This window comes from Strongylocentrotus purpuratus, unplaced genomic scaffold (assembly GCF_000002235.5).
Source record: "Strongylocentrotus purpuratus isolate Spur 01 unplaced genomic scaffold, Spur_5.0 spur5_scaffold_8, whole genome shotgun sequence".
NCBI classification, from domain to species: domain Eukaryota; kingdom Metazoa; phylum Echinodermata; class Echinoidea; order Camarodonta; family Strongylocentrotidae; genus Strongylocentrotus; species Strongylocentrotus purpuratus.
Genome location: NW_022145614.1, coordinates 25,186,464 through 25,258,552, shown reverse-complemented (window position 1 = coordinate 25,258,552; position 72,089 = coordinate 25,186,464). Strand labels below are relative to the sequence as shown.

Sequence of the window (72,089 nt, the reverse complement as noted above, 5' to 3'; positions counted from 1 at the left end):
AATTGATCAGATTTTTTTTAGAAACGTGTATAAACTTATGCTTCGTGTCCCCCTCCCCCCTCTACTTTATCTTGCCTATTTATCTTTTTAAAAAAACAGAAAATGCAAAAAATTTGCAATAATTTATTGCATTTTACCCCCGGTCCCCAACATAAAAAAAAATCCTCTGGACTGCCATACATTACTGGCTCAAGGCATGGGCACACAGAAGATTTTTTTATGTTGGGAACCGCGGAACCGGAACAATAAATTATTGAAAATTACTGCATTTTCTGTGTTTTTTTTAATTTATGGAAACTGCCCCCTACCCTAGCCCCCGCTGCGTACAGTCATGGTTCAGTTACAAAGCAATGGCCTCGTAACTGTGAGGCCGCAGGATCAAAACCGTGTCGATGTGCTATATTAGTGCCCTTTTGTGGGGCATTAATCCTCATTACTGTCATTTATGACTTAAGGGCATAGGTCCCCTAGTTGATAAGCATAGTAGCATACATATGCTTTTAAAGCACACATTCGCAAATTATTGTTCAATAAAATCTGAGAATGTATACTATTATCTAGATCTATTATTTTTAAATCATTTTTAAAATAATTCCATAAATTGGGATAAAAAAAAATATTCCACCTTTATGAGCGACAGTGTATTTCACCCCATGCGATTTTGTGCCCCCCCCCCCCAGTAAGTGAATTCCTGGATCTCTTTCTCTAGCTGTTCAAGAAAGCTTTCATCTCTAAATATTATCTCCTTAATCTAAATGAACTTGTTTTACAATGTCGGTCTAGTTTAATTGCATGTAGGAATATTATTAACTTGACCTTTTTTACATTAAATTCTCTTACATCTTCTTTTAAGCTTCTCCCAGTCCATCGCAAGCCCCCCCCCCCCCACCCCTCCCTCTCTCTCTCTCTCTCTACCTTTTCACATCATTATATCTCCCTCTTTCATTCAAGAATGTACATCTACACGTTTGACCAAGGAGTAAGGAGAGCTCTTATAACTCCCTGGTTTAACTCTCCTCCCTGGTTTAACCAAGGCTACTTTTTTTAATTTGTTTCATCTCCTGCCCATCTCTCTCCCCAAAATAATATTTGTTGTCTCTCTTTCTCTCTTCCCCTCCCCTCTGTATGTCTCTCTGTCTGTGTCTCGTTCTCTCTCTCTCTCTCTCTCTCATATGCACACTAAAGGTTGACAAATCAGCATGCATACAATGATTTCATTCTGAAAAACATATAATGCAGTAAATGCACCATCTTCTTACTGTATTAGAAAGAACAATCACAAATATACCAAGTCTCCTCAAACCACTTTTCAGACCTCTGGCTTCTTACATTCTTCCAGTATTGTTCATGGGTCAAGAAATGTGCAATTTCAGTGTAATGGACATGACATTCAGAATACTTATGGGTATTTAAATCAGTTTTAAACAAAACTTAGAGACCTGAAACATATTTTAGTCAGTGATACAGACACATTTGACTATCAGTCACATACATTGCAAATTTCACAGTATTCCACTGAATGGTTAAAGAGAAAAATCTACATTTTGTAACCATAACAAAACATGACACAAACTGGACATGGATTTCTTTACTCACTTTTAACAGTTTGAAAAATCAGTGATGTTGAGGTTCAATGTATCGAATTTTGATGTGAACAGAATATTATTATTATACACTGTCCTTTAAACATAGATGTACCATAACATACAATTTTGTCCACTTTTTATAACCCCTATAGCTTTTCTTTAACATGTTCAATGTGCCATGGAAAGCTCTTATCAGTAACCTTTGACACCTTAACCATAACTTACTTCCAAGGAATCAAATCTGAAATGATTTTTCATGAATAATTAGATCCAAAGATTGAATGGTTTGATTAAAAACATATTTTGTTAAAAAGAAAATCATACCTAAACATACTTCACTCCAACTGATATACAACTCATTTCGAAGAGCTTGTATGAGCTCTTTTGTTTGATACTAAATTTGTCATGATGGAACACTCATTTCTGGAGTTATTGTCAATTTTATGATTTTTGGCTAGTAAACATTTTCCACGGAATTGCCCAAAACACAATGAAACCTTTTTTCAATTCAATTCATATTTATTTCATTTCCAACAGAAAGATAAACAAAGGTATTACATTTTTTCATACATAATTCATTTTTTCTGGTAACTATGCAAATACACTTTGCACATAACAAAATTATTACAAGAAATTCTTAATGTTTTAGGAAATGGGGGGATCCACTAAAAAGCAGTTGTTCACCTGATGGATCCAAAAAACTTTTTAAAAGCCAATTCAATCCTGAGAAATGCATTGATGGGTTTCCAAATAAATGTATGAAGGAAGACAAAATAAAAAACATCAAAGCTCTCATTGCATATGATGATGAGGTCAACAGGTGCCACAATGGTGAAGCAATGTTACAGGTAACAGGGGCGGATCTAGCTTTTTGCCAAGGGGGGGGGGGGGGGTTTGAGAAAAGAAAATTCCCAAAATCGCGCCGTTTTACTGTTTTACTTTTTTTTCTTTTTCACTTGGCCGCCCAAGGGGGGGGGGGGGGGGTTTAAACCGCCGCAACACCCCCTAGATCCGCCCCTGGGTAATACAAAGTCCAGGTATGTGGTCATGAATGTTGTTCAAATGAACATATTGGAAGCATAATTATGCAATCCTACAATATTCAGTGATCATTGTCGCGGTTGTAATCAAGTCTTAAGTGAAGAAATTATGAATAATAAACTCTTTATGTTGTATAGCTCCCTCTCAAGTTTGATATTATTTTAGCTTCAAAACAATGTTTCTTGACAAAATTATATATCAGCCTACTGCATATGCCGAGATTTTCATGGTCGCAGCTACCATTGTATGGCCGTAGGTGCTATCTAAAATTTATCAAGAGCACTGATGAATTTGATTATATAATTTCTTGTTTAAGAGCCCAATTTTTTTAAAGTTGTTTATTCTAACACTCGGTTTCACAATGGAACCGCAAATTTTAAATTTCATAATCCAATTCTTATATTTCAAAATCTTTGTATTACCTTTAAGTATAGGCTCCTCAAATTAAATCAGTATTTTATACCATCCGTATGTCTGCTCCATAAACCTACATTTTTTCCATCTAGGTGTACAAATGCACACCTCTCTCAGGCGAGTCCAAGCTATTTTGTCCCATATGTTATGACAACTACGTGATCAAAATCAATACAGCTGTTTACTATACTGAGTTAACAGCACCAGGACACCTTGGAATAAAGCACATATCATGTAAAATGACATTTTCAATCTTAATTGTATTCACAATTCCATGGTACTTAGTAGCAAATTGGACAGTTAATACTGTGGGCTTGTCTGAATTTGCACCCCTCATGATTTTGTTCAATTCAATGTATTTATTTGTCGAATGTAAGTTCAACATGGATACTTGTTTCACTCACATGGAAAATAAAGGCTCAGACATACTTTACAAAGAACACTCAATATGGTGATAACAAAATAATAATCATACATAATATTGATTTTCGTTTGGTTACATATGGCTCATTTAAATTCCTTAAATTACATAATTTAGCTGTCTTCATGCATATTTATAAATAAAAATTATTCACCACTATACATATAGAAAATTCAGCTTTTAAACTGAATTGGAAGTAAAACCAGAATATGATAAACAAGATATTCAAATCCTGTCTGCAATAGTTTGGCCAGGGGGATTAGACCTCCCTGCAAGGTCACTGACAGGTGGTTATCTCATCAAATCAGCTCTCAATTAACATAAGAACTAGGGGATCATGGGGGACCAACAGGCAATGATTATGAATTGTTTACTATATAGAGGGCGCAAGTAGGCATAAGTAGTGCAGTGGGGCTTTAAGAAAATACTATAACAATTCAAACTATAGCTGATGATGAGCTGAATTCTACTTCCAATGGTTGACTAGAGTAGCATGCCAACAAAGACTCTCAGATGACATTTAAACATATTTCCAAAAGTTTGAGTAGAGCCTAGCTCTGTCAGTCTCTGGTAGAGTAGCTACAATACAGGGGCGTTTAACTGTGGTTTCTGGATAGTCTCCTAGCTCAGCCCGTCAGTTATGCATTTTGACTGAAAAGGGTTTTGGGCCTGCAAACAAGTAGGCCTAATAGAGACTGACATGCAAATATCAATGTAGTTATAAATATAGTTAGCACAATATTAAAATTTGGTGTCATCTATTCCCGCTGCCGTTGCTTAAGTCCCAAAGTGGTGCACTATCTTCCCCTTCCAAGGACTGTGTCTGGTCACTCGGGGCACTAGGGGGCGCCGTATAGATTGTGACTTTCCTCTGAGGCTTTGTGATCTCTAAGTCTATTCTCTGAACTGTCCAGCTTGACAAGGAGAAAAGGATAAGATTGGCAAAGTTTCCTGTTAAAGTGGTAGGATGAAGTATTCCACAAGTTTCTATCATCTCAAGAATAAAGAGCATGGGAATGAAATTAGTGTTTATTTGATAATGTAGTTGAACTTATTGGGACGTGGGGAGGGATGCACATTTTGACAATTCATGAAAACAGGTAGATCCTTTATCATTACCCCATGAATGTTATTCATGCAGTAAAATGTTAATTAAATTTCAGTTAAATGAGAACTGTTTTCATGAGCAATTGAGCAAGATTCATGCAATATGCTGATAAATGCAAAGTGTTAAATATTGTTGTCAATTTGATTCAGTTCAAATTTGATTTTATATAGAATATATGGCAAAGATCTGAAGACTAACCTTGTCATATTTAGAGTAAATTTGTTTTTTTTTAAACATAAAAACAAGCTTATAAAACTAAAAAATACCTCAACACTGTTCCATAAAAGATAATGTAGTATAAGTATAGCAATTTACTGAACAGATTTGTATTTGTATTGGTACAGTTGTTAGTACATATAGATTGTATTTTTTGCAGATGCATGCGTATATGAAACAAGTTCAATTGAAATAATGATCACAAAACTAAACAAGAAAATGGTGGTAAGGTAAAAATATTAAAAAAGAAAACATGAAATGAATTGTATAAGGGATTTCAGACCTATACACAATTTGGTGAATACAAAGTAGTGTTGGACAAAAAGAATTTGACAGAATAGAATCTCAAGAAGAAACAAAAGAGATACTTACTCATCCTGCGTGTTTGGTCTTGATGACCATGTGTACATCACACCAGACCTTATTGAACCCCTCAGTGGAATGGCAAGCTAAATGGAAAAGGGGAAGAAGTGATTTTTAATAATACTGATGAACTTTGAATGAAATATAGCTTCAGGGTAGGAATGTATGCAGTGTCATTTAATAGTGTGTGATTATGTTTTTTTCCTCAACTTTTTTTTATAGCACTGCATTTACAATACATACTGGTACTTCCCTGTTCACAAAGTCTCTGTGCTTCCATCTTTAGCAACCCACCCTCCTCTAACCCCCTCCCCCCCCCCATCTTCTCAAAAGCTCCCCCTCTCATTCCCTCTCTCTTCATCTCTCTCTCTCTCTCTCTCTCTCCCGCTCTCTGTATTACACTTTCTATACTCGACATGTGCATCCCCCAAACTAAAATGTTTCAACCTTTTCTTGCAATAATAGATAGAACAAATTTAAAATCAAGTGGTGCGGGCCTGCATTGAAACAAACTTAACACACATTCAAAACAGAGTTGGCTAGAAATAGAGCACAATATGCATATGCTAGGAAATAGTTTTTATATAAGCAGAAGGACGCACAACCAACTACTATGTGCTTTGTCCGGACTGAATATATAAATCTTTTGAAATGTATTTCCAGTGCATATAATTTCAGAATCTTTTACACAAAAAATCCCCCAAACATCCTTCTCATACCATAAGAATTAAACCCATAATTGATCTCCTTTCTCTTAACTTACATTTGCCTGTAGAGCTGAGATAGCAATGAAAGTGTTTCCAAGATTAACAAATTTTGTCTTTATAGGCAAGCCTAGCACATCAGTAGCACCTTTGTGGTTGCTGAGGATATCCACTGACTTGGAATAGTACGATCCTGATGCTACATTATCTGCACATAACAAGGGAAAAGAAAATTATTATAGATATTGACGTCCTTACGGTCCTTGACTATGCAATGCTACATTTATTAGAAGGCATGGGGCAGTGGCACATGCCATGAGTTTAATAAACTCTATAATGGTGCATTATAATTATAATTAGAGCAAAATTTGGCAGCAATTATCACAATATTGAAACATGACATCATGATACAATAAATATTACACTTTCAACACAAAGCACAAGTCATTTTGATAAGAAAAAATAACCTCCAATCTTAAAGGAGTACAGTACATGTATGGAGCATCACAGAGAGTGGGCAACTGGTAGATCAATGAAAACAATCTTCATGATTTTCATCAAGGTTCCTAGAATTACATAAAAAATTGAAACAGATTCTGATACATGTACTATGTTTCACTAATGGGGATTCAAAATTTCAGGATCATCATTTCAACCTCTTTCAAGTTTAAAACGGCTTCTTCCAATGGAAATGATGTTTGGACACAAGACAATATAAAGTAGAACCTCGTTATAACAAGGACCTTGAGACCATGGAAATAACCTTGTTATATCTTGTTATGTCAGTTTTAAAAAAACAAAAGAATACAAACAGCTGGGACAAGAAAAATCACCTTGTTATATTTTTATCAGTTAAACAGAAACGTAGTTATATCAAAGCTCTTTATAACGAGGTTCCACTGTACTGGTGACTGATCACTTTCTTTTGGGCCAATGACATTACTTTATTTTTCTAAAATTCTGTGTCATTACCTGGACTGGAAACCCTGTTATCGATTATAATACAGGATTGAGGAAGTACTGTTATACTACCTTGTATTGCCTTGTAGAAATACCCAGCTCCACCTAATGAAATAATTCCTCCCACCACAGCTATCTGCTTCAGAGCTGAAGTACTCACTGGCATCTTGTCCAGGCTACTGCTCCCTGACACTGCCTTAAAAATGTTTCAATCTGTATCATGAATTAATTTGGATGATTAATTAGTTATCGTAGGACATTGCAAATATTTTTTCTCATCAGTTTACAAGTAATTTTATAATAATGCGAAATATTTTAATCTGTATGCTAAATTAATTCAAAATATTGAATCATTGAATACAAGTCCAATGAATTTTCTTAAAAGACATTGATATATTTTCTCAACATTGAACATATAATTAGATGCTGACTTAAAACAAAATGTTTGAATCTGTATGGAAAAGCTACAAATCGCTAAACATTTTAGAGTCAGTCTATTTCCTTGTCCTCCAAAATTGTAAAGATTGTGTTGTATGTTCTCATGTAACAGTGACTGTTCAGTGTCTCTTTTCCATTCTTAGGGAGAAAAATATGAAGCTAGTATGTCTGAAATAACATTTGTTTTTTGTGATACTTCAGCTTTAGAAAATTGATTATCAAAGTAGGCAGTTCAGTTTAGACCTTCGCGATGGGGACAACTTCTTATTCACGTACGCAGGTGCGCATTTCAGCTCCCTATACGAATCCACATACATCAGGGTGAGCGCACTTTCGGCCACACTTTCGTGAGCTTTCGTGGTTCTGCCGAAAAAAAACACTCAGTTTATTTCGGATTTCCCTGCCTTCTGATTGGTTAAAACAATAAAATATGACGTCATTTCTCTTGGACAATTATCGATGCACATCGGAAGTGAGTTGTACGTTGAATAACCATCGTAGTAGATGGTTTTGCTCAAATGTGCCGACAATGTGATGAAATTCAGATGGAAGGAGTTTTTCAACTAACTTACAACTCCGTAATTAACAAAATTAAACATCTTACCTTCTTTCCTGAAAGTTTCATATAATGATGATGAGTAGATCTTATGGTAGATATGATAATATGATTGCAGTTTTTGAAAATTGCACGAACTGATTTTGACGATGCGACGCGTGATGCATGTACATGGTGAGTACGTGAATGAAACAGCTGTGTGAGTGATGTCGAGACCATTTCGTAGTCTTAGAATTCAGACCCGTTTGTGACTTGATTGACTTGTTTTTTTCAATTTTTGTTTATTGTATGTTGTATTTTATTGATAATTGTGATATTTATTTTAATATTTGGAATAAATATTGTAATAATCTAACATGAATTGGTTATATTTTGGGGTAAAGTAACGATATTTTTTTGAAAAAACTGTTCATTTACTGCAAGATTGCTGCAAGTATAGACTACATAGACGATTCGTCACCTCATCCTTGTGTGTGTGTGTGTGTGTGTGGGTGCGTGCGTGTGTGTGAGAGAGAGAGAGAGAGAGAGAGACTAGGAGAGAAAGACCGAGAGAGAAAGACCGAGAAAGAAAGAAAGAAATAGAGAGAGAGAGAAAGAGAGAAAAAAAAGAAAGAGAGAGAGAGAGGGAGAAAGCGTGCGTGTGTGTATGTGTGTGTGTGAGAGAGAGAGAGAGAGAGAGAGAGAGAAAGAAATAAATAAATAGACAAGATCATTTGGTAAAAGTTTAGATTCAAAGGGTTTTTATTTACCTTTTATAACAATATGATGACAAAAACATGGAAATTTGCATAAATTTGCATAAATTTGCATATTTTAATACGGTGCTGTTTAAAGATATTAAATTTCATATTTGCCAAACATCACTGAATATATTTGCCAAATTTCAGCGAGTTTGGTCATAGCATTGAAGAGATATGACTATTATGAGGCTTAACAGATCACAAACTTCTGAAAACAATGGTGCCACTGCTTAAACACAGGTTTAATTGACTTCAATACAATTATAATAGGTTTGACCTTTTGATCTTTTTTCCTCATCAATATGGTTCTGAAGATTATTTTAAAAATCCGTATCTCTGGAACCGTTGGTCAAAATTGAAGGATTCAAAGTGCATTATGTAAATAAAAATGTGATCTTTAAAATGATATAGAAATCACCCCCTATCTCCTACAAAAAAAAAAATCACCTGAACTGCCTAATCAAAGCCAGAGGGCAAGTAGATCTAATCTGTTTTAGAACACTGCCCCAAGTTGACAAAAAATAAATAAATGAATAATCAAGCAACCACTAATAGAAGAAAAGTATTCATGAAATTTGGAGATTGGAAAACAAATTAGGTCTAATGTTAGACTTAGAAAAGTTGAGATGATTAATAATATTATAAATTTTAGTTTGGCAAATAAGTCATGATGTTTGGACATGCAGAGGGAGAAGATAGATAATTAGTAACAGACGAACATAATCTGAAGCACACATGACAAAACTGCCCAACAACACACAAATTAGACAGATTTCGGTATAGAATCTACACACAATTACAATTTGATAATAAAATGCAACACAGAAAATCAACATACACCGTTATTCACATGTGGGGCAACAGTCTACACCCGAAACTCAATCGTGGAATATATATATTACAATAGCGCAATAGACATTACACCAATGCTTGAATTAGTTTGAAATTATCAATATTTGTTTAATGATGATTCAGTACAAATGGGATGATAATAGTATCATGCCAAATATGAAACAAAAATAAAGATATTTACATTCACTTTTCCAGGTAGCGGACGAAGATCTGGAATTCTTTGACATCAAACGTAGCTGGCGCATGTTATGCATTGCAACAAAGAGATTCGATCATACACAGTATGTCCTCCGTAGGAGGACTAGAGGGCCAACTAAAATCGTGACCTTTGACATTCCATAGGTTTTGCATTGGATGCATTATGGGGGTTTTGTCCGATTTGAACGACGGTTTTGGAGGGTCAATGAATATTCATGAGCAATGACGTAAAAAATACGCCAACTACTGTTTGTTGATTGGCCATCGACAAAATGTTTTATGTATTAGGTCATGCATAAAACATTTTTTGCATTCCCAGAATTCCCTACGATTTGAGCACGAAAATGGCGGTTGTATGAACTGCAACTTTCAAGTTATTCAATTACGAACAATGAAACATTTTTCTTTTAAGTGAATTTCTATTATAATAGAAGTTTGTCAAGTACATCTCAGTGAAGCAGAAAATCTTCAGGCGAACATTGACATCGAAGTGATACCCTATGATATCAAGAAAAGTAAGTAAAGATCCATTTTGTGTGAAGGTCTCTGAAACGATTGTGATGTGTTCGTCATTGCATTTGCAGTGAGGGGCTCTCCGCATTGTCACAACGTATTACCCGGTTAACCCCCTACCCCATCCTCTTTTCTTTCTTCTGACCAAAGAATATTAACTGATTGAATGAACTCTAATATAAGTCATCGACGGTAATATTTTTTAGAAACAATCAGGATTTTACCGTAGGTTATTTCATTAGAGCACATCTCATAATTTTAAGTTCAGTTCATAGCTTGATTACCGATAGTAATCGGTCGTAGATGTGGACCTGTTGTAGACTGCGCAAATGGCTCATTGCTAGTCCAAGCCGACGAGATCTCGTCGAGCGGTTTATGATTTTCAATGCGCCGGTGCTAGCCGGCTGTAACACTCCACCAAGAAGCGACTGCGTTTCCTGAGCTGGCGTGGCTATAACTTTACAGTGTGTTACTGTAAAGCCTAGATATCTAGACCTCTAGGCTAGTATACATAGCATAGTCTAGCCTGAATTTTTCTGTCTCTTTCGTTTGTTAGCCTCTGATTTGGGTAGGGTCGGCTCCTCTCTTTAGCCGACCCTACCCAAATCAGAGGCTAACGAACGAAAGAGACAAAAAAAATCGGGCTAAGGCTAAGCAGAGCCTAGGGCTAGGCTAGGTCTACCGTCTAGATCTAGATCTAGTCTAGATCTAGCACTTAACTAAGTATAAACAGCATTTAACCCCGCATCTACTAGATCTAGGCCTAGATCTAGGGCAAGATTCTAGGCCTAGGCCTAGATCTAATGCATTCTAATAAAAAAAAAAAGACTAAATAAATGCCTGGTTTAGGTGGGTCAATGTGGAAGTTATGGAGGGGGGGGGGGGGGGTGCACAATCATTCTGTGCCCCCTTATTCAGATGTGGCATAGGGACGGGTCTAGATCTAGGTCTAAAGCTCCCTAGTCTAGAGTCTACTAATAATATTAAAAATAGGCAATTAGATCTAGATCTATAGCTTGTGTTATGCCATAGCCTAGCAAAGACTTCCATAGCCATGGGTCTAGGCTCGTTTTGCTCCACTACTACTGTACTAGACTAGTCCTGCGCATGTGTCATTATTGTGATCCAGGTCCAGATTCAGCTTAGTTTGAATGTAGATCTAGGCTAGATCTACCAACAACAACAAAAACAAAACAAAAAAGGTATCTCCTCCCCCCCCCCCCCCTCCCACTTCCCCTGATTTCGCTCTTAGTTATGTCATTGTGCCTTGTTTGAAATAATTGGTTTATTTTCAGGATTTTATGCCACCCCTTTTATGTTGGTGAGAATTCTGGATCCAACCCTACATATGACATGGATATTTCTTTCTCTAAAGGACATGAACAAAGTTATACACTGATAACTAATGCATGCATTTGATATTAGCAGGAACCTTACTAAGTTTCTGTTTTCTTTTAATAATTGTAGATCCTATGGAACAAAGAAGCAGATAATGATCACAGAAGTGCAACAAAGAGCACCAGGACCTGATCATCAAATGTTATGGTGTAGATCTAATCAGGAACAAGACACCTAAGTTGAACTCTGGCAAGGTATGTTTGTATGAAGTTCGAAAATATTCAGGCTGTATAATCTAAGCCCATGCGAACACCGCACTCGACTTGGACTATATAGGCCCTACAAAGATTTGGGGAACTGTCATCTTGTGTTGCATTATATCTTGTAATTCTCATTTATTCTCTAGCTTTATTTAGGTGACAAACTATGGTGTTGCTACAGTTTATTCTCTCAGCATATTAAAAGACATACTCAAAGGCATTTTTTCCTAAATATTACATTATATCTAACAAACTTTTGTTCACAAAAGTCTAGCAAATAATAACTTAAAATAAATTTTAAATTACTTTTAAAATAATTGGAAATACATCTAAACCTTTACTCTTCTCTTAAAAAAAGGCCCTATCAGATAGACATAAGTTTATCATTTTTTAGTAAAATTAAAATGCAAGACCTAAAAAAAAGTGGGGAGGTACTATTTTTGAAAATCCAATATAATGCAGCAGTTTTAATCTTATTTGATTTCTCCTCTCTTTTTGTTTTTATTATTCAGGTTGTCCCATGCAGAAGGTTTGATATTTGGACTAGGGACTTGTACAAAAGAAGCCTGGGTATACCCAGGCTTCTTTTGCCTGGGTATACCCAGGCTTCTTTTGTACAACTACAAGTCCCTAGTCCACCCTCATCTTGAGAACTGTTCCGGTGTCTGGGATCCCTACAACATCTCAGATGTCCAGGACGCTACTTCACAATGGGGACCACAAGAGAAGCAGCAGATGATCAGCACCTTTTAGTTGCCTACTATATCTACAACTACAAGGCACCCTGCAAGAAGACTGGGAATGGTGCACAAGATAGTCAATGGTCTCTCCGCTCTCCCTTCAGTGAAAATTTTCCCAGTGCACTACTTATAGCTACTTGCGCCCTCTATATAGCAAACAATGCCTAATCGGTGCCTGTTGGTCCCCCATGATCCTCTTTTTCTTATATTAATTGAGAGCTGATTTGATGAGATAACCACCTGTCAGTGACCTTGCAGGGTGGTCTTATCCCCCTGGCCAAACTAGTACAGACGGGCTTTAACAAATCACGAGCAGGAAGTACCATGACATGACCCTCCAGTTGCACCTAGCCAGAAACGACATAGGTAGACAAGTTTGTATTTGCCCAACACTCTGTCCCAAAGTTAATGGAACTGACTTCCAGCAAATATAGTGCATGCTGACAGTCCAGAGAACTGCCAGGGACTACTTCTGAGGCATCTACTCTCCTTATCCCAACAATCTGTCTTCCTCACACCACTTGTAATCTTTAGTATCAGTTCATCTTCGTGATAGGCTACAACGCCTTTTGAAGATTACCAGAAGAAAAAGAAGAAGATATATAGAGGATCATGAAAGTAATTATTTGTTCTTTTAAATGCGTGTACATGTAACATAGTTTTTTGATATTTAATCTTAAGTCAAGTTCTGACAAAAATGTGAGGGATATGCTGAACTGGATAGTAAATTGAAGGGGGGGGGGATAAAATGATGTAGTTCAATAGTAAGACTGTATTAATATAATTAATATTAATAATAATAACAATATTAAAAATAGTAACAATAATGACAATGATCATGATAATAGCAGTAATAATAATGATAATACAGGTAGTAGTAAAAACAACAACAATAATGTCCAATGTAAGATAAAGTACTCATAAAACTCAGTATATACCTGTGCTTTACATAATAAAATAGCATGTTGATATTATTGAATATTTTTTTCTTCAAAATCTACAGTAAATTTTTACAACTGAAAGATTTGAATTCAAGAGACAGCACCCCCCCCCCATCCATTTGTCATCCTTTTGTTGATGTCATGTTGGATTTAAAAAGACTTTAAAGAAACAAAATATGTTGATAAATGAGTTCGTAAATGTTAATAAATCAGTTAATACTGCTGAATTCTGTTCTTTTCATTTTCTTATTTTGTGAAATATATGTGATGATGCTGGTGATTATGATGATGTAGGCACTCTGTAATGATAATGCTGTATGACTGAGGTGAGATGGGGGCTGATGCAGTCTTGTGTAGAATTGAGTATGGTGTTCGACCTTTTGATGTTTGTTTTTATCTTGCATCAGCGAGATAGATTTAACCATCTTTCCTAATGAGAGAGAAAGCGGAAATGTAACAAGAGAGTGGGCAAGACTAATGTATAAATGCAGTATAAAAAAATGGTTTACAATAAAGATGAGGGGGGGGGGGGTTAAATAAAGAATAAGTCGATGCCGAAATGATGAAAGCATAGGTAATTGGGGTAATAGAGCCTATGGAAATGTCACTATTAGAAGGGGTCCCTGTATTTAAAATGTCAATGTTGGGGGGGGGGATTTAAAAAAAAATCAGTGGCGACGAATGCAAGAATGAAAAGAACGAGACAAAATTGAAATTTCATTGGGGATGGGGCACATTATGAAGATCATTGAAGTCGAGGTGAGAATGATTCAGTAATTGGACACTAAAAATATGAAAATATCACTTGTTAAGTGGGCTAAATGATCAGTGCAATTTGTCTGATTTAAAAAATATTTAAGTTAATAAACGAACAAAAAAAAGAGGTAAAAAATGAATTGAGTGAAATGGGGTCATTATTTTTGCCTTTTAACTGAACTGAATTTTTTTAAATGTACTTTCCATCCTGGTGACAGTGAAGTTTGTGGCCCCAACTAAGTCAACCATTTAAAAGTCTTCCCCCCCCCCCCCCCCTCCCCACACACCTCCCCAACTCTGACCTTTGTTCTACATTTATCCGGCCCAATTAGGATTCTGTCGATATAGTAACGCATGCGCATTGTCTTTTTTTCATTGCGATAATATGCTAATAAGTGGAAAAGAGCTCATGAATATTCAAAATTTTAATTAAAATATTTTGCGCGCTGCGCGCAGTCCAAAATCCCCATTTCGCTGGTGCACTAAAAATTTGTCGTCTTCATAGGCTAATACACGATAAATGGAAGCAGTGTGCACTTTTGACCCTCCAAAATCTCCCCATGGCTAGACGGATGCAGAAGCGGAGTTGCACCCCCCTGCATTGCAATTTTGACTTTCATCCAATCAGTGTGAGTTTCTTTTTGCATTGCATTCGATCGCGAAGAAGACCTTTCACATGAAGATGGGATTCTGCCAAAAGTCTTGGTTGTAACGACGACGATGACTTCGTTGGCATTGATGATGGCGGTGGTAGTGTGGTTTTTCAAATACACCAAAAGTGCCCCTGTTTTCTGATAGATGCCCGTTCCACATTCTTATAAGTGCCCCTTACCACCTCTGATAAGTGCCCCCTTTGCATCTGATAATTGCACCTATTCAAATCTGAGAGGTGCCCCTTCTACTTTGCCGAGTGCCCCCTTTCATTTTGTTAGAAATGCCCCTTCCGCCTCCATTAGGTGTCCCTATTATTTTGGACAAGTGCCTCTTTTCTTTCTAACATGTGCCCCCCTTTTTTCGGCATAAGCACTCCCAATCTTTTTTAATTATAAAGCTCCTTCCCTTCTCATAAATGCTCCTTTTCACATCTGATAAACGCCCCTTATGAAATCTGATAGGTGCCCCTGTTCTGCGACAAATGCCCCTTTTCCATGCTCATAAATGCCCTTTTTCATCTCTGGTGATTGCCCCTTATCAGGAGCGAGAAGTGCCCCGTTTTCATCTTTGATAATTGCCCCTTTCTTCATTTTAATTAAAACCGTTCCCTATATGCTAGTTTTCACCTCTGATAAATGCCCATTATGATAATAAAAACTGATAGGTGCCCAACAAATTGATGAAATAAACAATGATTTCATTCATTTTCTGATTGTAGTATTGCCAGGAGATAAAATAAACTTGTTTACATTTTTGTAAAGGCCATTCAAATTTACTTAATTTCGAACACATGCTGTTACCATATTTTTTAAAGATTATTTCAGAACCAATACTGTTCTATCACATTACTTGGACCGCCCACTAGTATATGAAAAAAGTGTTTCAAACAATAGTTTAAAATATGACAAGACTGGAATGAGAACTTCCTGACACAACATGAGTACTTTAAAATGTAGTTGGAGGGGAATACCATCTCAGTTTCAATACGTTTCAACATAAGCACAAACAAATAAGTGAGATAAAAATCACATTTCACTTGAATGCTCTACATGTCACTCTTTTATATGAAGAAATGTGCATCAAATAATGATATAAAACATGGCAAGGCTGTAATGAGAACACTTTGATATAAATAACTTTGGTCAACAGAAAAACTATATTGCAATCAAGTACAAAAATGAAAGAGATGTAAAATTACACTTGTAACTTTGGCATGTGAACAATTATGCATCAATCAAACAATATAACATGACAAGAATGGAATGGGAGTTGAATCCACCCTGATGCAGAATTGAGTAATGAAAAGTGTAGTTGGAAAAACATCATCTCAGTTTCAATACCTCATTAAAATCAAGCACAAAAAAAGTAATGAATGACATAAAAATAACATTTTACCTGGAATGCTCTACAATGTCACTCTTTCATATGAAAAAATGTGCATCAAACAATAATTAAAAAAAACATGGCAAGACTGGAATCGAGTCATGTACACCATAACAGACACATCGTCTCAGTTTAAATACGACATCAGAATCAAGTAAAGAAAATTGAATGAGATGAAAATCACAGTGGACAGTGGGCATGGCAAGACTGGAATGAGATCTAATTACACACTTACCCTATAGAAAAATCACTAATGTGATTAATACCAACAAACAAAAATCAAACTTTGTTTGGCGGGGGTATAACTGCACAGTGTAATTTCTAGAAGTCAGTGATAACTCAAGATATTACTTTAAATTTGCACTGAATTGTTTGGCTACAAAATAGTGTGTCTAGTTAACAACAATTCACAAACTTGCTAACGTTTTGAAAAAGGTGGCATTATTAATAACAATAATGATGATAGTGTAAGCTTTTAGAGCGCACACAACGTCCAAGGATGCTCAAGGCGCTAGCTCAGCGACAGTTCTCTGTAATACACGTACAAGTAAAGAAATTGTTTATTTGATAATCGATTTACACTATCAGAAACTCAAAAAAACAATTGTAACATTTTTAACCCCATTTCAATCCTCAGCTCTGCCCGGTGGGGCCGGGTGCCCTCCAGCTGCTCCGTTCACTGACAATCCGAGGGACTAGCCCAGTCAGCACATGATTCACAGAAGCTCTAGCATCTCAGGCCACCAGGCCCCACATGGGTAGCTAATGAGAATAAGGGTGATAACTAATTAAGTTCAGATGTATATACAAATAAAATATTAATTATGGATTTAGTAAAGTAAAAATCCAGACCATTTTTGTCACAGTTGATTGGTAAATATGTATCTTCAAGTTATAATAGTGACGAAACCTTTAATCTTCATGATAACAGCCGCACTTTGCAGAAAGCATTCCATTTCGGAATTCCTAAAACACTTCGGCATCATGGGCGTGAATATAAATGACCCTTGTATTGAAGCACTTCCCTTCAGAAAATACAACTTCCCTGTTATTACAAGCCAACATATTAAAACAATATCAATATAGAATACACTAACTCTGTCCTCTTTTACGAAATTACGATGGCTTTCAAGAAACAGAAGACATTCCTCAATTTCATCATCACTAAAATAAAAGTGATCGTTCAGTTCTTCAATCACAATTCCTTCCTCCGCCATTTTAGCTGCCCAGAAGCGAGTATCATCAGAAATTCCAAGTAATGTGTATTTCTCATCAATGTTGTTCTTCCCCCTCATACACGCCATCGCCTATTGGCATTGGATATGGATCACCTATGTTTTCTATAAGTTCATTCCTTGACATTGCTTTGACTTGGTTGTCGAGAGCAGCAATGTGGCAATCTAAGGTGAATGGATCATCAATGTTCTGCTCCACTTCTGTAACTCTTTCACTTTTCTCTTGCGTTTGGTTGTTATGGCATTAATAATCATAAAAATAGTAATTAGCTCTTATATAGCACATTTAATTACCAAAAGTAATACCAATGCGCTTTACAAACATTTCAAAATCAAGATACGAATGCAGAAGACAATAGAAATAAAGACATATAATTACATATTGTATTATTTATATATATAAATTCATAAATTACAAGTAAGTAGGCTTACAGTATATATTAGAAAAATCGATAGTAGCTTCTATTAAAGGTGAAACATGTGATATAATAAATGAAAATTATTATTGTGCTGAGGAAGGCCCAATACAAAACTATAAATAAAATAAGTAGATAAATAAACATCCCGCTTGTTGGGAGACTCATTGGAAAACTCTTCCTGGCATTATGCAAATATGTTACCAACCAGTGCAAAATCAAAATGAAATGTTGAACAAATATGTCTTTATAGTTCTTTCTGGAATACATCTATGTTTGGCTGAGCACGGAGAGTGCCAGGAAAAAAGTTCCAATGGGTCGGTGCGGCACATTCTTTAACTAGACATACATTTTATGCTCTAGACTATAATAGTGTGTTTCTGCAATATGTCCTAGCAGGAGTGTTTGAACATTTCTCAGGTCTGCCATTGCGGGGCTCAAAACCCTTGTAGAGTTCCCAAGCAAGCTAGATATTATCATTATTTTTACTTTAAACATGTTAGCCACTGCCATCAAAACTATTTCATCGCCCCATACCCTGTCTCTGCTCATATCTGCTAGATAAGCATCCCAGTCTCTGTCCAACAGCCAGTCTTCCATGAGACTTCCATCCGGTGTGTGTCTGTGCTTCTTAAGGTACTCTATGACCTGTTTTCTAAATTGCTGATGTGTCATATGAAATCCTGTGACCATTTCTACTTGTGCTGTTAATGCATGAAACATGCAGTTTCCATCAGCTGGGGTTCGTGGTTCTTGAAAATCTAGGCCGGCGTTTAAAAGGTTATCACGTAAATATTGTTCACTGTTGACTCGTGATGGTTTGAGAGCAAGACGCAAGTCTTTTCCCAAGTCGGAGCTCACTCTCCTAATATCATTTGGAGAGGATAAGTTATATTTCGTTGTTAATATCTTTGTGGACCTAATGGTACCATAGAAATCATCATCACCATCAACATCACCATCATCATCAACATCATCATCATCATCATCATCATCAACTGTTGATGATGATGATGATGATGATGATGATGATGGTGATGTTGATGATGATGATGATGATGATGATACTAGGTCATCATCATCATCATCATCATCATTATCAGAATTCATGTCTTCGGGCTTCGGTGCCTTTGTATGCTTCCCGTCTTCTTTCCTGCTAATGCTTTCTTTGTGTGACGGCTTGTGCAGTAGTTTCTCAGGCCTGGCGGTATGCGGGGCTGAGGACGACGTTGGGGTCCTCCACTTAAACTTGCGCCCATCGGGCATAACCTTGATGATGCTCCCATCAATCATTATTCGAATCTTGGTGCCATCGATGAGCAAGATGACCTTGACAGCGCCACCTTCTTTAGACTTGGAGCTTGGTGCCTCTTTACGCTTCCTGTCTTCTTTTCTGCTATTGCTTTCATTGTGTGACGGCTTGTGCAGTGGTTTTTCTGGCCTGGCAGAATTTGGGGCTGAGGACGACATTAGGGGCATCTTCTTAAACTTGCGCCCTTCGGGCATAATCTTGATCTGGCTCCCGTCCGGCATTGTTTTAATCTTGGTGCCATCGCTGAGCAAGATGACCTTGACGGCACCACTTTCTTTAGACTTGGAGCTTGGTGCTTTTTTACGCTTCCCGTCTTCTTTCCTGCTATTGCTTTCATTGTGTGACGGCTTGTGCAGTGGTGTTTCTGGCGTGGTTGAATTCGGGGCTGAGGACAACATTGGGGGCTTCATCTTAAACTTGCGCCCATCGGGCATAATCTTGATCTTGCTCCCGTCAGGCATTGTTTTAATCTTGGTTCCATCGTTGAGCAAGATGACCTTGACGGCCCCACCTTCTTTAGATTTGGAGATTGGTGGCTCTTTACGCTTCCCGTCTTCTTTTCTGCTAATGCTTTCATTGTGTGACGGCTTGAGCAGTGGTGTTTCTGGCGTGGTTGAATTCGGGGCTAAGGACGACATTGGGGGCTTCATCTTAAACTTGCGCCCATCGGGCATAATCTTGATCTTGCTCCCGTCAGGCATTGTTTTAATCTTGGTTCCATCTTTGATCAAGATGACCTTGACGGCCCCACCTTCTTTAGACTTGGATCTTGGCATTTGGATCTCTATGCTTTGGGCTGGAGGTGTTGTGACTATTGGTTAGAGGTTTCTTGGCTGGGCTACCGCCATAGAATGGTTATCTATATGGGTATTGAAGATTCAAAAGGAAGAAAATAACACTAAGTTAACACAACTTCAAGTTATATTAGTCTTGTTCAGACGGGGTTTTGCGAGTCGGCGTAAGTTAATCCCTGCAGCAGTTAATACCTCATGTAAATTTCACTTACACCCAGGCGCGTACGCAGGATTTTTTCAAGGGGGGGGGGGGGGTTAATATTTTTAAATCGGGCCGAAAATTTCGCAACGACTCAGCCAGCCGCTGAATAAGCGGGGGGTAAGAACACACTGTTTTGTTTGTTTTGGTCCCAAATTTTAAAAAACTGTGTGGTAATTTTATTAATCAGGTTAAGAATATAAAATAATTAAAATGGGACTTACATCTATGTGAAGTTATTAAGAAAGTAGGAAAGATGGTAAGCTTTTTGGGAAGGCTGAGACACATTTTAAATGAATCTTTTCTCAATCCAATTTATCAATCAACAATAGTCGTTCCTCATTTTGATTATGCTGACATTATATAACAATCCTCCCCAAAAAGCTATTTGGACCAACTCCAAAACTTTAAAATAAGGCTGGTAGGATAATCCTTTAGATAAATCCTCAAAATCATACTTCAGCATATCAGATTCACGATATATTAAAGACCAGTATTGGAAACGCCCCAATTTCAAAAAATGAAATGGAAGCTCTCATTACCAATCATGTGAAAGAATATGTTTTGACTAATACATGATGATAAAAAAAAAGAAATGTCGATAACTGAGTCTTGCCCAAACCTAAAACTAATTATTGTAAACGAACATTCTTTTATCGCGGATCTAAATTTTATAAACAATTACCGATTAATTTACGTGGACCGAACACACTCAATTTATTTCGGAATGGCCTTAATGAATGGAAACTAGATTTTTATGTAAAAATGTTGGTGCTAACGGGGATGGGGGGGGGGGGGTAATAGTCGTATTCATAATGTAATATAGAGAGTTTTGGAGGGGGTTTTGGATAGTGCGTATGTAATATCTTCGTAATATTTCGTGTGTTTATTTCTATGTTAAATTATCTATTTCTAGACCTCTGGGAAGAACAGAGCCATTTTAATATTGGCTCTGAATAAAGCATTCTAGCCGTTTTTAATTCTTAATTTGTATTATATTTGTAAATTGTAGTACTTGAATCTGTATACGAAAAATAAATCCAAACCAAACCAAGTCCACAGATATCTATGGGGAAACGTGCAACTGAACAGGAAGCCAGATGTTTGTGTGTGTGTGTGTGTGTGTGAGAGAGAGAGAGAGAGAGAGAGAGAGAGAGAGAGAGAGAAAAGAGAGAGAGAGAGGGGGAGGGAGAAATGGGGAAAAGAAAAGGGAAAGGAAAACCTAAAAATAAATGTAGGGAAGGAAAAAAAGAAAAGAAAAAGAATTTTAGGTCCTAAAAGAGCACTTGAAATGTCATAGATAAGAATAAGAGCAGTAACCATGCAGTTTGAAGGCATTTGCGGTCTGAAAACAGAACTCAACTATTCCTTTAAGCTTAAATTGTCATACCTCAGTATGCTTCTGTATTATTTACAATTACAAATGTACAATGATCGTAATCTCCCAGTGTTTACTACCGTGATGTTTATGATCATAGTTACTATGTAAACTGTTGAACCATGCAGAAATAAATAGAATAAACAAACATAATAAACATGCTGTTCACGTTATTACCTGTATTTAAATTAAACACATTTATAAATACCTTGGATGTTCTCTCGACCAATTAGTTCAGCTCTAAATGCAAGAAGTTTCATTGAGTTTTCTAATTTTAGAAAGCGGCAATTTTCCCATTCATGATCCAGATCATAAAAGTGGCCGAGGTACAGTATAACCAAACTATAGTGTGCAAAGAGTAGGGCATGTCGTGATTTTAAACGCATGCGAAGGTCGAGTTTACACTGACTGCCTTGGGTTTTCCCCAATGATATTCTGCTTCACCATAATAATACCAACACAATATGGTTCTTTTAAGTGAACAAAGTTTTATGTGTTCATACACTGACTGCCTTGGGTTTTCCCCAATGATATTCTGCTTCACCATAATAATACCAACACAATATGGTTCTTTTAAGTGAACAAAGTTTTATGTGTTCATATTTTATGTTTGGATTGTCCTGCTTCCCTCAACCAGAAGTGTAAACACAATATCAAGGTCCTATTTAAGAAATAAGAAGTGTTTCTTCTCACGCTTCTTGATTTTAGTTCCAGTTAGTCAAAATACATACTGTATATTTTGCCATCACCCTCACTTTAACTGCAATATAATCAACTGTCGATTTCGTATTGTTATAATTAACATGTGTTAGTACATCATGTCGTGCTCTATACTAGTTTGTTTCTCCCTATTAGGGTTTCTTTCTTCACCATTTGATGGGGTTCACGAACTTGACGCCCCTGTCCCCGTACCCCCTTATCTACGCCATACCGGCGCTCCCAACTGTGGAAGCTAATAAAGTATCCATTTATATAGTCTTTTGGCAAACAAGGATACTGTACAACATAATTATTAAGGTCATAATACCATTTCTCATAATTTATCTGGTGAACCAGACATCGACATTCAGACAATAGAGTAATGTCTGAGAGCAGTAAAGTAACGAGAGCACATAATTATTGGTCACATCGATATTCCTGGTTCAAATTGAATGCATTTTGTTTTCGAAGTAGTTCATACGTCCCCTATAATACGTTCATGCAATTGCAATCCCATGTGATTCATAATATGAATGCATGCATTATTACCACTGAACAAAGAAATCGGGGTACATTTAGGGCCCACACGCTGTATCCTGATACAGAATATTGTTTTTAATTCCTGTTATGTTTATATTTAGATGAAGAATGAAATCACATATAGTCTTTATTGTTATTGGAATATTTGTTGGTCTATTCTATTTAAGAAACAGCTTGTTTATACTTCGATGGGAACTTTTGATATTGTAATCAAATCATTTTGGATAGAGACATTTCAACTTCCTCTAATATGATATATGTTTGCACAAATGTACCATGTAAACAACAATATGCATATATATTTTATGCAAAATGTGAACAATAGCCTTACCAAACGATTCACAAAATTTGCTGAAACAGCTGCAGACTCTTACTGAGCATGCTTACAGCTCTGGTGGGGAAATCAATATTATTCCACTGAAAAACTATTACCAACATGTACTAATAATAAGAAAAGAAGTAGAACAAAAATTACGTCATATTAAAGAGGTATACATAATTATATTCTACACATCATGAGGACAAGTGGCTTGTATAGTGAGGAGAAAGAAAGGGAGAGAGAGAGAGAGAGAGAGAAATTCAAACTCGGTGGTATACCACCATGCTGCATCAATTTTTTTGTTATTTCGATCTTTTCGGGCACATGATGAACCATGGCTAATCAATTAAATTATATTCTGATTTATTTTTATTTTTCTAGGTAAGATAACATAATAAAATCTTGAATTATTTATTCATAAGTCTTATTACACCAGCCTCCGCCTCCTCCCCAGAAACAAATGAATTCTCCACCAACTAATATTTCCGTTTAAAAGATGAATCCGTTTGTGACATGGCACACGCAGGCATATAGAAATTAAACGAACCCTACAACACAATCTAAATATCAGATACGATAAAATAATGAAAGAGACTTACAGTAAACGAATGACTACCCAGGTCGAAACTTGTCAATAATCATTACGGCATACCGGTTTGATCTCCACCACACTGTACCAACGCAAATGTTCAAATATTCAAATGTAGCGCTAGACAGTATACATTCACATTACGATGACGTCAAATTGAAAGGCAACTGCGAGACTCTGGAACTATCCGTTACCTTAGCGGACGGAAATCGGGAATTCTCTCACAGCAAACGTAGCTGGGGCATGGTCACTTGCAGGTAGCTAGCTATGAAATTAGGAATTGCAATTGCAAGAAGACCTTTATTCATGTAACGATGATAATGATGACTTCCATTATAAGATTCTTAGTGGTAAAATGTATAGATCACCGTGATTACCAAATAAAAATACATACGACTGATGACTTATATATTAAAAAAGGCTGATATAGTGGTCTCGACCCTGGTTTACATAGTCGCTAAAAGAAAAACAAAAGAAGCTGAGGAGAAAAGCGGCAAATATCATAAACCATCACCTGGACTACGGCTTTCTCGAAGCACACTGTATTACTTCATTCTAGTCTGCTCACATGGGCCCGAATTCTCAAAGGTGGTTTGTCGACAAACCTTGGTTTTCGTACGTCATAATGACGCGTTTTACGCGTTTTTTTACAAACCTGGTTTGTAAAGAACAAAAGGAGGTTTGGCGAAACAAAAGAAGGTTTGAGCTCAAACCTTGCTTTGTGAATTCGGGCCATGGTGAGTGAAAATGTGCTTTGTATCATAATAGATATAATGATACAAAACAAAAGACATACACTTACTCATTTCATTGTATGCCTTAAAAAAAAAACGATTTCCTTCATTTTTTATAGCTGTGATAATTTCTTTATTTCTAATAATATACATTATAGGTTGGTCGCCCATATAGGTTCCTTTCCTGAGGTCGCCATCTCGTTTCAAGCTTTAGCTTAAGATGGCGGTCTCCTGCATTTTTTTCAATTTTAAAGTGATTTGCCAACTATGTGGATTATGTGTAAAGTTATAATTATTTGATTTGTTTATATTATATGATTATATTATATTTTGATTTTTGTTAACAATATATATGTACCTAGTTTGTAAATTACTTTTTATTATGTTAAAAATTGCAGAAATGAAATCAAACAAACAATATTCAAATCATTATTTTGACCTATCGGGATCTAAATTCTCGGTAGATTTTGTATTAGGCGCGTGAATTCAATGTGCATGGCTGATCGTCAACAACACGGAGTTAAGCCTTTTGTCAACTCTGTTTGTTGCTACGGCAGGCAGCCAGTGAAAATGAACTCGTTTAACCGAAATTATGGAAATGCAAACATTAATTTAAACAAACAGAACTTTGTTAGTCCTTGCTCAATTTTCCTGATTGAGATGTCAAATGAAAGGGCAGATTAAAATTGAAATTTCTCGAAATGTAATTTTCTTTTTGAAATTCGGATACCTCCCGCCAAACGACTTTTTGGTTTCCCCTCTTCAAATTGTTTTTAATCACTCATGCGTGAAATATGCATCATATGAGTTGCATCAAATGAAAGAGAATATAAGCTTTACAAATAGCCTATGTGTCATTTATTAATTATTGTGATTAAGTTATGATAAAACATCGATAATTCTCGGTTTCGTTTTTGCTGGGACGCACTGTATATCGATATCTGATTTATACTCATTTGAACCATACTGATCAATAAGAAGAAGAAGGAGAAGGATAAGAAGAAGAAGAAGAAGAAGAAAAAGAAGAAGAAGAGAAAGAAGAAGAAGAAGAAGAAAAAGAAGAAAAAGAAGAAGGAGAAGGAGAAGAAGAAGAAGAAGATGAAGAAGAAGAAGAAGAGAAAGAAGAAGAAGAAGAAAAAGAAGAAGACGAAGGAGAAGGAGAATAAGATGAAGAAGAAGAGGAACAAGAAGAAGGAGAAGGGGAAAGATGAAGAAGAAGAAGAAAAAGGAGGAGAAAAAGAAGAAGAAGAAGTCAACGCAAAGCGTAGCATTCCCTCGCAGGGTACAAATGGCATAACAAGTCAGAACAAGTACCTTCATTGGACTATACTATTATATTACTAGGCAAGGAAGTTAACCACATTTTCACATATATGATTAGGTTTTTTTTTTTAATGAGCTATGACCTTTCACCTTTGACCTACATACTCAGAAATCGAACTTAGGCTGTACATGTATTTTGATAACATGTACCTTCATATTTCATTAAAATTCGTCAAACAATACTCAAGTTATTGAATGGAAACCAGATTCGCATATTTAATGAGCTATGACCTTTGACCTACATACTCCGAAATAGAACTTAGGCTGTGTTTGGATACCATGAACCTTCATATCAAATTTCATTAAAATCTGTCTAACAATACTAAAGTTATGGATCGGAAACCAGATTCGCAAATTTAATGAGCTATGACCTATACTCGGAAATTGAACTTAGGCTGTATTTTGATACCATGTACCTTCATATCGAATTTCCGTCAAACATTACTAAAATTATCGATCGGAAACCAGATGTGTATTTGTTCGCATATTTAATGAGCTATGACCTTTGACCTACGTACTCCGAAATCTTTTGTTACGAACGGACGCACGCACGTAAGGACGGACGGCAGCGTTACTATATCCCCTCCGACTTCGTCGGCGAGGGGATAAAAAGCGGGATAAAAAGAAGAAGAAAGAGAAGATAATGGCTACGGTCAGTTGAAAGCAAATTATATTTTAAGTTAGATTTGCGTTTGACCAAAACTTTTAAGAAAAAAACTCCTGCTCTCATAGTGAGTGAAGAAGGTCATTAAAACTATGCCTCATTCTAAAATTGATCACTTCTGACATAAAAGCGGAACTGCACTACATGTAGCTACTTGCGCCCTCTATATAACCAACAATGCCTAAGCGGTACCCGTTGATCCCCAGCATGGTCTCCTTAATCTCTCCTGGCCAAACTAGTGCAGATAGGCTTTAAGATATATACAAAATTTGTGATGTTAGCCATTATGGATTTTTTCCTTCTCACGGTTCACCACCTACACACTCTTTAACATCAAAACCATCACTAATTAACCTAAAGATATCAGCATTATCATCACCTTCACCAGTCATCATCATCATCATTGCCATCATCTTCACCACCATCATCATTATTACCATCATCATCATCTTCACCATCATCATCATCATTATTACCATCATCATTTTCACCATCATCATCATCACCATTATTATCATCATCTTCACCATCATCATCACCATTATTACCATCATCATCTTTACCATCATCATCATCACCATTATTACCATCATCATCATCTTCACCATCATCTTCACCATCATCATCACCATCATCACCATTACCATTATCATCACCTTAACCAGTCATCATCATCACCATAATCATCACCATTATCACCATCATCATCACCATTAGCATAGTCAGGGCAATCTTCAATATTACCATCCCCTCATCTCCATCATCTTCATCACCATAATAATAATCATTATCAACCTCATTACCAACATCACTATTACCATCACCATCATCATTATCATCAATATAATCATTATCATCATCATCATCACTATTACCATCACCATCATCATTATCATCAATTTAATCACCATCACCATCATCATCTTCATTATCATCAATATAATCATCACCACCATCACCATTATTACTGGCATCATCACCATCATCATCACTAACATCATCATCATTATCCTACTCATCCTCCTCCTCATCACCATTAATATCACCACCAGGGTTATAAGAACCACCACACACACTCTAAATACTTTCGACATCATCTTCTAAATAAAACAAAATACACAAGAACATTCTTACATTCCACCTTTTTACTTTATTAACCTGCTAGTAATAGACAAGTGCACTTCTATTAAGTTCCAACATTTTTTTTCCTTCAATCAAACAATTCAAACATTTTTTTTTCTTCTTATACTTAATTAGGCATCGAGTTTTAATACAAAATACATATAACTCTTCAAGTCCATCTGTACATGGGTGAGATAACCACGATCGGATCGCATCTTCCCGCATCCGATCCTGACCCGGCTCTCACTCCTTCATAAGTCATAAATAGTAGATGCAAGAAAAATACGGAAACAGAAGAAGAAAAATAACAGCTCATGATGGAATTCAACTACAAGACATTGAAGAGAAAAAGCTGTATAAGTTTGCACATCTTACATTACAAATAAAATTACAATCCTTATTTATCAATTTTTTTTTGTCATGGTTATTTACAAACATTCAGGGCGTGGAGAACACTGATAGATACTTAGGCACTGGTTTGAGGGTCACAACAAATAACATCAGGATATGTACTTTTCCCTCTCGTTTTCTTCCTCAAAATGGAAAAATAACATGATTTTTAGTTACATTGAAATACATGGGTACAGTATCCGGCTGATATCTCAATTTCTGCACCATAATTCTTTTGGGGGATATCAAAACTTTGTAAATGCATGACAATAATCTTTGCTCTTTGATGGAGAGAACATATTCCTGTTGGTAATATACAATGTTAATTATATTCTAAACATGATGTTGATTTTTCATTCATTATGATGCAAATGTTTTATTGTACATCTAAGGAAATAGTTACACATTATTCTTCTATAAAACATGAATCCCTCTTGAAAGGTTGGGGGTTGAAAGAGATTAGATGAGAAGGAAGCTCAGAAATAGAAATGGAGCATACACGAATCTGAGAGATAGAGAGAGAAGTGAGAGTGGGAGAAAGAGGGAGTTCAGAAATAGTAGAGAGAGAGAGAGAGAAAAGGAGAAAGAGGGAGGGGGGGGGGGGGTGAAACCATTGCACATTTAATGATGTACTATACTACTATAACACATCATTCTTCCCATTGATTGCAGAAGACGGCAGAAAGCTTAAAGGTATAGACCAGTTTTGGAAACGCCCCCCTCTCAAAAAATGAAATGGAAGCTCTTATTACCAGTCATGTGAAAGAATATTTTTTGACTAATACGTGATGATACAAATTTTGCAGGGAAACTGCCTACTAATTGATAAATTTGGTAAATTATCATATCTATCCGGTCTGGATAGATATCGCGTAGTCCCATTTACACCTTTCTGTGTACAGTGCTTGTAACTTTACCAAGACTGGGCCAAATTTCATTTTCATGATTCCAGAACCTTGCAGTTGACACCAATACTTATATGTTGGATGATCAACCTTTTCTGATTGAATCCACCACGTTTCTTTCACAATGCAATCGCATGACCAGAACTGCTCTTTACCTTCAAGCATTTCCATCTCATAAGTCTGAGAATTCAATAAGACCTATGTCATTTCACTGCATAAATCAAGTAGGCCTTTTAAAATATAATTCCAAATCCTTGTTCTCCATTAAAACACTTGATACAGGCCCTTCAGGCAGCTCAGTTTTGTAAGAGATAATGGATTACAGTACATAAGACAATTAATATCTGTATCTTTTCTTATTTCTTTCCTGCTGCTAAGACAAAAGATATATATATATCAGCAAAAATGAACAATAGAAATATATTAACATGACAATACATGTATACAATACTGGAATGTATCATGGATGAAAATAAGCTATAAACTAATTCAATGATCGCACGCATATCGCGCAAGGTACATAATAATTTCCCCCTCTGTAGGGAGTGACAAATTTACACAAGATGCCCTGTCAAAAGGGCACAGGCCTAAGCACGGGAACAGGGTTTTGAACCCACGACCTAATGAGTCAAGTACACAAACCACTGTGCAACTGTTTGGGACCCTATTTATTCCAGACAGGATTTGAACCTACGACCTAATGCTTTAAGGTTGAGCGTACAAACCACTGAGCCACCATACTGATGTTTGGGACCCTATCCAGTCAGCAAATAACATGTTATGAAAGAAGCTGAAAAAATAATCACTCTTGTCTAAAAATTAATTCAGGCAAGCCAACACTAATCTAATCGAAATCAAAAATAACATTCCAACTGAGGGAGGTAATATTTGTGTAAAATACTGGGAACAAAATCTCTATATACAGTTATGAACATTTGCTGGGCAACACATCTCTACAAATTTCCTTTTTTGTTCAAAATATTTCACTCATAAATAAACTCCCATTTTATTCTTGCTTCCTGTACCATTATTGGACTCTGTTTATAGAATACCTTTTTTATTCTGGCTTCCTATACCATCATTGGACTCTACCTTTTGTTGGGCTTGCAAGTGACTGATATTAACTTTATGCCTACTGTATAACACTATCATTATCATTCACAAATTCATGGACTTTCACTCAATATGAGTGTTCCCTTACACAATCATGTAGGCTCCCTCACTTAAATTTGATACTGCCTCATGTCATTTTGACAACTGTTTGCCTTTATTTCAAGCAAGGGTTGAACTAAAAATGATTACTAAAGCAAAATATTACACCTAGGTTAAAGTGAGATTACAGACATTATTAATACCTTTCATGATAACAAGTTACAATTTAACAGGAATTGGGCATATGTTCCACAAAAAGGAATAACGTGGTGCCAATTTGTTGGACAGGGTCACAAACCACACAAATATATTGTAAATATACAATACATCATAGGTCCACTTGTTTTCTTTTCAGTTGTTTTCTCTTCTTCTAGACTTCAGATTACAATTTTTAATATTTTTTGTACCAGTGCTCTCCACCCCTATTTACTAAGTGGTTCAATCCAGCTCATAAATACATTTACATGTGAGCATAGGGCATGTCCATTTGTCTCCCAGGGGGGTGTTGTCCGTGGTACCAGCCGTACGATGCGCGGAGGGGGTCTGGGCAGCCTATTTGACCGTATGAGGGACCATTCCGCAGCTTACATTGTTCGTCACCACCCACCCAGTGAAAACGTCCCTAGAGAGAGAAAAAGAGAAAGAGAGAGAAGAAAATAATTTAGAAAACATCTATAAACAATTAATACAGTTTGGTTAGCTTGTTAACAAAACCCATTCACTTTCATACGTGATGCCAAAATGCCAAAATGATACCATGATACGTGATGCTTACAATGTGGAGGTTATGTTTAAAAGAAAAAGGCACAATGCAATTGATAACAAAAGAAAATGGGCATTTAGCCATTCAGAACCGTAATCATTCTTATTATTAATGTCACAGTCAGGCCATCGGCTACATATTGTGGTATGTTAAGTTACATAGGCTATAAAGTATGGCTGTGTAGTAAGATATTTGCCATTGGCTATGAAAGTTGTAAGTAATGGAAATGAACTGAATATACAGCTACGTAATATTGAATGGGTTTTAGAAGAAAATGAGATAAGCTCCATTACTTTAAAATGCAGCTACTCATTTCTTACAGATGATGACATACATTTATCTTTTGATTCTCCTTTTCATAAACAAGTAAGTTTCTTCAAATAGTGACAAATGTCAATATTTTGTGTTTTTAAATTACGGTACGGAATGCTCTAGAAACACATGAATTCCCTTGAAATAATGAAGAATTAGTAATCTTAAATAGCTTGCAAACAATGTGATTGTTGATTATAAAAATGGTGTTAAAGATACAAAATAGTTGAGCATGCAATGCAATATAGCACATCAAACACAATGCAACTACACTGAAAAGTTATTTACATGACATGCAAACATATATGAAGCATTAAAAGGTTTGAATTTTGAATATTTGAAAATAACCATCCCATAGGATTATTAAAAGGGGAAATGAATTGGAAAATTTAAATGAAGAAGACAAGCAATAAGTAGAATGGAGATAAAAGAAAGGAGAAAGACATTCAACGAAGAAAAGAGTTGTGGATAAGGAAATTAAGTAAAGAAAAAGAAAAAAACAAACAAACAATGAAAGTGAACATTGTAAAGGTAAAGATTCAGGAAAGAGGTGGGGGAGACAAAAGAAGTAACTGAAGAATATTACCATTAAAAGAATAAAGGAAGGAATAAGAGAAAAGGAAGAAGAAATAAGAAAAAGATAAAGTAGAGGTAGGAGAATAGGAGTAGTAAAGGGGAATGACAAGGAAATGAAGAGAAAGGAGAAGAAGACCAATGAGAAAGAAAACAAGGAGAAAAAGAGGAATAAGAAGAATACACTGAAAAGAATAAGGAGAATATCAAGAATGGGAAGAGATACAATAAATTGAAGCAGAAAATAGGAGGAGAAGAAAATAGAGAAGAAAGAAAATAGATCCTAAAGTACAAAAGAAGTACAATTGGTGAAGGAAAGAAAGGAAATAAGAATGGAAAACGGGTGGGGAGGAAAAAGAAGATGGAAGCGCCTCAAAGAAGATCGAAGAAGAGGAACAGGAGGAAAAAATCTGGCCACCCTTTCTTTCTTTATTCCCAATAATGAATGAAAGAAGAAATAGCAACCTATCGATAGACAGTGGGAGTATTGCCAATTTGATGTTTCCAAGATGCCAAGGTGCGGAAATGATTACTGCTTCTCATCATTAAACACATGTTATGAAACCAGGCGATGATAAGACAAGAACCGAGCAAGAATGTTAAGTTTCCTTTCTTTAAAAAAATAAATAAACCCAAACTACCATGATGACAAATACAAGTATGAATATGTTAGTCACTTGAAGATGATTTAGAATTGTACATGTCTAGCGCCCTCTATGTTAAGGGGAAACTTTTTTGTGCTTGTGAGAGTGATTGCATTCCAAGGTGAAGTTTATACCAAAGTTGATTTCAACAATGTTTCCTAATATGGATGTGTGTTAATATGCATGATGGGTAATTGCACAATGTCGCTCTCAAATTTCATACTGAGTAAACTTTATGATGCCAAAAGTAACATTTCTCATAATTTTTTATAATCAGAATTTTGCACATAAAATATTCAAAGCCCCCTCGGTGCATGCAACACCAATTTCTATTCTTTTTGTCTGTTCTTGTTTTTGTTATTTATTTGTTTGCTAATGAACAGGCTCATAAAGAATAAAGTCACACCAATAAAGAGTATCAAAAGAAATATTGGAATTTTATGTCCATATCTTCAATCTACATTTTGAAAATAAAAAAAAGAATTGTGGATGAGATTTAAATTGTTTAAAAAAAAAACTCTTTTATCCACAATGAGAGCCTAATTTAGGCGGTTAGTGTGCTGCAAATCCCCAAACTGTGATTGTGATGCGTTAGTTTTGAATTAAGTTCTAGCTTGTTACTCTCTGGAATGACAAAGAGAGAGAGAGAGAGAGAGAGGCAAGGATTTATCAATATACCTGCAGTGATCTACTACACACTGCGAACTGCAATATTCGTTATCCCAATCAGGGCTTTCTATAGGCAGTCGGTTACACCCGCTACGAGTACACAGCACTTGCCGCGTGTCGCTTACGACCGTCGTTGGCGACTGGCGAAACAAATGGCAGGGTAAAATAAGATGGGAGGCAAAAGGGGAGCAAAGAAGAGAGGATAAAAAAAAGAGAGAACAAAAGAGATTTTTATATAATCATCCCATTTGATATTAGCTTTCAACAGTCAATTGAGTTGCGTACCGGTAATCTATATACTACACATGACAAACTTTAAAAGAACTGTATTCATAGTTTTGAAATGATGCAATGCATGGCTATTTTTGTTAATTGATTCTTGGTTGCTATATTCTGAGAACAATCAGCCATTTTTATTTGGGATTACTGTTAAAAGGATTTGTAGATCATTTCACATTTAATTTCAGAGTTGTGAGGAGAAAACTGAAAGATACATCACAAATTTAAGGGCAAATATTTTTTTTCTCATTTTCATAGATATCAAGACTATCAAGGACGTAATACACAATGACACAAGAAATCATAATTGCATGCAAGACAAATAATCTACACATTGATCAAGACTGTCGCTATCAAAGCACTGTTCATGTATCATCAACTTATGTAGGGATTGAGAAATGATTGTGCTAAGAATCTCTTTCTTGAGATTCATCTTTAAGTACCAAGAAACAGACAAATTGTTTGGAAATTGGTACTTAAACTTGTCCGTTGGAATATAAGCAGTTTGATTGGTTATACAAAAAAGAAATAAAGACATAAAGCTGTAATCTTTAGGTAAAAAGGGTAACAATAAGATATGAATGCTGTCATTGTAACAGAAGATATTATTGAAATTGCTGATAATTTTCGAAAACAGTAAATAGTTATTTGAATACTTTGCTGTGGGTAGCCTGACATTTTTACAGCATATGAATTTCATGGGAAATTCAATTCTCATTTTACAGTGACTACCTGGAAAAAACATGGACAGGCTCTTTCGTTTTCATAAAATTAATCCCTAGATCGTGATCCTTAAGTTGATGATGCATGAAGACATGTAACAGCACAAATGGCATTTTATTGCCTTTTTAAAAACAGAAAATAAAAGACAATTTATCAATGAATGAATAGAAAGTTGTCTCACCATCGGTTTGACAACTCTCTGGACATTCTGCATGGGTTGTACCATGGCTGCCGGCTGGCCGTACGGACTCGCTGCGGTGGTCATGCTACCGCCTCCCGGTGCATTGGATAGGGGTGGCTTGGGCGCAATGACCCTGGGCGCAACATTGGGATGGAGCTGGCCCACGGCGCCGGCTATGTTGGCACCATGAGGGGGAGAAACGGAGACAGGACCGGACAGTCTCTGCTGCTTACTAGGGGACTGTTCCTCAGGGTCCATTTGGTCTACGGCAGCCTGGAGAAGGAAATAGGAAATGAAAAAAGAAAGATTTAGAGCTCGGGATTCACTATTTCCGTTTCCATATAAAAGACTACTATCAACCCACTGAATTAAAGTACAATTTTGGTATGACAAGCATTTCCATTGATCCAAGCAAGATTTGTCTTTAGCCGCAGTATTCATCACATGAAAACAAGATCTATACATCAATGTCTTGTTCTTGTAAGGAGAAACCCCTATCCTACTTAATATCCACTTAAAGACCAACACAGCCAAAAGGGTAGCATTCTCATGTAGGATAACATCTCACTACTATATCAATTTCTTATAATAATATTCCTCCAAAATACTGGTGCAATAGAAGAGACCGGGGGGGGGGGGGGGGGTTCAAAAAGACTAAGATCGACTTTAAGTTGGACTTAACTATGGCAGGCCATTCATGCCACTGGTTGCTCTCACCATTATGATCTTTAGATAATATTTTTCCTTCGATAATGAATTATCGAAAAATGTAAATTCTGTAGATTTGTACGTCCCTTGAGAGACCAATGCCAGTAAATGGTGAGAGCCAACAGTGGCATGAATGGCCTGCCATAGTTGAGTCAAACTTAAAGTCAATCTTAGTCTTTGTGAAACACCCCCCAGGTATAATCCTTTTGCGCATAATTAAGAACATGTGGGCCTGATTAGCATGTGACCATGACACAGCTTTGAGAAGTCATGGCCTGATTAGAAGCTAATCAAAAACAGCTTGATATGGGGGGCAGGTGGTGACCCCAATACCACTACCAGTGAAACCACTGGGGAACGTACGAGACCCTTCTGCATCCCCAAACATTCAAACCCTTGTGTCGAATGCGATCTCCTGGCAACCAATAGTGAGAAACACAATTCTTGGTTGAACAATAACATTTTGGTCCTTTTCTTTTCCTTAAGACAATGATACTTACATAAATGTGTTTTGGTTCCCTACCCCCTCCCACCTGTAGATAAGCAGTGCCATAAGTTGCATTTCATCGACTAACAAGTTCTTATGCTTTCTAAAAAGAAAGGGGGGAAACCCATTACAGAATCACCCATCCACCTCCCCCTCCAATTTAGTCTCCAAAGGCCATCAGTATGGTGCATTACATAGACTGAAATACTTCAACTAAATCTATTCCTGACTTTCTAAATATCTTGCCAAGGGGGGGGGGGGGGGGGAGGGGGGAACCACTTGAGAATTAACCTCTATACCCCCCTCAATTATGGACCCGCAGTGCCGTCAGTATATATTTCCTTTTCATTGACTGAACTTCTAAACTCGTTGTTTTGACGATATTAAACAAAATTGTGACAGGGACTGAAGACCCCAAGGGGATCCGTCCCTACCCCTCCCCCTCCATTTCGACCCTCCAATGCCTGCCATCACAGTACAGTTGCGTGTCAATCACGCGGGGTACCGTACGATTTCTTGCAGAGCAAACGAACGTATCTTTACTCAGCGGGAGTCAAGTTACGATCAATGCACTTGTAAGAAGGTCTCTGTGTCTTAGTGCTTGTGCAAGTTGGCGGGCAAACAGTTAGTCTGTGCCAATCTCCACAAATCTATCGCAAGGGAGGGATGTCTCGGGATCATCAGAGAGAAAAGAAGACTCAATGAACATGCCTGCAGACAGTAGCCTATGGAAATCCCATTAAAAGGCTTCAAACTAACTGATATGTTATGGGGGTAACTCTAAGGAAATTCACTATTTCATTTGACTTTTTGGAACTCTGAAGAGACATAAGGTTTTTGAAAAACATGTTGAAATTGGAAGGAAGGTAATTTTTAAATAATTTATAAAACTACTATCTCGTTATTAACATATAGGGGTAGTTGTACTGAAATTCAAAATTCTAATTCATTTTCCTGTTAAACCTATTAATCTGTTAATCCTCTTAATGCAAAAGAATGTAGATGAGGTTAATTATACAAAGTACATCTGTAAAATGTGAATCAAACATTTCTCCAAAATTTTAATAATAAATCTATTACAATGCTTAGTTATAATCCTATACTTTTATTGATCCTCTTTTTGCAGAGTCCTTGATGGAATAAAAACTTCAAAATAACAACTTGTACGTAGTTTCAGGATAAATATGACCTCTCTGAGTTGAAAACAAGCAGGTTAACTAGGTTGCCAATATTTCGAAGATTTGGAAAACAAAAGATTCATGAATGAAAAGTAAGGACAAATTTTAAAAAATCTAAACTTAAAAACAAAGACAACCTGAACATTTTTCTGGATAAAAATGGCTTTTCTGAGCTCAGTGCAAACAATTCTAGAAAGTAAGCCAAGATTTAACAAATGTGGCATCAAATTGGTTAATGGATGAAAAATAGGGACAAACTGAAGAATAAACAAATCTACTCTGATATAAATTGCTTCTGCATACAGAAGTGTAATGAAATGGAAATATAAAAACACCATGTCTTTCCAATCTATTTCTAAATTTCAAATATGTTTACATTTTATTTTCTCTGAAGGTTCCCCACCTGCATGACTGTACAAACAGCTAGTCTTGAATCAATACTGCTAGACTAGGCTCCAGGCTAAAAAGATGTTTCTTTATCTTTCAGAAAGGGGGGAGGGGGTCTTACAGCTAATTGTGAGTTTTACAGGTAAATACATTGTGTTGGGCATTGTTATTAAATTTTATAACTACCGGTAGGTAATTTTAATTGTGCAATTAGTTGGTCGAAAACCAAATCTATAAACCATTAAACAAGGATTGAATAGAAGGATTATTGTTATTATTCAGTTTGGTGTAATCCCCTTTGTGGGGGAGGGGGTGTGTAGGGGGTCGGGGGGGGGGGTAAGGCAGATGAGATGGGGTGGATATGTGTGATGAGTTATTGACCCAGTATAATCATTTTCTGATCCTAACAATAAGGATTAAATCAATATTATCCTGGATAGTTGAGGGAGGGGGAGGAAAGGGGAGCAAGGGGATAGGGAGATTAATTGGAGGGGAGATTAATGGGAGGGATAAATGTGGATTCCAAAATGCATGGCAGTAGATGAAAACAAAACAACATGTAGGCCTATACTGCTAAGAGCTGAATATACTTCAGATCAAAATAAACAAAGCCATCTCATGGAAAATATTTGATCTTGTGTCATTAAACCTCTTAATGTCATAGCTTGATCAACCATTGGTATAAGATATAGTCAAACTGATAGGGCGAAAATAAGCAGATATATGCTTCTGCCACTGGGCTCAAATGCGATAACCATAGGTATGTATGCTGTCAAGTTATATTCTAATGCATAGGCCTGGCTGTCACTATAAATATTGGCATAGTGCAAAACCTCTGCATGAAAATATCACAGAGACAGGCCATTATCACTATCCAAGCACTGAATTTGTCTCATGCCAATTCATCATTTGTATTCATATACCATCAGCATCTAGGCCGGTCGACATATATTACGATCACAAACTAGATTTACATAACCATGCCATAAGTACATATCAATATTCCTATCCTCGTCGTAGGATGGAGGAAGGGTGTGTAGGAAATAAACGGCCTAATTCCGATCATTCCCCCGATGGGAGAAGAAGAAGAAATAATAATAATAACAGCGCAACGATGCTGAAAACATAAGGAATAAGCTGCCAACACTTAGAGGACTTGTTAGGGGGGCGCAAATTGAGTTATACTGGCACGAAGATCCCGCACAAATTATCGATTGCTCCACTAGTCTCTGGCAGTATCTAGTCCTGACCCAGTTGGATTGTTTGTGCTGTGTGTTATTCTTCACTCTAGAGATTGGCGAGTGAGATAGAGTAAATGTTAGCATAGCTGATTACTCCGAGGATGGTGGAAGAGGGGGAGGGGGTAGGGGGAGGAGGGGTGGGGTCGGGGGAAGAGGAGGGCAGGTGTATCGGGGATGACAGTCCGTGTATGAGGGGGTGGTGATGATGGCGTTTTAAGATGGGGTAAGGTGGGAGATAGAAGGGGAGATGGAAGCAAGGTGGTAATCCGGCACATTTCATCGGGAGGGGGAGAAGGGGAGGGGTGAGGTCGGGGGAAGAGGAGGGCAGGTGTATTGGGGATGACAGTCCGTGTATGAGGGGGTGGTGATGATGGCGTTTTAAGATGGGGTAAGGTGGGAGATGAGGGCAAGGTGGTAATCCAGGACATTTCATCGGGAGGGGGGAGGGGGGAGGGGGGAGGGGCGATATAGGAGGTTGAATTAGAACAAGGTTTACGGGGCAAAGAGTCTAATGGGGTATAGGTCCTTGTCATGCTGGTGTCGTGTGTATCATATTCCATTCAGAAGAAAGGCAGGGGTTGGGTAGAATCAATCCTACACCAAATGTTAGTGGTGGAGGGTACCGGTAGTTGGAGGAGGGGGTGGGGGGGGGGTAGGTATATGGAGAAGAACAGTGTGATTGCATGTAATAATGATTGCAGTATTTACAGAAAGGAGATGGCATGAAGGGCAGAGAATAGACTTGAGGGAGAGGGGTAAGAGGGGACTGCTGGTTGTGGTACCAGTGAAACAGTGACTGAGACCATGATAGTTTAATTAAAGGAATAGTTGAGTGTTGGTCAATACTCACATTAGCGAACGAAACTATGATCTAAACATAAAAAACATACAATAAATGTCTAAGAATGCATCATTGAAGATATAAATCCGAAATATTACATTAGAGTGAATTTATATGCAAAAAACCTGTTCGACTGCAAATGATTTTATTTATCAAAAATTTTACTTTCGAGGCGTGTTCAGTGTAATTGTATAGCGCCACCTCTCGGTCAAGCGGCAGCACACCGTGAATTTTCGCCAAGACGACGATCGGATATGGGCGTGCAAGTAATATCCGAACCATGTCTATAGCGCGCTGACTGATTTATATTGTACACATTATGGTATGCGAGGCCTGCACATAATTTAATTGCATGGTCTGTGGTACTGGTAGCGCTATTGTTTTTGAGCGCGATATGCGAATAGTAGTGCGAGTACGCTCGACCTAGTAGTAGTGTATGTGTATGTATTGTACGTCGTATGACCCAGTTGATTACTTCTACAGTGTAAAGAAAGTGGCTTACTCTATCTATCAACCAATATGTGAGACAACGCAAGGGCAATTTTGTATTTCGTTTGTAGGAACAAAGCTGTGGAATGATCTCCCAGATGAAATTAGATTAAAAACATCGAGGTTATCTGTCCACCTACCTTCTATGTAAATGACGTGGGCCTTCGTTTTTCCTTTTATATTACTTGTCTTCCTTTTATAATATGTGAAGAGTTTCATTCCAAAAGGAGCCAAATCCACTTTGGGTACTTCTGAGTAAATTGCCTTTTTTATTTCTCCACTTTCCCTTTAGCCATGTATACCTTCATGTTGTTATATATGTTAAAGGTGTCACCCTGCATGGACCTGATTATCTGCCAATAATGATAAGAAAAAATCTTCCCTTCGGCTTTTCTGCTGTTTACTAAATTTTTTGATTTTTTATTTTCGTGGATTTAGCTCCTTTTGGAATGAAACATGTTATTGTACCTAAAAAATAAAAAAAAAATCATATTTTCTCAATAAAGTCACTGAAATTTTATTCAAATTTAGCAGCAAACCTTTCCTTTTAAATAATAATAGTGAAATCACACATAAATATAACCTTTCGAAAAGAAAGTAAACAACATTATTACAGTTTCATTCCAAAAGGAGCTAAATCCATTCAATTCCAAAAGAAGCCTAATCCATGTTTCATTCAAAAAGGAATTACTAAATCCACATTTTTTTTTTGGCACATATCGCACGACAACCAAATGCCCTAAGATGTTGATACCCACTTTGATAGAAAAATAAGGTTTTACAAAATGGAAAAATACTAGAAGAGAAAAGGTAAGAAAGAGTAAAGACGGATTGAGGACGGTAAACCCCAAACAAGAGACTCAAAAGATCTACCCCAGAATCCTCTCACCGGCACCAGAGTTGCCTAGGCCAATGATGGCCGAGAAGATTGCGCAATGTACCGCGCCGGTCTGGCAGGAAGGTGCCAATTGCGGTGAGGGGTTTTCATGGACCAGTAGATCTGAGATTATATTATCCAAAAAAAAGAGATGAATATGAATTGACAAATAGTACCAAAAATAGAAGAAAAAAAAGAAATAAAGTGAAAGGCGTAAATATTCTAAAAAAGAATGAAACGCCGATAATACCAAACAACAACAACAACACAAAATCTAAAAATTTGATAGAAATCAGAAATAACTGGTGGATTTTTTGTCTTATCATATGTTATAGGTCCAGAGCGACACCTTTAACATATATAACAACATGAAGGTACATGGCTAAAGGGAAAGTGGAGAAATAAAAAGAAATAAATTAAAAAAAATATTAAAAATTGTTGTATCAGTATACTATAATGAATAACAGTAGTGAATTAATTTAACATCTTACTTGATTCATACTTGTCCATAATGCAGTGTTTTTCAGTATTCTTATTTTGGTACTGCATGCAATTGTAAAGTTTAAAAAAAAAAGTGATTGTAACTTCTTGTAAATAAGTTGTGTTCTACAGTGCCTGTGTATTGCATGACCTACGTCAGTACGTGATAACTTGTAAATGTGTAAAGACATAAGATTTTAATATAATTATAGTAATGCTAAAATGAAGATACATAACATATTTTTATGGTGTACATTGAAAGCTTTATTCGGCCATAACTAACAGTTAAATTTACACAACATTATTGAGATGAATACAAATTATAATTGCTGTACTGAAGGCAATATTTAAACGTGATGTTGATTTCAACCATTGCATACAAACAGATCATGTGTATTAAAAAAGGCACATTTTTATTTAGCATCTATCGCTATGACAACTTTAACTGTCGTCATTAAGAAGGAGCAATATACTTTATTTGTATACCACCATGTCTTGTTACTTATTAGTTACTGCTTATTTATATACATCTTATCTTGTGTCTTTCATAAAAACTTGACATACTCTATAGGCAATGTGTAGATAAGTTTACCAAAGAAAAGTATCTATAACAGTAATGTTTCTACGCGCTTGACAAATATACTATTACCCCGGTCATTTGATTCAGTGCTTGCCCGCACACAATGTTTTGACTAGTACGTGATCATACAAATTTTGCCGAGAAACTGCCTACTAATTGATATATTTGGTAAATTATTATATCTATTTGGACTTGATAGATATAACGCATGTGTCGCGCACTTGTGCGTAGTCCCATATACATCTTTCTGTGTACAGTGCTTGTAACTTTACCAAGACTGGGCCAATTTTTTTATCATTTCGATGATTCTAGAACCTTGCAGTACACACCAAGACTTATATGCTAGATGATCAACCTTTTCTGATCGATTCCACAACAATCCTTTCACAATGCAGTCGCATGACCATAACTGGTTTTATCTTTTAAGTTTCACATCTTACTTTATATATAAATGCTTTAAAAATTGTCTGAGTGATTCTTTTCCTTAATGTGTACGAGTATACATGTATACATACTCCATATCGATCTCAAATCCTGAATCATATCAGTTTCAGCACAAAATTAAGTATAGTTAGGTACATATATGTCTTTCATCTTCCCTAATGCTCGACTATGAATATCACCTCAAGTGATTAACATCCAACATAAGGTTTTTCAAAAAAATAGCACAGACATTTCAAAACTGGTCATGTCCTATACGCACACAAAAGACAATTCTGCGTTGTGTGTACTGAGTTTCATATGAATCGATCAAACTTCTTCCAATAGTTTGCTCACATACTTATTTTACACACTGCACATGCATTGAGTTTTATACTGTTATTATAATGCCTCATCAAAGATACCAAAACTATAAAATTGCTAAAACTTGGAAAGAATATGCTCCACAAGATTATTAAAACAAAATTGTATTCTTTGTGCAAAGCTTGGTTACCATGGAGGTACCTTAACAGACAGACACAACAAATGTGTCTTGCACACCCTCGGGTCAATCGGTATACCAAGTTTTATTACAATTTGCAAAAAAATTGGAAAAAATTTGACCCAGTTTTTTACAATAGACCAACAGAAAGACTCGCCTGCCCAACTGTATCCTTATTCCTTTATACACCCTTTCAAACTACAAAGTAGTTACAGGCAGCATATCTCTTGATGGTATAACCTTGAACCGCAATACTTTGGCGTTGAGCTGATTCACGTTCATTGATTCAAATGATGCATGAAACCAACTGTTTTGCTGTCTTGTGATCATTTCTCTTTTTCGCTTGCATTATTTTAGTCACATTGATTGCATTAAACAAAAAATGAAGACTATTTACAATAAGATATTCTACAAATCTTTCTTCTGTCCATGTTGATTTTCAACAGGTTCCGAAGTATAGTCTTTTTCATGATCGACTGTCACCTCAGTTACATGCACAGTCACTAAAACCAAACACATTGTTGACTCATGGTTTGACCTCTTGGCTGTAAATTTTATAATTACTACCGTAACTTCTTCAAGGAATATAGGTTGCCAAATAGATACAAATTGAAATATCCACCATTTCCACATGAGCAAGCACTGATTTTATCACAAATTATGAATTGTATAAATCACATAGAGCTTTTATACACTGATGTCACAATTTGTCTTTTATATTCCTGCATTTCTTCCATTTGTAAACTTGCCAACCTCTTATTGTAATACAATATACAAGTGCCAAGCATGGTGGCTAATCTAGCAACAATAACAATTTATTTCTGGTACATGTATATCATGTGTTATGTGATTTTTTTTCTCCAGATAACCACATCCCCAGGATCCCCAGGGACACTCTAGTATCAAGTTTGGTGGTATTTTGTCAAAGGGTCTCTGACATATCAAGAATACATGCTCGTAATGCTAAGCCATGCAATCTTTCACCTCCGGACCACAAAATCATTAGCAACCAAATGAGTCCAAAATGTTAAGTTCCAACCAATCCTCAAGATAGCCTAAAAACATGCCACATGGACAAATTAAATCGAGGCGATTAAGAGTCTTGCATGCAATCATGCAACAATGAACCTCATTTGACCTTTGACCTACTTATGTGACCTTCAACTCCAGAATATCATGGAGGCCAATAAAGGGCATCTACCAATCAAGTATGGTTACAAACAGATGCAGGGTTGGAAAGTTAGCAACCCTAATTGATTTTTGCAGGTAAGATTTCACATTAGACTTCATTCAAATTTGTGTACAGTCACGGAGGATGGACGGAAGGACGCCATTTGGATCCCTTAGTCTCTGCTCGAAAAAAAGCAGTTCTCAAGTCAGACAATCCCAAATGTTCACTACAGAGGATTACATGGATTTCTCTAATCGGCCTAGTCTCCTGGCTAGGATCACATCAACTTGTGGTGGAGGAAATGGTGCAAGCCGGAGCCTTGTGTGTCTAGGGTCATCAGGGAGCAGAACAGCCTTCGAGAACAGTGGTCCTTGGTCCTGTTCTCTGCGTTCCAGTATCGCACCGATGAGTCCTTGTACATACGTGTAGGGGTAGGTCTTGGGGACCTTCTCCTTCCGGGCCACGTAGTTGTTGGCACGCTTTGACCATACTGCAACATATCTGTATCATAAAATAAAAGAACATGCAAAATGTAACAAGTTGCATTATATGCACACTCATTCTTGTCAATTGGATATGATTCATATCTCTTAAAGATAAACTTGAGTTCTGGTAAAAAAAGAAAATGAATTCTCACAGAATCTAACGAAACTTACACTGAATGTTCAAGATTACAAATAAATGTCATGTGCCAAACAATTTTGGAAGAAAATGTATACTGGCTGAGTAATGAGCATAGAAAGATAAGGAAATCAGGGTAGTACTAGCCCCGACAGGCCGACACCATGTGTGTTGTCCCATATACATCTTTCTGTGTAAGTGATTGTTACTTTACCAAAACTCTGCCAAATTTATGATGATTTTGATGACTCCAGAACCTTGCATTACACACCAAGTATATTATTACACTGAATCCAAGTCCGCATTTAGGGTCCAAAATCAGCAGCATGATTGACAAACCATCAGCTTACAGTCCGTCATCTACATAATTTAGATGTGCGTCGTGTACAGGGACAACTTCTTTAGATGACGTCATATTTTGGCGATTTAAAAGGGGCGTTCCCAGGAAGGACAATTAGATATTTAATAATTTCCCCAAAATTGATAAATTTCATGGGAAAGAACTGCCAATTCGGATTGCCCTGTCCAACTACACAGGGAAAACAAAAAATCATGTTTTTTTTTTTTACTCCACCCACTTTGGATTGCCTTGTCCATCTAAAAAAAATGTACAAATAAAAATAGGAAAAACAAGAAAGAAAAGAAAACCTTTTTTTCTTTCTTTCTAATTTCCACTCACTTTGTATTGCCTTGTTCATCAATCTGGTCGGGCCTGTCCTTGTGTGCCATGTAGTCGATGACCGCAAGCAAATTCCTTGCCCGGTTTGCTGGGTAGCTGGATGGATAAGACAAACAATTGGTATTACCACTACCATGATGAATGAATAGTAAATGCTTTAGACAAATCTCAGACTCATTGGCCCGTAGTCACAAAGGAGGTTTGTAGGAGGTTTGTACAAACCATGGTTTGACGATGGTTTACATCTATGGAATGCTGCTCGCATACCGTAAATTGTAAATTAACATTGTTAACAAGTATGGAGTTTACATTCCTTCTCCATCAGTTTACAAATGGCATTCCATAGATGTAAACCTTGGCCAAACCATGGTTTGTACAAACCTCCTTTGTGAATACGAGCCATTCACTTCAGTTCTGGATTTGTGTTGTAAATTATTGACTCTTAATTAAAGGTAGTTACATTTCCCTGCTACAACCACTCCAACTTGACTTAACATCAGGTACCGACACAAGTACGATACAAAGTCTGCTGTTTCAAGACTCTGCATGCATCCAAAAGTGATTTCAGCATTTATATAGATGTCATTCATAATTTCTCATTAACTTTGCTATTTGCTTCAAAATATGATATTGTAACTGTAACCGTACTGTAATGATATGTTTCAACTTTTCCATAATCTTACTTCAAACATACAAAATGATACTAAAAATACTTACTCAAAGGAATACCGCTTGGAAGCATACATCAGTATATGGTTGTGGAAACACTCGAGCATGCTGGTGTGCCTAAGGAATTATGAAAACAAAATAAAAACTGATATAAATGATAGGGCATTTCATTATTTTCATACCACAAAATCAATATTGAAAATCCCATGTCATACACATGAGCAAATAAGATGCATTATCTTGACCTGCTGATATGTCCCAATTTTATAGGTCATAACCGAAAAAGAGCTCAATCTTGCAAACATGTACGTAATGAACGCATTCTCATTAAATTCCTCTCAATTTACAGAGCCTTTCGTACATGTATACAGAATCCTACCTGAAGCGAGCAAATCAGCAGAGTAGGCCAAGTTCTCCATGAATTTGCGGTCAAAGGTGACTTGTACTATTCACCTGCTAATTCCCCTACTGCTGCTTGGAATTTCTTCGCTGGGGATGGATTGTGTTGTCTGTTCTTCATATCTGTAAAAAGTGAAGAAACGAAAGTCATTCACAAAGTAAAAAACATTCAGATTTTAAATCACCAAAAGAAATTATTTTGAAGATGGCATTCTCTAATAATTATCACAGCTAGCCAGATTTGGAATTTGCATGACTAATAACTGATGCATTGGTTCTCTGTCATGTATGTGAAGTTGAGACACTCTTTGGTAGAGATAAATATAGATGAGACAGTCACATCTCAAGCAAGCTATAGTATAACCTTGTCGACTTTTAAAAAGAGCAGGATGTTTACCCGGTTGACTAGCCCTGCACGTCATCATTACAAAGAAAACTGCAGTTGTAACGAGGGACATTAAAGGTAGGGTCTATTACAAAGTTTTGGGAAATTTTGAAAATTGGGTGGATAGTGATTCTTTACAATTTCGATATATTTGGATGCCCCTGTGGAAGTATTATAAGCACTAGAAAATTTAGCTCCTAAAACACTTCTGCTTTCGAAAAAAATTGAATATAAAAATTTACCGGTGCTCCCGGTAAATTTTGATAAATTTAAAATAGCGCCTACGGTCGTACAACGGTAGCTGCTACCATAAAAATCCCGGAATATGTAGTTGTGATATATAATTTCAAAAAGGTAGACCTAATAGCCAATCGGTCAATTGTAGCTTGTTGTATAGCTGAATTAATATATTGACCTTGAGAGAGAGTTATAGTATACCCCATAAAGAGATTATTATTTACAATTTCATCACTTTAGACTCGATTTCAACGCGACAACGTTCACTGAATATTGTAGGATCGCATATGCTTCCAATATTTTCATTTGAACCAAATTCATCCGGAGGTCTAGTGGAGCCAGACGTAGTCTCAGTGGAACAACCGACGATATAGAGACTGAAGCTTTCGGTCTACTGTAGACCTAGGCTAGACTATCAATATCATATGATTCATGAAATCTGAATTAAAAATCCAAGGCAAGAGATAACAAAACGTAATTTCTTAAATTTGCCGATTCCATGCATCTAGTCTCTAGACTAGATCAAATTAAAACGGTAGGCCTACCCAATGCAGTGGGGCGTATATCATTTCAACTTACCTCTCAGTGAGCTGGCATGTCTATTGCATCCTCTAGACTCGGCAACGAGAAGGCCGCCTGCAGCTCGCGAAGTTTCTCCGCCGTACCCTGGCCTTGTTCACAGCCACTCCCGCGCCTCCTCTGGGCCGGATGGTCGAGCTGCCATTGCTTGTTTCTCTCCTTCCTCTTACCGTCTTACTTAGTCTTATTCCGATTTAGCGTAGCCTTAGCCTTGTCCTTAGGCTTAGCACTAGCTGAGTCCGAGTCGGCCATCGTCCGTGACCTCGAGCTCCTTTTCCAATCTCGATCTGGTTATCGTATTTCAATCAAAGCTTGTCCGTAGCTGTCCAGCGTTCGATCGGCGCCGATGATAATCTGATATATGAGCTGTGTGTGTTATACTTTACGTGAAAGCAGCGTATTGGAATTGATCAGCTGTACTGTATTACTAGCGCGCGGTCGGATACCCGCCTGCTAGCTACCTGTAGTACTGTACGTACCAACGAACTCAAACACTCGTTGTAAATACGCTGGTTGTTAAATGACATAGAGGGAGCTAAACACGTAAATTCAAAAAATAAACCGTCGAAAGTCAAAAGTGATGTCCGGACGTCAAACACTTTTATATAATGTTTTGAAAGCAAATTACACAACAATTAGAGCATTTGATTTGGAATTATTATCATCTCCCATGTTTTTTTCGATGATCTTTCATATGGTACTGAAATAAACCAAATTTGTTTTGGAGGGGCACTTTGGAAATTACCAATACTCAACTATACCTTTAAATAGGACAAATTTTTGTTGTCATTTTTAGAAGGGGAGGAGGAGCCTGACAGATTTGTCGGGAGAGAGCAGTAAAGGGGGCGCTGTTGATGATATAGGCGGTGTTTGGAATACCATGACAATAGTAAGAAAGATAAGAGATGATATATGACTAGTATATACCATTTATACATACGCTCATGATTCTTTTGTGGGGAGGGAGGATGGAGTGATGGGGAACATTATGTAGAGAATAAGTAAATAATGAAGATGTACAATGAAAATTGTAAATGGTTTGAAGAATGCTTCTTTGACAAAAGATGACGTTGTTGATTTTATGACATGATGTAAACTGTATAATTGAATACAGAGAAAATGTAAAGATTAGGTAATGTGGATTGTCAAAGCAATTGCTACAGCTCTTCTATCTATGGGGACACTTGAGAGAGAAAAAGTATGACAGTGAGAGATAGAACAAAACAATAGCAACTCGCTTTATCATTAAACTCAAATGGATAATAACAGATAAGGGAAAGGGAGTGATACATACAGCTATGGCATGTCTTACTACTTAGGATCCAAAGATTGACGTTGAGATCCCTATCTGACAAGTGGTTTGTTTAGGAGTATCATCCCAAATATACAGTATACCATAACCAGCCAGTGATTATAAAATCTAACCATTGCCCATAAACACAAGTACATGTTACACAAGCAACCTTTTGTAACGTGAATCAACCAACGCCCGTGGGGTTGGGCTTGGTTACTGTAATAACTTCAAAACCGTGAATATTTCATACTTTAATATTCCTCTTGACAATCGACTGCGTACAAGATTTACATCCAATCATCCTATCTCCTGATGCTTAATTGATTGATTCCATGGCCCACGAGAGATCCTCATCAATATTTCAAAGGTCATCCCCTTCTTCTTTCCTTCCCTCTACACTTTCTCTCCCACCCCCCCCCCCTTATACTCCAATTTCCTTGTTGAACTAAAGAAGGGAATAATTGAGCAAAGCCCTGGGGATGCAAGACTACAAGACCTTAATGAGATCGCTTGTAAGACGCTTGGGATCGAGAGAGCTCCAGTGATGAACATGTCTGCCCATTACCAGAATTAAAATGTGAAGATTGCTAATGAGTTTTGCTAGGCCGAGGCTCGCAAAATGGAGCCTAATTGGGCCCCGTTTGCGGTTTAATGGCCGATTTTGGAAGTCATGAATGTTCTGCGGATGACCGCAGGGGCCGAGCGAGGGAGCGAAAATGTGATATTCATTCTAGTTCTTGTGTAAATCTTGCATGGAAATGTGTAACTGGAAAAGTACATGATAAAGTTTGCATGAATGGACGATGAGGAAAGAGATATATAAGCCTTCACGGAGAAGGAACGAGATGTAATAGAGCAGAAAAGAAGATGGATTGCTGGATATCGAGTGAAGTGAGAGTCATTTATCAATTATGAATGAGGAACCTTTACTCTGATATATGTTTCTGTGATGACTGAACATACAGAAGATGGTACTAAATGGAGAACTGGAGAATATTGAAAGAGGGAATAAAGACAGTTTTCAATAACCATGCTTTAATGAAAATCTATATCATCATGTCCAATCTAGTCTAATAGTATGTCAGACTAGAAAGAGTACACAACAGAGAAATCGAGATGGCAAAAGAACAAACAAATAGAAAGAAGGAAATTAGTAGAAGAAGAGAGACAGAGGGGAGAGAGGAAAAAGGGGAGAGGGTGAATAAGAGAGAAAGTGGAAAGAGACAAAGAAGAGAGAGAGAGAGAGAGAGAGAGAGAGAGAGAGAGAGAGAGAGAGAGAGAGAGAAAAGAGAGAGGAGAGAGAGAGAGAGAAAAGAGACAAGAGAAATATATAAAGACAGTGTGAGAGGGGGATAGAATGAGAAAGGGACAGAGAGAGAGAAAGAGAGACAGACAGACAGACAGACAGAGACAACGACAGAGAGAGAGAGACAGGGACAGAGAGAGACAGGGAGAGAGAGAGAGAGAGAGAGAGAGGCAGGAAGACAAAGTGACAATGACATGATGTATGATTTCGGGATGGAAAGCAAATAGAGGTCAGTGATGGATGTGTTTTGAAAGGGCTTGACAGAGATGGGGAGAACGAAGGAGAGAAGGAAGGATAGATAAACAAATGAGTCATCAAAAGGAGATTTTGACAAAGAGTGCGTCACTGGTATAATCAGTCAGCTTGTCAAAACAATTAATTGTGGATAGTAAGATTGATCATGGGAGGAAGGTATAAAGGGGAGGGGGTTAGGGGGAGGAGGAAGAGGAAGGGTGAAGGGGGAAGGGGTGGTGAATAAGTTCATGAGAGGGAGAGGATGTTTGCACTAAAAAGGAAGGGGTATAAATCAACAATACAAACATGGATGAGTGAGTGTGAGAGAGAGAGAGAAAGAAAAAAAAAGGAACAGGGAGGGACAGAAATCTGCAGACAGTGATGAGAGATAAAAAGAGAGACATACAACAAAAGAAAGAGACAAATAGAGAGAAAGAAAGAAGGAGTGCAAAACACTCAAAGAGAGAGGCAGAATAACAGATAAGAACCAAGGAAAGAGAGGGAGAGAGAAATATAGAAAGAGAGAGAGAGAGAGAGAGATAGAGGCTAAAAGAGATAGAAGTAGGAATGACATGAAAGATGATGAAGGGGGGGGGGGGGGGGGAGGGAGAGATTAACATAAAGAGGCACAGATGAAATGGCATCCTTCACAAAAAATGGATTTGAGGAGACCATCACAGCAGAATGACATAACAACCTTCCCTGCTCTGATTCACAGAGTTATTAATAGCCTTATACAAGCCTTACCTTGGAAACTAAACTTGCTCTGTACGCTGCAAGCTTCTTCAAGTATTCCTTCTTGGCCGTTTCTGTCCTCTGCTTGTATGCCTGTGGAATAAACCAAGATAGCAATATTTTGTGTTTTAGATATGTATTACTGAGGCAAGATTAAAACAAAAGATGATACGACTCAAATATATCCTCGTTCCCCTTTTCTTACAAGTATATGAACAGGAACCCTAATACAATAAACTATATTTAAGTGTATGAGCAAATATTAAAAAAAGGTATTCCAAATTTGAATAATATGAATGCAACAATGCAGTAGTCTAAAGAATTCACATGTTTTAAGAATAATTAAACAGTCAATTCTTGCATTAAATCTATATGGAATGGAAAAAAACAAAAACAAAGAACCACACTTATTTTGTTCTTAGGAGGAACTCCAGGACAAACAAAAATAGAGATAATGACTGGTCCTCAACTGGATGAACGCATAAAATCTACATCCTGTTCAACCAGTTGAATAATAACACAGTCAAACCTGTCTATAGCGACCGCCCAAGGGAAACACAAAAAGTGGTCTTTGTAGACAGGTGGTCACTAAAGCAGGTTTGACTGTAGAACCTGAATGAAATAGTGAAAACAGCGGAAACGTGACTTACGGCCTTCTGCTCTGCATCCAGGCTATCCCACATAGATGCCACGATCTTAGAGACCTCTCCGAAGCTAGCGTTAGGGTTCTGGCCCTTGATGGCCGCCTGAGTATCGCGGAAGAACAGGGCATAGGCGGAGACCGGCTTGTTGGGTTCGTTAGGGTCCTTCTTGCGCTTTCGCTTGGGGGGCTTCTTTTTCGTTTCTTTGACAACCTCTGGTCGCTTGGCCTGAGCAGCAAACTGGATAGAGGAATGAATTTGGAAGTGATGGGGGAAAGGGGAGAGAAATTAGTATTTAAACAAAAAATGTATTTCCAAAGAAGCAATCATACATCAAAGAACTATAATGGCCTAGCTAGAGTTTTTGGAAGGATGAAAAAATCAAACAGAAATAAATAAATCAACTCAAATCAAATCAAATCAAAAGTTATAAAAGGTTGTAAGTTATCAATATAGAAAGAACTGTTTTGCACACATGCTCATGCTCTGTGAGAAGACACATTAAAACCATTTAATTTTAATTTTTTAAATTCATTCTTGCATTTGTATTTTGTATCTGTGAATCCATGCAAAATATCCATTTCTACCAAAATACACTAAGTATAAAGATTACATTTCAGTGTTCAAGATCCCTTTTTTTAGTGAAGCTCTCATGTTTACATTAGATAAGATATGGGAAATTTGGTGTCATTAAAGAAGATCTTGCTCTTCACAAGCAGGAGAATTATTTTGTTCCACAAGCATTGCAGATATTCACCTGTGCAAGAGGAGTGTTGTCATCACTATCCTCACTGCTCTCCAGGTGCCCCGCCCTGCCGGCTACCATGTGAGGGGGAGAGCCGGTCTGGCCTGCCATGAGTTGTGCATGGTGCTGCTGTGACATAGGGGGAAGTCCCCCATGGTGCAAGCCCAAACCAAGCTGTGAGTGGTTGATGGTAGAGAGGTGCTGGGGACCGGGAGGGTGGGGCGGACCCATCTCTGTATGGCCATGATGGAAGAAATTGCTGCTGTCCTGAGGATGGTGTGCTTGCTGGGGATGGTGGGGGTGGTGCAGCTGCTGTTGCTGCTGCTGCTGCTGGGGGTGGGGGTGGTGTTGCGCCTGTTGCTGGGGGTGTGACATGTGGTAGGAGGAGCTCATGTGGGTGGTGGCGCCGGACATGGAGCTCCCGAGGGAGGCGACCATGGCGGTGGGGTCCATACCGCTGTTAAAGTGTCCCATACTGCATGCCGCGTCCGTGATGGGTGGCACGTCAAACATCTGAGGGGGGAACTGAGGGTTGATGGGGGCTTGTCCCGACGTCGAGACCGGCAGACTCTCCGTCATGTGTGAGAGCTGATCTGAAAATACTGGCGACGACTGACTTGAATAACTGGGTGTCACATTCGACAAGGAGGTCGTGTATGTTCCTGCGGGGCTCATAGTGTGGCTCAGGGCAGGGGACTGGGATTGTGACAGAACGGGGGAGTTAGTAGAGGTCCGTGGGCTGGGGACGTTTGTAGCCTGTTGAGGGTTGAGAGGGGATGCCAAGGAGGACATCTGTTGAGGGCTACCGGCGGTGTGAAAGGTGGGTTCTCCAGCCCCACCTCCTCCGCCTCCTCCTGCACCTCCAGCGGTGTGTTCAGGGTAACCTACGGCCGAGGCGGGGTTCATTCCTGGTGTACCGCCCTCTCCTGGCATCCTGGGAGGGGTGATGGGCAGGATCTCAAAGTCCTCTCCAAAACTTGGAGTGTGGAATGTCTGGGAATGAGAAGTAATACAAAAAATGCTGTTAATACATTATAATACGAACAAACTAAAGTGTACAAGTGTGTATATTATACATGCTTGTGAGTTTTTTCTTCTTCACATCAGGATGTCATTGATAATGAAACATTCAGTAGAGGCACATAGACATCAAAATTTACTACTAATGCATACACACTGAAATCAATGTCATAAAGAGTTGAATATTGTAAAATTATTATTGATGGATGATAAATAGGCCACTGAAGCATAAACAAAAAATGCACATTTATAAAGAGGCAAAATTGTACTCGAAACGATATGATAGAAAGCTTCTGAAAAGAAAGGGACAAGAGGGAGAGAGAGAGAGAGAGAGAGAGAGAGAGAGAGAGAAAGAGAGAGAGAGAGAGAGAGAGAGAGAGAGAGAAGGGAGTGAGAGAAAAGAAGAATTTATGAGTTGATGCTCCATGAAAAGAGAAAAAGAGGAGAAGAGTTTAGTGAGAGCCAGGGTACATAATGCGGGAGCCATCATCTACTTTCCATAGATAGCCATCTAATGGCATGCAAATCTGCAAGATAACATCATCCAGTTTGCCAGAATTCTTCAGGTATTAAAGTGCTCAATAAACAGTACAAAAAACAAGCCTTCCTCTAAAACACTTCATACATCACTCCCATTCCCCCCTGCTTTTTCCTCGTTTTTTCAGAGTCGACAAACAAAAGCATTTTTTCTTTTCTCCGCGCGACACCTTGCCATGACGACAGTAACAGCTTAGTTTTTTATTTCTTCGCGATGCAGTTTTCAGGTAGAACCCAGTTATGAATGGTACGGCGTATATCATGTGACGTTGGGTAAGCTTCGAAGCACTTAAACGTAAGTCGGCTGATACCGCCGCACGATTCTTAAAAGCAGACAGCTTAGATCATAATCGCTTCATTGATATGAACTAAAGGTCGCGATCTGTGATAAAACGGTGGCACGAGGGATTACAGCTTTGCAACAGAGCTCCTAAACCCTATGTAAATGAACAGAGCTGCATATTTTGAGCCAAAATGCCGGGAAAATGCACACAACACTATTAGACCGTGCTGTTCTCAAATTTGGACGAAAAGTGGGACAAATATTGTCATATATATCGCAGAGATCAGAATTTCAGATTATAAATTGAAATCAATACAATTATTTCTTGTCTACGTTGTAATTTTGCTTTAAGCATATCTATCACCTTATCAGGTGTGCATCTCCATAATGCGTAAAACTAGTTTGGATAATGTAACATGTCAAGAGCAGAACTAGAACAGGATGCGATCATGCCCTAAATAAACTGAAATGTCTGATTTCGCTTTTAATATGAATACACCGTTATCTGTCCAGATTTCAATTACATAAAATAAAGGATCAACTGAAAGAGATAGCAATTCAGGGAAAAATAATACCAACATGAAGTGAAAAAGTAATGAGAACAATATCAATCAAAAGTAGGTTTGTCGACTTCAAATCCAATTTGTTTCTTTTTATAGTTTTGTGTCGGACATCTGCCATCTTAAATATCTGAACTACGCGGACAGCCTTGGATTACAAATAAAAAGACAGGGGCCCTAACTTCGTCAAATAAGATCATTTAGGAGGAAGCTGCGACAGAAACGGAAATATCTTGGAGGCTTTTCTGTCTGGTCAGGTGACCCTTTGACCCGCCGTAATCAATAATTCCAGAGCACTTCTCACAAATTAGAAAGCAGATCTGGGGCTGTAAACTAGATTATTTTAGACGGTGAATCCAACGAACGAGGACAGTAAGTAGAGCAAAAATACTCTCTGCTTTGTCTTTTTAAAGTGGCAACGAATACAAATGAAAAATATTAGACTTGATTTGATGTAGTTAATCATAAAATTATAATTTTAATGGTAAATCCACCAAAAGGGGAATAGTAAGGGGAGCAAATATATAATTTTAAAAAAAAGGAGACCTAAAAGATATTACCACAATCTCTAAGCCCTGTCATTTTTAAAGTGTTGATGAGTGCAATTGAAAAAAAAAATTGATTTGATTTGATGCAGTTTATCATTGAATCAATACATTTGTATGTCTGCATGACTTGATAACATGGTGATTGAAGTTCATTTTAAAAAAAGGATAAAAGTACAAAAATAATTTCTTTCCATAATTATACAATTAAAATGGACAATTTAGTACAGGTGGAGCTACATGAATAAATCAAGAAATTGGATGATCATTCTATCACAGACTTGGTAGTGCCGATTGGCAAGCAGGGTATTCCTAATGGACAAACACTAAATAAAATTTCCTGCTGTAATATGCAGTGCAAACACTGATATGATATATCTCTTATTTTAGAGCTCATAATTTATTTTCTTCTTCTAAAACCTCTCAGATACAGTAACTACTGCTCTATGCCCAGTGAGCCTACACTGATACTCTATCATCATCATTATAATCTAGACAAACATATTTTCTTAAAACAGCAATTGTATGTTGCAAATGCAAAAGGAATGAAAAGATGAAATGGGATTGAAAAAACCAAGGAAAAAAAAGAGAAGAAAATTGCATACCTCGGACATGTTTCTTGAGTTGTAGGGCGGCCTGCCGTTGCGTGTGATGTGTGGCACCTCGCGGGGGTTGCAATAATCGTAGCTATTCACAAAGCCTGATGTTATCTCGTGTGACTGCAGGGTAGAACAACAACAGAGGGAGAGAGGGAGAGGGAATACAGTATTAATGTCACGTCACTGCTGATAGTACTATCATAATACACAGATGCCAATCTCATGTTTCCCTTTTTAATTCCCTCACTTTTTTTATATGGTTGATTTTTGTTGTGATAGATGGTGTATTGAATGTTTACATAACATTTGCGCCTTCCCCCGAGGTGACGGAATGGAGTTGCTAAATGACATTTTAAAAGTATGAAGAACATGTATGTAGCGCATAGTGATGCTTCAAAGCATCTCTATTATTGGAGGGGTAGGGGAGGGGAAGGGGAAGAAACAAGAGAGACAGACAGAGACAGAACCAGAGAAGGGGAAACAGATATATATATATATATATATATATATATATATATATATATATATTCTTGATTTGCAGAGAGAAATTACTGGGAGGGAGATCATAATAGAGAACATCATAACTGGAATAGTTTCAAATGACGAGTAAAGAAACAAATACACGTAATGTAGAAAATAGAAATAAATAAAACGTTGAAACTGTGACATATTCTTCATCTACAAACTGGTCTTCCCATCCCTCATGCCCCAATTCTCTTCCACCCTCTACTAGTTTTCACCCTCTACTAGTTTTCACCCTTCCTTTAATACCCTCCATACAGATATCTCTACTGTTCCTTCTCGCCATTGTTCTTTATTTCTGTCCTTCATCCTATCTTGAATGGTGGATGCTACCACCAAATTACAAATCTTCCCCCCTTCTGCCATTCTCCACTCCTTCCCCATACTTCTTCCCTCATCTCCATCCTCCACCCCCTTCCCCTTCTCTCCCCCAATGTTCCTAATCCTTCATCTCTTTACCTCTCCCCTTATTCCAAATCCTCTACCCCCCCCCCTTCACCCAACCTTTCCTTCTCTATGCACCTGGATCCTAGCAAAATAAACAGAAATCAATACAGAAGGAGCAAAGGCCCTACGATTGCATGCCCAAATGCTACAAAAATACACACTCGGCATCAATCGATGCTGCGATACAGTTGTGAAAATAATTCCCTCATATCTCCACAAAGTTTTCTCCTCTTCCGGTATTCTCCGGGACTCTCCCCCCAACGCCCCTCCTCTCCAGCCTTCAAGGGGTTAATGTTCCATCCTCCTCGTTTCTTCATTCCACAACAACCAAGGAGATAGAATTCCAGAAGACACCACATCGCGGTGAATTTGCGAGTATGCATCGCGGAGAGAGGAGCAAGATATTGCCATATCACAAAGTACAAGAGATGGTTTGTCGTATTGATTGAACAAAGTTGACTCCTAACCAATACACTTTCAGTCAAGAAATAAATTTGCTTGTTAGCAAGAAGCTCCAAGCGATTACTAATCATATTTGATTTTGTAGGAAGTAATCTATTTTGTTCCATCGCAATGGCTAATGGACAGCGGAGTGATGCGAAAATGAAGAATATATAATTACTTAACATCTACTGTAGATGACAAAATCTAAACACATTAATGACATTAATATATTATATACAGTAGGCTTATGGTAATAATGTATCAATTCAATCTACCAATTACTTTTTCTCAATTAACTAATTAAATAAATTAATGTTATACAATTTATCAATTACATACTTTTTTTAAGGTAAATGGTTAAAACCTTCATCCTGCATTTAAGTTATCATCATAACTGGTATAACACTATTAAAAATTTTTTTTTTTCATTTTGGGGCGTTTTAAAAAAATGACTTTCATCACTGTTAAAAAAAACCTAGCAGGTATCACTAGAGTTATTATTTGGGCCCTCATATTCAAAACATTAAATCAACCTATCATTGCAAGATCAAATAAGATTGTTTTGAGAAACTATGCTTTAATGAAAATCTATATCATCATGTCCAGCTGAGTCTAATAGTATATCAGACTAGAAAGAGAACACAAGAAAGAGATCAAGAAGGCAAAAGAGAAAGAGAGAGAGAGAGAGAGAGAGATAAAGAAGGAATCAAGATATTTATGGAGAAATGAGAGACAGGAGAGTAATTGAGATTATTGACATATCAGAAGGAGAGATGTTTGGAAACACACAAAGAGAGAGAGAGAGAGAGAGAGAGAGAGAGTGAGAGTGAGAGAGAGGGGGATAGAGAGAATGAGAGTGATGGAGGGAAACACAGAGGAGAAAGAAATGGAGAGAGTAGATGAAGGTCTTGTTCTCTAGGCTTTCGAGTAAACAAAATTACACTGGGACAGAAAAAAAAATCAATCCTCAAGTAATTGGTTTTCCAAGGTTAAATTGGACAAGACTGAACATTGTTTCTTCAGTGTATTTAGCTGCATGAGGTAGGCTTGATTGACACGCAAGATTGGGTTAGAGTGATGAAATGAAAAATGAGGGAAAGAAATGCATATTTTGCGCAGGACTAACATTTTATGGGATCATGTTTATTCAACTGCTGCTAAAGGAGTTAGGACAAATTCGTTGGTCTAATAAAGATCAGGAAATCTGATATTGGAAGAAGAAAAAAACCATGGTAAAATAACTTGATCCGGTCACTGGATGAATATCTCTCCAAAATAAATTCAGGTTTTGAATAAACAGACTCAGAGACGTTTCTAGGTGTCAAATGCAAAGGTATTTGCTGATGGACTTTGCCAGGACAGAAATGAGAAGGTGCTGGAAGAGTTGCATTAAGGTTTAGCTTATTGGCATTAAGATGTGGGTATAATCTCCTACTATTATTTTACTGACTGTAATTATGAAATTAAGCCTGCTTGAAGTGAGTTTGCAAAGCAATAAACTGGTAAAGAAAGAAAGATCCCATTGCAAGAGGGGTTATCTTGTACATGTAATACAAGCCAGAAAGGATTGTCTCAGAGAGAGAGAGAGAGAGAGAGATAGAGAGAGAGAGATAGAGAGAGAGAGAGAGAGAGAGAGAGAGAGAGAGAGAGAGAGAGAGATGGGTTAGGAGGAAGTAGACAAGACTGGACAGAGAAACAAAGAACATAAAAAGCATGATCTAGATAAAAACAAAAGAATCCACAGCCTAACGTTTCTGGAAATAAATAAACCCCAAGTGAGTTCCTGTGTCCATTAGCAGACAACCTGTAACAGGGAGTCCTCTAAAAATAAAAACCGACCAATCTTCCAATGTTCTAATTATCATCATTATGTCTGCTTAGCGTAGAACAATGGACACTGATTGGGACTTCCAATTATCGGGGCTCGTATCGGGTTGCGTCTTGAGGGGCATTATGGGATACGGAGACCAGGGTAACTGATTAATTGGGGTATCATGTTTGTCATAATGACTTATCCACACATGCTTCAGTGTCAAAACATTGCAATCAAGGCAAAGTATAATGTATAAATATAAATATAGACTAATGTTATAACAAGCCCAAGACTCAGGTCATGCATTATTGCCAATAATACATTTCATGTTAGATGCATGGCGCACCCGCAAGCCTACTGTATATATTTCATGTTGTTTGATATACAAATAACCATCATATATATCACTGGCTACAATTTATTCAATACCACAATCTTGGACTTATCATCATTTTTCGAAAAAAATGAACACATTACACACATACAAGAATGATATCACTACTCAACTACAAACAGATTACATTATTAACTCATACATTTTTTACTTAGAGTTAATACTATACCTGTCGGGCTTTCAGCCGACGTTATAGTAATTTTTCTTACTATCGAAAGACTGAGAAGAGCCTCATTTTTTCAATAATCAATTTTAAATTAATTTGCCCCAGAGACAATATCCTGCACTTACTGAAGTCCCATCTTTTAATCCTAATCCTAATCCTAATCCTAATCCTAATACTTAACCTAAATTCACTGTAACCATGTTACTTAATCTTTGATTATGTAAAAAGGCTCGGAGTGAATGTGACTGAAACATATGTAGAATAAACCAAGTGGGTTAATCCTTTTGGTTAATTAGGTTGTTAGAGATTTAAAACAAAATTGCTGACATATAAGGTCATCATTTTCTGCTAAAGAGGAGTTGTTTTTTTATACAGGAAAAAGGGAGAATCTTTGGGAGCTTATTGGTCTACCTGGACATCTTTATCGGCAAAAACCTTCCCTCGGTATGCCCTCTGGGGAAATACGCTTTAATTTACAGTTGTCGCATGGGATGAGATCGTGTGGGTCGCTTAAGCCTCCATTGCCTTGGCAACCTTGTTAATTACTTAGATCGGGATGGCCGCCATGCTATCAACTCTCTTTAGAAGAAGGTAATGGCGGATGTGAACCGTAACTAGGATAATTGTTTTGACAGTTTTGATTCAAAATGGAAAATAAAATTAATTTTAATGGGTTTTATCTAATAGTAATGAGAAGTATGACACTGTTGACAAGGAATTTAAGAGTTTTTAACCTTTCCCTAGTGATTAGTTGATGGATAGAGTCATCTCAGTGACATCCGGTTTTCCTTGAGTGTTTTATTTTCGTGGTATTTTGCTTAAAAGGGTTTGGATTACAAGAAGGCAACAATCAGCTGTATGACCATACATATGAAAGGCCAATTAAACTAATGGGATATTGAACAGAAATTGCTAATGTCACTCATAACAGAAAAGATTCTAATTATCACTGTGACCATCATAAACAAGAATTACAAGTTTGTACTCTACGTAGCAGTAATAATGACACATTTTTTAACTATTGCTTGCATATTTATGCGGCTAAATACATTATCAATATCATAGAGTATATAACTCCCTCCTAGTTCCAAATCCGAATCAACTAAATGAATCAAAAAAGAATTCTTGTTTCCTTTCAGATAAAATGTCTTTGAAGGAACAAGTTGGATTCTCTAAAACCACACAATGTGAATACTAAAAATGAACAATGAAAAGAGTTATGAAAAAGCTGTTTAACAAACTGGCCAAACATGAAGTTGATGTCATAAAATACCACAATGTGATTCATCACAATGATTCATAATAGCAAAATCTTAATTTCCTTTGTTCAATTCATGACAAATAGAATACATTTCCTCTTCTAAAAGATGAAAAGTTACATTTCATTCACTACACAATCTCTATTCTAATACCTAATTAGGCACATCTGTAATAGTATGGATCGGACTAACAAATGAAATTCCTCTTATCAGGAGTCAATACCCTCCAAGATTAATGCAATTCTAATTTTTTTGTAAAATTAGACACTTTGCACAAAAGAGAAATCAACACCGAAACAAAATCCAGCTTCAGCTCATCAGAGCCTGACATCTATGTTTAAAAGCATGAAAATATAATTATTACAAAGGATCCCATGATTGTTCAACTAATGGAGCATAAAAATGAATCTTGAAATTAAACATTTACTCTTCTAAAAGGGCCATCAATTAGACCACACCATAGCATGTCAAACAGACGAGAAGCTACCTTAGCTCCCCCACCCCCCCCCCCCCCCCCCCCCCCCGACAAGAACACAACCACGGAAGAAAGGAACACTCCATAACGTAATTGGATTTTCAATTTTAATGGTGCATTTCACGCACCAAATCACATCGCCTGCACTAAGAGAAAGTACCATAATGAGTCGATGAATTGATTTTGTGCGATATTTCTCAAAGATTTATTATACATTAAATATGTGCACTGAGTACTGGCTAATTGGATTTTAGCAGCGTAATGGAGCGAAGGGCTCGGTAGCAAATCTCTTCAGGGCACAGAATGAGAGAGGGATAGAGGAAGGGAGAGGGGAAGAGAGAGAGGGGAAGAGAGGGAGAGAAAGAGAGGGAGAGGGAGAGCGAGGAGGGAAAGAGAGAGAGAGAGAGAGAGAGAGAGAGAGAGGGATAGAGAGTGAGAGAGAAGGGGTAGAGAGAGAGAGGACAAGGAAGGGGGAGATATAGAGATAGAGAGAGAGAGAGAGAGAGAGGGAGAGAGGAGAGACAAGCCCTAAAAAGATAGGCTTGTATGGAAACAGCTATACTTGTACACTACACGGCATGTAACATGTATGTCATTACATGGGGCTACACAGTGCACGCAAAAAGGAAAGAGTGTACGAAAAAAGGAAAAGATATAGCACTTTACATTTCTAAACCCGGCTGTAATGATCCGGTTAGCTATTTATATCTTAACTACTCGTTACAGAAATAATCATAATACCAACAACTTCAATGCTAAATTACATGGATGATAAAGTGTAGTCCAAGTGTGACACCTCACAAAAATCTTAAAATCGTCATAAACAGTTTCGGGTAATGCTTCAACAACAACAAAAAAAGTATTTAATGTAAATAATTGAAGTATTTAATGTAAATGATTGAAGTATTTAATGTAAATATCTGTAGTACTTACAAATCAAACTACTTAATATAGATCGCTGGACTACTCAATGAAAAATCTGATCCACTTAATATACAAATCTGAACTACTTAATATGAATGTCTGAAGTATTTAATGTGAATATCTGAACTCCTTAGGCCAATATGTTAGGTTTATTTATCCTCTACCTATTACAAGGCCTAAATCATAATAGATTTCACGCCTGGCTGTATACATCTAGCTTCTGTCTTTGATAATTCACAGTGTTAACCAAGTAGAAACAGAAGAGCACTTAGGAAACCCCCTGCATCCTTATCAACGTCGAGAGGTCATGTCGATGATGGCAATATAACAGGCAAAGCTGAAGGTTCATAAATGTCCGATGAAGTCTCGTTTGGAATCATTAAGCTTTGGATTTTTGTCCCCCCTTTTATTTTCTCCTTTGAGTGGAGCACCCTGTGCTTGTGCTGGAACCAGAGGACAGCGATGGGCAAACAATGAAACCCGCATTAACGACAGTGTGAGTGACAAGGCGATATGACACGACTTGGAGACCTACTTAGCAACAAAAACCCACGCCATCTGTCCACCTTCTACGACCGGCGACCAAGAGGAGAGAAGGAACGAGGGAAACCCTTTCTCTTCACCTCACCCCACGGAACAATCCCAAGTAGCTCTGTCGTTTTTTTTGGTCGAGAGCCACGTAGTGTTGAGATCGTTGGAGGGCCTGGAGCTTCAGATGGCTTCAGAGAAACAAGACTTGTTTGAGTTGCATCGCATTAAACCAACTTGTTAATGCATTTTAATTACTCAATTATTTGGAAGAGATTGCTTGTACAAGTGCAAAGAGTGTGATTAGGGCATTTCGAAGAGCTACGCACAAACTAAGAAGTTCTGGTAACTACTGAGACGTTTTCTATGCAAACGTCTCCCAATCTTCTCTGATCCCTTCATTATCTTTTGTTTAAATTCCTTTTGAATATAATTTTTTTAAATATCACAAGAAATGGAGAATTCCATCTTTCACTTTTCCATCTACCTTTCCCTGCTTCTTATATTCCTCTTTATTAACTTCGAACTTTGACCTTTTCTCAATCCTTCTTTCTCTATCACTTGCCTTTTTACTCATCTTCCATTCCTGATTCATTCACCTCGCACCTCTCTTGAAAAAAGAACAGGAAGCATATTTTTTCCCTGGTATGACAAAAAAATTACCACCATCACATCTCAACATTCGCCGTTAATGGCGGAAAAATACACACGACCCAATTTGGGATCCAAATCGGATCCGTCACCGACTCGATTTGCATCTCGGCCCTTTGTCATGCACAATGACTCGATCACAGAATAAACACACATTAATTTCCCATAATCCTCCATTCTAAATGGTTCCAGACAACATGGGCTGGGAAGGGGAGCAATGATAAATCGTCCCCATGGAAATCAGAATGAGTGAGGGGTAAAAAAGGGAATGGCATGGGGATGGGGGGGGGGGAGGGATGTTTATCTCTTTACGTTTAATTTAGGTCTGTCCCATTTATCATGCGTTTTACCACAATGCTTCAATACCTGGCAAAGAGCCCTTCCTCTCTCTCTCTCTCCTCTCTCCATCTCTCTCTTTCTCCCTCTCTTCCTCTCTCTCTCCTTTTCTCTCACTCTCTCTCTTTTTTTTTCCAATCTAAATCAGTCGTTACGTGAATGTAAGAGATCGTGGAGAAATAAAGCAAATATTGCATGGCAAACTTGAGGTTGAACTACACCTCGTTTCTCATGACTTGTTGAGCTAATTTGGAGGAGTGCCAAGCTGATTTGCACAATTAATTGCAGGAGAGTAATTGAGATTATTGACATATCGGAACGAGAGTTGTTTGGAAACACACAAAGAGAGAGATAGAGAGAGAGGGGGAGAGAGAGAGGGGAGGGAGAGAGGGAGGGAGAATGGGCGGAGAGAGAGAGAGAGAGAGAGAGAAAGAGAGAAGAAAAAAAAGAGAGGTGAGAGATGGAGAAAAAGAAAAGAGTAAGAGTTAGGGAAAGTGGTAGACAAAGAGGAAAGATTGAAAGACAACAGAAGAGAAGAAGAAAAGAAGTAAGACAAGAAGTGAGTAAGAGAGTAACAGAGAAAGACTGAACAAATACAGAGAAAAGGGTAATAGGATAAAATATATATATCTAAAAAAGCTTGTGAAGTTGAATACCAGAAAAAAGATTCATTACATACAATTAGTCTCATAAAAAATCAATAGTAATTATACAGAAATGTACTTTGACAAAATGTATTTTAATCAAAGAAGATATAGGGGACGTAGAAATAACATTAGAATAAAAGAGAGTGATAAAGGAAGAGAGATAAAGAGAGAGAGAGTGAAATATAGAGGGAGCAATGAGATTGTAACCCAACCGCGTGAATCCATGTTCATCTTTTGCGGACAAACTGAAATAACCTCAGACAGCAATCTTACTTCCTATAGTTTCTATTTACATAACGATGACATTTTGACACCTCACTCTCTAGCCTCTCTTACAGCAAGCAACAACAAAAAAAGAGGAGAAAGAAATAAATACAGAGAAAACACAAAGGCAAAGTTTGTTAAAAATATGGCATAAATTAGGGTGGAGTGTTTGCGTACAATCACCACCCCGTAATGGCTCATGTCTATGTTGAATAATTCATGCTGCAAACAGCCCGAGTTTAGGAGTAATTGAATCCCGCGGGGGCCCTTCATACATAAGCAATGCCGTGGCATTAAGTACCCTTGTTTCTTCATTCGCGAGCAAAGGAGGTTTCAAAAGCCGGAGAGGAGAAAAGGAGAAGGAGCCGAAGAAAGACAGAGAGAGAGAGGGAGGGAGACAGAGGAGAATCATAAGGAGGGCTTCACGTTCTCCCTCTTCATCTCTCTCTCTGCTTTCTCTTTTTTTGTTGCTATCCATACCGGGAGGTTTTCTTAGGTAACGACTTATGTCGGCCACCCCAGATGCAGGAGTAACAGACCGTGATTAGTGTTGATTTAAGGAACATCTTCAGAGGGAAACCGATCTCTTTCTATCGCTCTATGATGACGTCCAATCCTCTTGTGGGATAGAGTTTAACATTTTCATTTTCAAGGGCCCTTTGTCCACGGCTTCATCGAATACCATTTTTTAAACACTTTCTGTCACCCTCAAGTCATGAATATTCATTCAACAGCCTCTCATATTATGTATCCTGTTATCAAAAGAAAATATTTGAATTCTCTCTCTTACTTGCTTAGATATAGAATTTGTGTTTAAATTTCCATAAAAGATAGGTTATTGACTTGTAACTTATGATTCAGGGATAGGGGGTTGAGAAAAAGGAAGGTATAATGAGAAAAAGAGTAGAGCAGAAGAAGGATGGATTGATGGGGAAGAGATGAATAATGAACAGATAGAAAATGGCATGGAGAGATTAAAAGAGGAGGTGAAAAGCAGAAATAATAGACAGATTAAATGAAAGGATGCAACAAGTTATGATAGTTTCATCTCTTGTGAACCATACAGGGATTAAAGTGTCTCAAATATTACAAGATTTTAAGCAGAGAATATGACAACAATAAGTACCTATGGTACAAAAAAGAGAAGCAAGCTTAACAGAAACAGACAGGAGGGGGAAAAAATCATAGGCAGAACTGAATTACGGTTTTAAGCAGATTGACTCCAAAGACACAATCTAACATTCCATCCAATACAAGACCATCTCAATTCCTCATCATGACTTACCCTAACAAATACAAGGCTCATACAAAGATCTTTCAAAGCTCATCGATTAGAACAATCTGATAGACGGGACAACCTGAAGATCGCCATCAAACAAGCACGAGACACTAATAAATCACAACGAAACACCACCACACCACTTTGCCCCCATTCAAACAGGCGATGGGGGCAGGAGACAGATGCGTGGATTAGCCACGGGACGACCATCGAACCCCTAATCAAATGGAAATTTGGGCCTGCGGCGCGGGAATCCGATACTCGCGACCGACACCTGTTTGACAGCGTATGAATTCACTCATATTTTGCGGCAGCAGCGCAAGAAACGGAATGAATGGCGGATTATTAGCGCCGTGAGATTTGGAAGTGCAGAAATGCTACTGTGATGTCCAGAGGGGGTAACCTTCTTCTTCCTTCCTTTCAAGACCCCTTTTCAGACAATCTTTTCAAATCATTTTGTCCCTTGTTGCATGAAAGATGACATGTCTAGGTCATTTGACTGATGCATTGACGAGTAAAAAGCTCTGTTGTTATTTCAATATTAGAGTTCAAATGATATTTTGATGATACTTTCGAACTATTTGCCTTCTCTTTCCTGATTTTTGCATGTACTACTCGACCATCCAAATAATTCTCATTCTTCCTCCGTTTTCTTACCCTTTCTCTTTATCTTCTGTCTGTCTATATGTCTGTCTGTCTGTCAGTCTTGACCTCTGTGTCTGTCTGTCTGTCACCCTCTAATTATACCATACACGTTGAAACTATATACATGGACCTTGTTTGTTTATCGCTATCTATAATCATTCTCCATGTCTCTAGTGACTTATTCTCTCTTTCTATCGTGTGTAACAAATTATGATGTGATACTCTGTATTACATACATGTCTCCCTGATCTTCTCTGTCTGTCTGTCTATCTGTCTGTCAGTCCATGCTCCTCTCTCCTTTCTTTCTCTTTCTTCTCTATTCCCACCTGTCTCTCTCCTTCTTTTTCATTTCCATCAGTCTCTCTCTCTCTTTCTTTTCTTCTCTCTCTTCCCCTCAGGAGTAATTTTACCCAGTTAACACAAGATTAAATACCCACAGGCTATCACTATTCAATGCTATCTCAAGTGCTTATATATTACTTATGCATTACGACCGCAAGGCACAATAACCTCTCAAAGCTTACACGTCTATCCACCTCCTTCCCTGCAACACATATTTTCCTCACCCTTTCTGCATGATATTCAAATAAAATCCCTACTCGCCCATATATCTCCTATAAACACACAAATTTATGTCACACATTATATATTATTCAAAGGGGTCTTTTGTAATGACTGGGGACGGTGACGGAGAGGGTGAGAAATAGAAAATCAATTAAGTCCTCTTTTTTGTTGCGTGTTCCGCTGTCATGGATATTGTCCCGATACCAGATGGCTTTTCTGCGCAAATTGATAGTTTGAATGAATGGATTGATAAATCAATGATGATGAATAGGAAATGAACAGGCAATCCACAATATCTGTTAGCAGCGTGTTGCAAACAGGAAAGTGATTGGGGAAACTCAAACTACAAGTGTTAGGGTGAGAAAAAATTGCTGGAAAAAAAAGATGAATGCATTATAAAAATTTTCCTTCAGGGATACGTTTGTCAATGGAAATCTCGATTGATTTAGAGCTTTTCAGAAGAAATGGTTCATCATAATGCCTCTGGTGATTTGAAAGATGGTTATTCTTTTCATGCAGTTATTGCCTTTGTGAATATGATATCTGACAGCCATTAATGTAAAGTTAATGTATTTCTGGCTCCTGACAAACAAAATCATTAAAATATTGTTTTCAATATATCATCAGAGTTAGAAGGGTGTTAAGTCTGTGTTTGAGTATAGGATTTAATGCCCTTCTGGCTCCAAACAGATGAATTATAGCAATCAATTTAGAATTATCGTGAAGTTTGGTTATTGTACGTACAATACTGAAATCAATGTAATCCTTATTGGTAAACTCATTTACTTGAGCAAATATTGCTTCATGGCATTGGAATAAGATTGGTATCATAGTTCAAGTATGACACTCAATACAGCTATATTCACATCTAATCAAGATAACTGATCATATTCTCTCTCTCTCTCTCTCTCTCTCTCTCTCTCTCTCTCTCTCTCACACACACTGTCTGTCTCTCTCTCACTCTGTCTGTCTGTATGTCTCTCTCTTTCTCACTGTCTCTCTCTCTCTCTCTCTCCTCCTGACTCTTCTTTTCTCTATCTCTCTCATTCTTCTCTCTATCTCCTCTCCCCTCTCACCTACCTTCATATTCATCCTATCAACTTCCAACTTTTATATAACTGTAGAAAAAGATTTCTCAAAAAACACATCACACATAATAAACAAATACACACAACAATTAAAGAACAAACAAATTAATTGTTTGAAAATAGATAATTTCTCCCAATTACTAGTATCTTTATATTACTTTAAACTTGGCTTTATCATACATGTACCTGTTTTCACTCTGTGACACCTATAATGAATAAAATGGTGCTCTCAAGCATGTTCAATTTCTAAATTGTCAGTTTTTATATATCAAGAGCTACGACTAAACTCTAAATGATAATCAACGACGAGCCCAACTGACAATAATGGGATATATCCAAACACAAAACCATGCAGTGTATTTTTATCTGGCGTCGCGCAAACTTCCGGCATTCGATTGAGGTCAGAACTGGGTACTGGAGATCAGAATTCGACTGACCAATCAAGTGAATTATCGCTTGACCCCATTGCGGACGGTCGGTGGAGTGACCCATTCGATCAATGACTTTGTGACCAATTAGGATCCCTTTTAATTTCTCAGGATAAAAGTCTTGCTCCTGGTGATGAGCTAACAAGTGGAAAGAATGTTATTGATTTTAAATTAAACATTTTCTGTTGAAAGGTAGAAGTGCACTAATCATAGACTACAAGATTTAAGCCCTTCTTGCAATCAGCCAACACAATTTTGTGTTAGTTGTAAGTATACCGTTAAGAATTTAATGAGGAGTTTGAAGACGGACACCATATAGACTGTTGAGTGCCAAAAGGGCATTGAATGATATATTTCTACACAGAGTCAATGCTTTTTTGGGGTGTAAACAGACGGCATAGAGATCAGAGGATCAAGAAAAGACCATCTGTATTGACACAAAAAGGTTTTAACTCAATGGATAAGGAAATGAGTAAACGTCCTTCTGGCTCCAAGTAAACTGAGAGGATAACAGGCAAATATGATGAAAAGGATCCTAAAACTTAAGCCTTTATTTCAGAATGCAAATATGGAAATACCATATTTTATAAAGTCAAGTATATTTTCAGAATGAGGTATATTAATGATTGAAAGAGATCAATCTATATCATGATAAATGACGAGGCATAAGAAGAAGAAAATGGGAAGATTGAAAAAGGCTATCAGCTATAAAATAAAGAAAGCCCCTTCCCCCTCCCCCCAAAAAAACATTGGCTTACTTTAAACAAAATAAAGCTACTGGCTAGATTTTAACCACCACATTAGTATATACCCTTAAAGAGAGATTGATTTCTTTATCTTCTCCAATCACACACACACACACATAAAATACTAATAAATGATGTGTAATTTTTTAAAAGCTTTCTTTCAATGAGATGTCCTGTTCGTGGGTTTACTACCAATCAGCTAGCAAGCACGAGGTTGAAAATTGAGAGAAAAGACAATAAATTAAGGCTTCTAATATCGAAACTGGCAGGATAATATAGTCAGATAGGCATAAATGATACAAATCCACCCCCTCTCTCTCTCACCCTCTCCCCCTCTCCGTCTCTCTCTTTCCCTCTCTGCCACAATCATCATAAAATGACCATTACCATAAACAGTATAGTCGTCATGGCAACACAGCACAAAGAGCGGTTGGTCACATGATTTATGGGAGCACCGGCCCCAAATTAATGGCTTTTTACAAAGGGACGGCTGATTAAAGCACCTGTAAAATGCCATGAAGTAGGGTTTCAACATACAAATACGGGGTCTATCGTTGAATATTGGCCAGAGCTGTCCCTTAATCTGCAAAATAATTCATCTCTAATACAAACATATCAAAAGCAAAAAATGCATATTTAGATATTTTTACCCCTCTCTCTCCTGGAAGTATTAAGAAGAAGAAAAAAAAAGCTCTTTGTAAAAGAAAAGAATAGGAAAAACAATAAAACACAAGACATTAGTCATAATCACATGAAATGCACTTAAAACATAATCCAATCTAAACATTATGATTGAAAAGTACTCTTTTGAAGCAAGGCTAATTCATTATTTTCAGCTCACTAATGGAAAGAAAATAATTTGCTTGATGAAACAATAATAAAGATGACAAATTTGGCACAAATGAAACGGACGAGAGGTAATTCTCATCACTTAATCAAGCGAATTCCCTCAAGAGGAGATGAAACTGAGAATAAATATATGTCATTTTCATCAAATTGGGACCTCAAATTGGGCATGCTGGTAACATTAAAAAGATTGGAGAGGGAAACTAATACATGGCATTATGACATAAAATGAAAGCCTGATGCCATTAATTTTTTGGTCTTCTTCTCTCTGTGCTTTCTGACTCAAAACGTCCAATGACTCAGAACTCTCGTCTTCTCCCGTTCCGAGAAATTGACGAGCTCCGAGATGTAATTGATTGGACACGACTTTCAGACTAAACAGGAAGGACTGAGATAAATAGAAGATCAGAAGAAAGGTGTGTTCAGAAAGTAGGAACAACATGATGTTCTATTGAATAATTATAGTTGTACCGATAGCATAAACATACTATTGCACCATAACTGTTCGGACTGATTCAGAGTAATATGGAGGGGGGGGGGGTAGTGTTCATTATGTCCAATAGTTTAATTACTGGGTAATGAGTTGAACCTTTAATTAATGACTCAATCAAACAATTACCTTTCTGAATATCTTAATGTAACTTGGATTGAACAGAGTGTACCTAGATTGCAGTACAGTTTTGTGTACCATAATATGACCCTAATAAATTATACTGATAACGACATCATGATTTTTACTGGCTTGGAGGCTTGATGAGTCAATAATTAGTCATTGTCAGAAATTTAGTATCACATCGCCCCACCTGTACAAATAAAGAATTTCCCCTTATACTCCCCTCCCCCTTTACCCCTCTATCCTCAAGGCTCAAAACCCTTCCCAAATAATATTACAGATATCTGTCTTTTTGACTCTACAAAAGAACACTGTTTATCAAATAGTGTCATAATATCTCACTCAGCACGTTTTACTTTATTTAAAGGGGGAGGATAGGGGGGGGGGGGGGGGGGAGTCATTTTAGAAGGATGACATTTCCAATTTTATTGGCTCCTGCTTGAAATAAATGACAAAAATTTATACCGTTATCTGATAAGATGGATTGAATTTCCATCCTAAACATGATTTCACTGGAATTATGTTTACATTTATGCCACCGATGTCAAGTGTGAGGGGGCTGAACATCAGATATGTGTTTACTCCTTCCAAAATTGTGATATACTCTACTGAAATTCATTGTTTGTGAGATGTATAAACAGAGCTGTACTGCTAAGCACTCTAACCATAATGTCAGAGTGATAAAGGAGAGAAAGAAGAGGTGTAACACAGATCATTTCTTGTAATATTTCTCTTTTTTTATCTATTTGTTTCTCTCTCCCTATATTTTTCATTCTGTTTCAATTTGTTTCTTCCCCCTCCCTCTCTCTCTCTCTCTCTTTCTTTCTCTTTCACTTTCTCTATTTCTTTCTTTCTATATATATATCTCTTTCTCTCTTTCTCTCTCTCTCTCTCTCCCTCTCTCTCTCTCTCTCTATCTCTCTCTCTTATGCATAATTAATCACCAAATTTCTACGGAAAGGTTGTGATTTACACCACTTTCTGACTCTGCTCTCTTAACTCTTTATAAATGACGCAAATAGAAAAATAGGCCATGCACTTTTGTTCATCAATTAATCATGGATAACTAAAAATACCACACAACAACACACTGTATATCAAATTGGCATGAACGTAAGGTTTAAAATTCAGAAAAAGATTTTCAGCATAGAGTATAATGCTTATGCTCACTCAGCTACTCACCATTGTAACTGCGCAAGATTCTCCCGTCTCTACCGATTGAACGCTGCCCCACAATTGACCCTTCTCACGGAGACCTTCGCACTATGCCCCCAATATTCCGGTCCAACGTGCCGGAGAAAGACAAGGACACGATAACAAAAGATGGCTCAGCCTGTAATTAGTTTTGCTGCTGCTCTGTGTGTGTGTATGTGTTACTGATGAAACCAAAACAGAAAGATGTCTTCCACAAACAATGTTTTGTCCTTCTTTGTCTTCTTAATCATCCAATAAGGCCCATGAGAGGAAATGAAACACGAAGGTGA

At 37.4% G+C, this 72,089-nt stretch overlaps 4 protein-coding genes and 1 long non-coding RNA gene across 9 annotated transcripts; 1 reads left to right on the top strand and 4 right to left on the bottom strand.

Moving 5' to 3' along the window:
* Positions 1 to 3,820: 3,820 nt before the first annotated feature.
* On the bottom strand, positions 3,821 to 9,639 carry LOC105443181. The gene is made up of 5 exons (XM_030976053.1): positions 9,581 to 9,639; positions 6,886 to 7,026; positions 5,913 to 6,061; positions 5,159 to 5,235; positions 3,821 to 4,376 (listed from the first exon to the last, which is right to left on the bottom strand). The coding sequence occupies exons 2-5, from the start codon at positions 6,977 to 6,979 to the stop codon at positions 4,217 to 4,219; spliced, it is 480 nt and encodes a 159-aa protein (XP_030831913.1). The 5' UTR covers positions 6,980 to 7,026; positions 9,581 to 9,639; the 3' UTR covers positions 3,821 to 4,216.
* Positions 9,640 to 10,062: 423 nt separating this feature from the next.
* On the top strand, positions 10,063 to 12,274 carry LOC105443648. The gene is made up of 3 exons (XR_004062307.1): positions 10,063 to 10,112; positions 11,578 to 11,702; positions 12,221 to 12,274. It is a non-coding gene; the product is annotated as an uncharacterized LOC105443648 (long non-coding RNA).
* Positions 12,275 to 16,917: 4,643 nt separating this feature from the next.
* On the bottom strand, positions 16,918 to 19,921 carry LOC115920387 (triadin-like). The gene is made up of 3 exons (XM_030976112.1): positions 18,991 to 19,921; positions 18,371 to 18,537; positions 16,918 to 16,944 (listed from the first exon to the last, which is right to left on the bottom strand). The coding sequence occupies exons 1-3, from the start codon at positions 19,919 to 19,921 to the stop codon at positions 16,918 to 16,920; spliced, it is 1,125 nt and encodes a 374-aa protein (XP_030831972.1).
* An 8,956-nt stretch (positions 19,922 to 28,877) lies between these two features.
* On the bottom strand, positions 28,878 to 55,681 carry LOC578473 (TOX high mobility group box family member 4). 3 transcript variants are annotated; one of them, XR_004062184.1, is made up of 7 exons: positions 55,533 to 55,681; positions 51,995 to 52,975; positions 51,247 to 51,477; positions 50,609 to 50,689; positions 34,098 to 34,370; positions 29,894 to 30,575; positions 28,878 to 29,853 (listed from the first exon to the last, which is right to left on the bottom strand). XR_004062184.1 is itself a non-coding variant. In XM_030975052.1 (7 exons), exons 1-7 carry the CDS (start codon positions 55,539 to 55,541, stop codon positions 30,506 to 30,508), a joined length of 1,776 nt encoding a protein of 591 aa, XP_030830912.1. In that variant the 5' UTR covers positions 55,542 to 55,681; the 3' UTR covers positions 30,398 to 30,505. The 3 variants fall into 3 exon arrangements, 2 of the variants coding, with proteins under 2 accessions (XP_030830912.1, XP_030830913.1); XM_030975052.1 differs by lacking the exon at positions 28,878 to 29,853 and adding an exon at positions 32,924 to 33,054 and having other exon boundaries at positions 30,398 to 30,575; XM_030975053.1 differs by lacking the exon at positions 28,878 to 29,853 and adding an exon at positions 32,924 to 33,054 and having other exon boundaries at positions 30,398 to 30,575; positions 34,140 to 34,370.
* On the bottom strand, positions 41,854 to 47,335 carry LOC115920128. Of its 3 annotated transcripts, XM_030975054.1 has the most exons (5): positions 47,028 to 47,334; positions 45,807 to 45,949; positions 45,476 to 45,544; positions 44,759 to 44,854; positions 41,854 to 43,959 (listed from the first exon to the last, which is right to left on the bottom strand). In XM_030975054.1, exons 3-5 carry the CDS (start codon positions 45,532 to 45,534, stop codon positions 43,695 to 43,697), a joined length of 420 nt encoding a protein of 139 aa, XP_030830914.1. In that variant the 5' UTR covers positions 45,535 to 45,544; positions 45,807 to 45,949; positions 47,028 to 47,334; the 3' UTR covers positions 41,854 to 43,694. The 3 variants fall into 3 exon arrangements, with proteins under 3 accessions (XP_030830914.1, XP_030830916.1, XP_030830915.1); XM_030975056.1 differs by lacking the exon at positions 45,476 to 45,544 and having other exon boundaries at positions 47,028 to 47,335; XM_030975055.1 differs by lacking the exon at positions 45,807 to 45,949 and having other exon boundaries at positions 47,028 to 47,335.
* Positions 55,682 to 72,089: the final 16,408 nt, after the last annotated feature.

Coding starts and splice junctions, on each gene's coding strand:
- LOC105443181 (XM_030976053.1), bottom strand. CDS start 6,979: ATGCCAGTGAGTACTTCAGCTCTGAAGCAGATAGCTGTGGTGGGAGGA. Junction 6,062..6,885: donor TTTCTACAAGGCAATACAAG/GTAGTATAACAG, acceptor TGTTATGTGCAG/ATAATGTAGCATCAGGATCG. Junction 5,236..5,912: donor TCTCAGCTCTACAGGCAAAT/GTAAGTTAAGAG, acceptor TTTTCCATTTAG/CTTGCCATTCCACTGAGGGG.
- LOC115920387 (XM_030976112.1), bottom strand. CDS start 19,921: ATGCCAAGATCCAAGTCTAAAGAAGGTGGGGCCGTCAAGGTCATCTTG. Junction 18,538..18,990: donor GTCACACAAAGAAAGCATTA/GCAGGAAAGAAG, acceptor ATGCATTAACAG/CACAAGTAGAAATGGTCACA. Junction 16,945..18,370: donor CAGATATGAGCAGAGACAGG/GTATGGGGCGAT, acceptor TATTCTCATTAG/CTACCCATGTGGGGCCTGGT.
- LOC115920128 (XM_030975055.1), bottom strand. CDS start 45,534: ATGCTCGAGTGTTTCCACAACCATATACTGATGTATGCTTCCAAGCGG. Junction 44,855..45,475: donor TCCAAGCGGTATTCCTTTGA/GTAAGTATTTTT, acceptor TTATCCATCCAG/CTACCCAGCAAACCGGGCAA. Junction 43,960..44,758: donor GATGAACAAGGCAATACAAA/GTGAGTGGAAAT, acceptor TTTATGATACAG/ATATGTTGCAGTATGGTCAA.
- LOC578473 (XM_030975052.1), bottom strand. Junction 34,371..50,608: donor GAGCAAGTTTAGTTTCCAAG/GTAAGGCTTGTA, acceptor TTCCTTCTCCAG/GCTGCCGTAGACCAAATGGA. Junction 30,576..32,923: donor TGTGTAGTAGATCACTGCAG/GTATATTGATAA, acceptor TTCTCTCTCTAG/GGACGTTTTCACTGGGTGGG.